Source organism: Embiotoca jacksoni, unplaced genomic scaffold (assembly GCF_022577435.1).
Source record: "Embiotoca jacksoni isolate LCO1_2020_lvr unplaced genomic scaffold, fEmbJac1.0.p SCAF_15, whole genome shotgun sequence".
Taxonomy (NCBI): Eukaryota; Metazoa; Chordata; class Actinopteri; family Embiotocidae; genus Embiotoca; species Embiotoca jacksoni.
The window spans coordinates 9823365-9889754 of record NW_027185285.1 but is presented as its reverse complement, the minus strand read 5'-3'; the positions used below and the strand labels follow the sequence as shown (position 1 = coordinate 9889754).

Sequence of the window (66390 nt, the reverse complement as noted above, 5' to 3'; positions counted from 1 at the left end):
AATGACCCGGGGACACGTCTGAGCTGCTGCCATCCATCATATAGTGCTGAGCTGTTTGTGGCAAAGCAATAATCACCTCTGTTTGGCAGTCGTCTCCTCCTTGTTTTCAGCCTCCTCTTTCAATTATTTGATGTTATTTTTAGAGCCAGTCTACGTTTTCTTTTTCAGAGTCCCTTACCTTTTAACATTGCTTATGCAAAAAAATATTTCTCCTGTGGCTAAAAAAAAGAATCTAATTCCCCTGACTATGAAAAATTAGCTGCACCACCTTAAAGATATACAGAAGATGGATTTATTTTATGGCCCATATTTCATTGTCTTTTACATTAGGAACATCTCATACAGGCCTTTGGACATTAATCTAGTACCAAATCAAATTTATGATTATACAAAGACACAGCAAAGTGTATTTCATGTGCTGCAGCATGTATGATTACATCAGTGTTGCTGTGTTGTGGCCTCACAGTTAAGTATTGCAATGCCTATAAATGGAGAGGTAATTTGCCTCGGTGATGCAGCAAAGAAGGAAACATCATCCCCAAAGATGAAGGAGGCAACAGAGACCATCTGGTGGCCTGAGTCATATATGCTGTCTGCTCTGGGAACAAACACTCCCTTGACTGCAGGAACAATGTACTACTACCACTGTCACACTGCCCTGATACAGTAAAATACAACCAGAGGCAAGACAACACAAGTTCTGTGGGTTATGAAAACTAACTTTCATGTAATAAAGCACAGTGAACATTCAGAGGCTTCATTTCAACCTCTCTGTGTTTCTTCCCCTAATAATGACCTGCTCTTCATCTGGGAGCTGCAGCGGGCAGTGCTGATCACTGTTATTTAGGACCACACGAGGCCTCACAAAATGCCAACACAGACAGAGGAAGAAAACAGCTTACCCCAGGGGGAAATCAATACTGCTTCATGTATTTTTACAGCGCTGACCGAATATGATGTTCCACTAAAGTTTAATGGCGCGATCGCCGTCATTGGAATGAAACTCATTTCTGTGATGTGACTTAGTTTGAGCAAAAAAAGAAAACAGAAGGGGTTGAGTGGGCGAGTTCTGGCTCCCACCAGGTCCCAGATTATGCAGGCCCCATCTGAGCTGGCGATAACACATTCCTTGTCAATGCCTTTAATCTTAATGCAGTTGGCAGAGGCCTTATGCTTTCTCATGGATTCCAGGAGCTTGCAAGTCCTAGGAAGGATCTCACACACACACACACACACACACACACACACACACACACACACACACACACACACACACACACACACACACACACACACACACACACACACACACACACCTGGACGGAGAATAGAGAGACATCGGCTCTACAGCACACGAGGCAACTGACACAGCACTCCTCTCCAGAGACTGTGGAGCCGAGGCTCCAGAGCTATTTCTATTCATGCCCTATTTCATCCACCACCAGTCCTATTTTCACTGTATCTGAACTGTTACGGCACGAAAATGGACACACAAACGCAGCCAGGAAGCAAAACAGCTCCCATCAAACACTCAAGGCGTTTTATTCCTGTAACACAGTAGGCCTGTAGTCTAATCATGAACATTACATTTTCATTTGTTAAAATCCACAGCTGTCAATCCCGACCTGCGTGTTGTGTGAACAGGCAGTTTCTCCTGTCCCGTTCCAGCAGTCAAACACAGGAATCTGCCATCACTCCTGCCCGGAAATAGACAGGTGCTGCCTGTTTGTACGTGCAAATGAATAGATGGAGAATTTTTTTTTTTTTGAATGAAGTTGTTGTGCTTATTAACATTTCAAAGAAAGAAGGAAATGGAGGGTGGACCAGCATCTGCAAGTTGAATGAAAAACTGCAAGATGAACTGTAAATCTCTTTTCTGATTCTGAAGGTTAGGGCCTATATGAATGAAATCCGATGGCTAATGATGCTTACATCTATAAGAAACTCTGCAGAGCTGCAGGCAACTATGGGTGCAGGAGGTCAAGAACTTGTAATTGTCAATAGCGCCAATGAAAAAGATCACAAAAGAAAGCAACACTAAATCATTTCTCAACTACAATGTTTTTATATTTTAGGAAAATTCTGGGTTCTTTTGTTTGAAGAAAAATATAGCTTTAATAGGGTGCATACAGAGCTACAACGTGCAGGCTGCAGCTTCAAATTAATTGTGTTATGGCTCCCTCTAGTGTTGGGTTTGGAATCTGACACGCCACTATTTCCATTTCCGACAAAGGAAAACAAGAAAAAAAACAACTGAATATTTAGCAGATGATGGTGTTACCGATCACGCTGACAATGAGCCACCGCTCACAGCAGCAGGACTGTCAGTGCATGAGCATCTGCTCCAAACGCCATTTTGTTTACATTCAGCCTGGTTGAGATGAAACTGGCTCAGAAGTCTGTGCAGGTGAGAGACATGATTTCTGCCTAGTCAGCATATGTACACACAACCACCTGGTACGCTGAGCACCTGCACAAAATGCAAACCGCTACATCCTGTACATGCAATGTTGTGCTGACGATTTCCCCAAGCACAGCGATATTATAAGTTTGACCCCATAATTGCAAGAGCGGGTCCAGTTTTAGGGCTCGTTCCAGTTTCACCACAAGCTCATACCAAAACAAGGAAAGAGACATTTTAAGCTTTAAAGCCACCGGAGCAGGTGGAGGTCAACCAGTAAAGTAAACCGGTAAAATATGAAAGCTGACTGGTTCGCTGATGTCACACGCCTACACTAAGTATAATATAGAGCAACGCAATCAGTGCGACATAAACCTGCACATCAAAACACATTCACTATCTAAACATCGTGAAAACAACTTTGGTTCCTCTTAAGCAGCTTCGTACAAGCATTTGCTTCTTAAAGAGTGACTTCACTGATTTCAATTGGCTTTTTATTTTTTATAAAATGGGAAAAGTATCTATATGAGGCATGTCTTGCATGTTTGCCTGCACTGAAATCTTCCTGTTCATTTGTCTTTAGAGTATTTCCTTTTTTGATTTTTGTAGCCTCAGCGGTCCGAAGGCTGATTCTGTGTGAACCAGTCAGACAGCATTGTTTCATATCTGCCTCCCAGATTAACTTTCAACTATCATGGTGGCTGGGAAGAAAGATGCAGTCTAAAAAGTTGAATAAACCAGCAAATTAGATAGTTTATGCCGACATGGAGGCCACTTTCATTTTTAGTAATGCCATCCTCACGGAGTTTGATTTTGAACATTGAATTTACTAAGAAAGTGTGCAAGAAACACATCCTCACACTTTCTGCTATTATCTTTAAATTCAACCAAATCAGTAAATAAAGCATAAATCGCAGGACAAATCTGAAGGCTTCAGAAGGTAAGACAGCAGCGGAGCCAGTAGGTGGACAATGCTTTGTTGTGGGAGGGTGACAAATTCACAAATGTTGCTCATAAAAGATGTGGTTAGTAACCAGCTGTTGTAGTTAAGCCACATTGTAGGAAAACCTCAAAACACCAGAAGTGGTTTGCCTGCAGCTTAGTTTTCAGATGTCGTGATTTTTGTCTGCATAAAGATGGTCAGCAGCTGTTTTTAATTAACCTAATTTCACACACGGAAACAATGGTGCCCTTAGTCATGAATATACATCTAAAACTATTTTCTGTTAAATACAACAGACACATGTCACAAGCCACTATGAAATGTCACAGAAAGAAAATATTTTAGTGTAAATGATTAAATTAATTACAGCTGCATTTTGCTGATGTTTAGTATCCGCTAACCCCAACTTGTGCCCATCTTGTATTTTAGTTTTGCATAATGTCATAATATGAGACATCCTGTCAGCTTATTAGAACAGAAATATTTACAAACATAAAAATGTATACTAAAACACTTGTTTTTTTTCTTCCAACTATGGCTGGTCAAATTTCTAGTAAAAACAAGGTTTCAGGTAAATATCAGTTGCTGATGGTGCCATTGTTTCAAAGTGAAATTAGCGTACCGTTATAACACATTCATTTTCAAAAGTTTAAATCCTTCAATACTATTAATAAACCGATTAGCGTGGGTGAAAGCTGCTGCCAATGTTAAAAACTTTGGAGCGGAATTCTCTCAAAACATAAAGGAACATTTAATCCTTCAATTTATCCGAATTTTTAAATTCATGGTTTTCATTGGACAGGAAAAAGCATGAAAAACTGTTTTCTTAAAAGTAACTGTTAACTAAAGCAGTCAGACAAATGCAGTGCACTAAAAAGTACAATATTTACCTCTGAGATTTAGTGGACTAGAACTATTAAGTTGCATAAAATGGAAACACTCAAGTAAAGTACAAGTAGCTTGAATTTGTACATAGTACTTGGGTAAATATACTTAGTTACTTCTCACCACTGAAAAAACATCTGCTGATACCATTGACAATTCATTTCAATAGCAAATAGGGCCTTTATTTGTTCCTTTGTCTTTTTGCATACTGTGTCGTGAATCAGTGCCCCCTGACACATCAACAAAAGTGAGGTTCATGGTAGAGAAGGCGCCGTTCAGAGCCGCTCAGCACACAGGTCTTTATTGGGGTCACATTTGTCCCGGCAGACCACCCAGCTGTGTGGGTGTGGAGACACATTCATGAACATGCACGCCGAGCTTTGCTGTCATGATAAATGAGAAAAAAATAGTCATAATTCTCTCTTGGACATAAATGACCTGTGGCACCTCCAATCAAAGAGCCTCCAGTTGCACCCTGCAGCTGACCTCTTGGGTGGCTTCTTTGCAGGGTGAATTATGCCAACCATGAAAGGCACAAAACTCCCTGTATGTGACATTAACCTCTGAGTGGGTAGCATGACCAAAAAACACTGTCTTCCTTTATGCACATCAATTCAAAAGTAGTTTGTTCCCACTCATTGATGTGTACCTATTCAGCCCTGCAGAGGGCAGTATTTAGCAAGGAATTAAGGCCTATAGGAAACATGTGGAAATGTCACAGTGGGGAATCCATGAGTGAAAACCGCAGAGGTGGCCCAGAATCACGCAGTCATAGGCTTTGGCACAGCTCATCTTCTAATTATGAACGACTTAAGGAAAATTATTGTAATTTGTGCTGCGAGTCAGCCCAACAGTGGTTTGTCTTGAATTGCAGGATATATATATATATATATATATATATATATATATTTATTTATTTTTTTTTTTTTTTACCACTGAGTCTCCTCTGTCTTTGTCATAATGTTTAAATAAACATTTGTCACAGTTTGTCACATTTAAACTGCTTTTCTCAAAACCAAAAATTTTCTCATCAAAGAAATTGCATAGACAAGGCTATAATTTAATCTAGATTTTAAAACGCGTCACAAGACTCTCATCACCCATAAAACCTACCGATTTCTGTTTTTTTTTTGTTTTTTTTTCATCAAAGTTTTTGAGAGTCACAAAGATGACATAGTGTGTGGTCTCTGCAATTTCTTTCATGCTTCAATTATCTAAGCTTTCCTGTCTCTAATGCCAGTGTTCAAATCCAGTTTGAGAAATGCCATATATATTCAATATGAGCTGAGAAAAGAACACTTCTTTAGCTCTGTGTTCAGGATTCTCACTCTTCTCTGTGGCTCTGCTGATCTGTGGCGACCTGGCAGCACTTCAGTGAGACCGTGGCCTTTAGATGTAACTGATTGGTTTAGCTGGTGTGAGCACACGGCTAATTGGATAAACTACTATTCTTCACGCCATCGCTACGCTGCTTTAGGTGAACGGTGGAAGTAAAATTGTTTGTTTGGTACAATTAAACATCAAGCACAGGTGTTCTTGTGGGAAAACAACCGTAGTCATTGTTTTTGGACACGCTTATCATTTCAGTGAACACGCTGTGCATGAAGCAGATGTCTTGTTGATTGTTTTTTTTTTAATTATTATTATTTTCTAAAGTGATCAAATAATGTGACAGGAGGATAAAAAACTGCAGACATAACTTTAAAAATCTGTTTTCAGACAGTATTTGTTTTGGCTTGTTACCCGTGTTGGATTACGGTATTTGATGCTGTTGTGGCGGGACATAAAGCAGATACTGTATGTGTTGAAAAGTCAGGTATGCACTTGGATCACCTCTGTTTACAGAGAATTTCACATGATGTAGAGGCAGCTCACTGCTATGTTTTTGCACAAGCACAAAACGGGCTCTTCCTCATTTTACTTTTGGCTCAAGATGAACCTGAACCAGCTGTCACTGACGAAACACAGGGATGTTTACGCAGGAAAATCCACGCATGTAAAACACGGTGATCCATAACTGTGATTGCGTCTGCAGCATGTTCTCGGAGGCGGTTTTGTTATTATTACAAGCGTATACTCCTTCTTTAAAGAATCTATTCATCAAAACCACAGATATGTTTTTCCGTTACACACAGACTATATCTATGTATTTTCAAAATGTATACAAATTACCTACAAAAGATGATTAGTGTACAGGCCAAGAATGCCACGATAACAGCTTGTACCAGGATATCCTTGTCCTTCACCAGTATGGCTGGGTGGTGGTTCCTCTCCCACCACGTGTTGGAAGTGTCCTTGTGGATGTTTGTGTCCGTGTTGAAGTCCAAGTTAATGTCACCACCACAAGTCTGCATGTTGCTGAGACCGTGTTTTAGCAGAGACGGAGTGAATCCTCTTGAAGACTGAGACTAAACCACGTAGTAAATAGTCTACATGTCTCTCCAGAAGCAATAAGACGAGGTGGCCCTGGTGATAGCTGGGTTATTGTCTGGTATGTGCACTTGTAAATATTGGATTGGCAATGTGTTAATAAACGTCAAGGTTAGTGTTTAGTGCAGCCCCAAAATAAAGATGCAAATCTGTCTTCACAAGCTCTGTGTTGCTCCTCTAAACCTCCAGCAAGTCAGTGTGGGTTTTAAGATTTTGACCAATAAGGCTTTTAGGTTTTGGTGCTTTAAACTGATTTAATGTCTTCGGGTGTGTTCACACCTGACAGTCCGGACCAAGGTTAGAATCAGGGTTCATGGTTTTGTTACATAGTTTACATTTGATTTAGTTTGTTTTGGTTTTGCAATTGCAATTTTGCAAGCACTCTGAAGAGCTTTGCATGGCAAACCTATGTCCCAATACTTTACATAGTTTAGTTTGTAGATGACGTGTCTGATGTCTGCGTGTCGTCAATTCTGTTGGTAGCCTTTTTTTTTGTTTGAAAAGAGAAAAATTAATGATCAGATTTATTTTGTTGCCACAATAATATTAGTGCCATTACATTATGAGTGGCACTAATTTTCCTCTCGAACCAAACAAGGTTAGTGTGAAAACACCTTTAAACTGTGTTGAGGAGCCACAAAAGAGAAGAAACAAAGATGGAGCAAGTGGAGAAAATACATTGAGTAATGCAGGTTTGGTTGTTTGGATGTCAGTTAGTCGGTCCATCACTGCAGTCCAGAAAGAAATATCTCAACAGCCATTACGTGGATTACTCTGACATTTTTTTTACCAGACTTTCATGTTCCCCAGAAGACTCTCGTGAGGCCTTGGTGTAGCACCACCACGAGGATGACATTTGTGGTTCTCACTGAAACGCCTCAATAACATTTTGATGAATTCTTGGTTCCCTGATTATGAATTGCAGTGAGTTTGGTGCCGTTAGATACATTTTTGCCCGGTAGTTTGCTTTTGAACAGATATCTGCAAAACGAACGGCACTCCCATCAACCTCAGATGTACTTTGTGTTAATTAGCAAATGGTGAACATAACAAACTCATAACAACAACTGACTAATCTCATCAAGTGAACCATTTCAATCATGTTTGCATGCTGATATTAGCATTTAGCTAACGTAAGCATACTTGAATAGCTGCAGACTGTTTTGCTGATGTATGTTTGTGAAAAAAAAATGTCGTCAAAATTTAGCAATGGCTGAGAGAAGTTCCAAGTTTTTCAGGCCGAAGGAGAGCAGCAGCATGTGTGAGTGTGTATGTGTGACCGACGGCATGCTTATCTTTTATTTGTGTGTTAACATATTGTGTATGAACCAGCAAACTACAGACATAAAAATGTATGCATGGCAGCGTGTTTCCATTTGTGTGTTTACGCCGTGTGTGTGTGCGTGCGCAGGTCTTGGAGGTGTTTCGGGAACTTGTCATTAATGAACACCGTTAGCGACGATCGCTGGCGGCTCACCAGCCGCTCGGTGCAACATGACATTGCAGAAGAACGCAAGATGTGAATCCAAGTAAATCAGCTCCTCCGCTGCTTTTCTTGGCGCTGGCCGGGGGCCCACCACAATGCCGCAGGCCCGGAGGACGGGGTAATTACAAGCTGCTATCTCGCTCTCGCTCCAATGCAGAACAGTGATGACATGATTAGTGTTTTCCTGCTCATCTGGGCCTTGTGAATGGGGATGATGACAGCTGTATGTGGTTGGAGAAACAGCGCTGGATTGTTCCTCGGTGTCTTTAAACATAACAACACCTACCACAGTGAAAGCTTCTTGTGTGAGCTCAGAAATGAGTGTTAGCAGGAGAACAGCGTTCTGTCTGCATTCCCTCGTTTTTAAGTCGAGTGTGTGGTCTTTGTTATCAAAGGGCACGTGATTTCTGGGAGCAAATGAAGACAAATTGTGTTGTCCTGCAGAGTGATGAGTCGGGTATCTTCGCCTCAGCTAACTAGCATTTATTGTACCACAGACAGGATTGTGTTTACTTAGTTGAAATTGTTCAGGAAAAAGAAATAACAGGCTGTTCCAGGAGTATAAATAAAACAAGCAGATAAAGCCCTGAAATAAATGATAAGCTGCTGAGTACAAATTCTTTAAACAAACCTGCAGAAAAATCTATATATTAAATCGAACAGTTTCCTCTTCATTTTACACCAGTCAAGCTCTTATAGCTTACTTTGCTCTATATTTGATATCTTCTGTCCTCTTTAAAGGAACTTATATGGAAACTGTAACGAGGCTTTCTATTAAAAGAAGACCTCTGTGCTTTGGTATCCTTGTCCCTGACACCTGTAGAAATATTAAAGGGAACTTTGCACACCATTAAACATGAGGCCCAGTGAGGAAGTGGTGGGCTCTATCCTCAGACTAAACCCTTGATGTGCAGGAAGGCCTTCACGCAGAAAGGCCGGAGCGGGGAGCTGCCACAGTGTGAGTTACCGGCACTCTCCTCTGTCCTGCAGGTGCCGGTTTGTGCAGCGGGGAGCTGGTGGGAGCCGGCGGGGGGGCCGCTTCAGGAGGTCCTCACGGGGAGTGAGTGATGTTCCGATCTAAACGGCATGTATGAAGGAGTCAGAAGGAAACTGTTTTGGCCTGAGCGGCGAAAGAGGCTGTTAACAGTGTGTTCCAATAATATTTCCATTAACGACTTCTCATTAAACTCACCCTGTTTTCAGCTGCTTTAAGCTCCCTGCATTACACCGGCACCCTTTCAGTATTTCATTAAAATATACAAGGGCTTGGGGTCTTTTATAATATATAACCTTCTCTATCACTCATCCAGTTTTTTTTAACTCGCGCTTTCCTGTTGAGTGGATGAAATGTCTTTAAAGTGGTTTACCAGTATCGGTGCAGTGCAGAGGTATTCCATCCCAGGCGAGATTTGCTCTTGTTATTTTTAAACTCCAGAGGTTACATCGATCCATAAATCACCTGGCCCACGGTGTCTAAACGTTCCGGCTCAGCCTGCCTGTCCGACGGTGGATTTATGATCCGCGGGTGTAGCAGCGAGCTCCAGCGCGGCCTCCTCTGGGCTCCCTGGTGCTCTCCTGTGCACTTGTGTACATATTTAGAAAAAGTGTGGAGTAGCTGAGTGCTGTTCGGTTGTGGGTTAAAACCGCCTGAGCTTTCTGTTGTGATGCTGCTGCGCCTCTGTGGCTGCTTAATGAGATAACAGCACTAGAAGTTTAATGCACATCCATGCAGGGAACCTATGTAAGTGGGAAGAATCAACACTAAAAGACTTGGGTTCAGGACAGCTAGCAGCACAGCTGAAGCCAGAGGGAGGGCTGGGTGACTCTAGAAGCAGCACTGTAGGCTCTTTTTTCACTTTCACATTCATCTTGTGAAACTATGTGCTTTCGACAAAGCTTGGTAAATAGCAATAAAAGGGGATTGGAGTGTACATGCTACCCTTGCCAAGTGTTGGAAAAAAGATCTTCCCTACATTGAGCGGCTGGCAACAGATCCCGGGCTGGTGATGTCATTTCCAGGTCCACAGTTTCTGTTTGTTTCACCTCCATTTTATGTAGAGGTTCAACAGACCTGAATCTCTTGTGGCTTCTACTCTGAGACACATTTTCCCTGCTATGGTGTCCAGTTGAGGGCTTTACAAGGCTTTAAAGTTGATCTCAAAAAGAAAAGAGAAAACGCACATACAAACTTAATTCTCATCTGTAGCATGTTTCTGTTGTATCATGAGCTGTTGTGCCATTCATGCCTCAGGAAATTTAGAATTGTTATCCTAATTCTGATGTGACTAATTTGAGAAACCCAAATTAAAAAATAATACATATTTTAATGTACTGTCCAAAATCTTTTTTTGTCGTGTGTGATGAGAAACATAGTCTGACTCACTGGATATAGAGTGATGTAAAGGCGACTATTTCAGTCGAAATCCTCCTCCCTTTCCGCTATCTGTGTGGTACCGCTTTCAAAACTCAACAACAACGACAACCTCCGAACAGCAACCTGCACACTGAAAACGGCACGTTCTGATGAATATTTTCAGTCGTTTGTGGGAATTTTGGTGGTGTGAATTGAAACTAGTGCAGAGATGCACAGCAGAACTGAAAACTCATACACATGATGATTGTATTTGGTATTTCATTCGCGGCATTGCGATACACGAAAATTTCAACAGGGAACTCTGCTATCGTGACACTTAATTCCTCTGGTGGAGGTTAAGCACATTTACCGCTGAGTTGTACCCATGATGTCAGGAAGAATTTGTCCTTTACTGCGACTGTGTGAATAAGAGGATGTACGTTTCCTGTCAGTGAAGAGTAGTCTTATTTCCTGAGGATGTTTTAAACTTTTCTGCACAAACATTTTCATTGGCCCCAGAACTTATTTTCACCACAAAAAGCTTCGACCTGCCAGCTGTCATGTTTCCTCAGCTGGAGGAAAACTCTACCCCTCACGCATCTCTCCCTCTGCCATCCATTTCCTCCTCTCTGCCTCCTACTGGCCCATCTCTCAGCACTTGAACGGGCAGTCAGCATGACTGACTGTGGCACACAGTCTCCACCGTGAGCTCAAGTCAAACTAAATCAAATATGACAGAGAAATATAGTCGTAAGTAATGAACCTTTTTAGGTCTTCCAGACAATTGACAGTTCACGAAACCCCTCCACTGAAGAGCAAGTCATAGCTTACCAACCTTAACAAGGCATTACAGGCTTGTCAAGTTTAGGATTTCCCCACATGTTGAAGCAGAGTGTATGAGGCTACAAGATACTCAGCACTTAAAGACTTTAGAGAATGAGATGGTGTCATTTTTATTCAGAATTACAAAATGGGGGGGATCTATTGGCAGATATGGAATAAAATATTTACACTTATGTTTTCATTAGTGTATAATCCTGAAACTATGAATTGTGTGTTTGTCACCTTAGAATAAGCCCTTTGTATCTTTATATCTCCCCTTTGGGGAGCTCAATGGAGCTCGCCATGTGGCACCGCCATGTTTCTACAGCAGCCCAGAAGGGACAAACCAAACTCTGGCTCTCGAGGCCACTATTGATTCTGTTGGTGTTGAGTTCGTTGCAATCTGCATTTTCGCTGCTTGCTGCCACTAATTCCTACACACTGCCCTTTTATATAGTTTGTGTTTTAAAAATACGCTTATTCTCTTTCTTTCATGGGCAGCTGTGTTCCAGACTACTTTTTGGCTGCAACTTCTTTTATTTTCTATAATACACTGTATGTGGACACACATCCCCTTTGTGCAGCTTCAAAGCGCACCTAGACACCCACCTGAGTGACCTCACCTGTACATGCCTCTACTCTGGCTATGGCCAACTACGTGGCAGGTTAGAGATGGGGAAGCCAAGGGTGAGAACAATGGTCTGGGTGTGAGACTTTGAAGTCCCAGCATGCTCTGGAAACAGGGCAAGGAATCACCTGCCATAAAGAAGTGTGCGTAAGCGCCGAGCTATTTGTTCTGGTGCCTGGGTGGTTATGGGTCCCCGGGGAGGGCTGGCCCGGGCCCCTGTGAGATCACATCAGCGTGGTTCGGGCAGGAGTCCACCCGGAGGTGGAACTAATGGGCCCATGTGTTCGCAGACACTTCTGAGAGCCAGATGCTGGGAAGAGAGACGTCCATTGAGTTTTTCACAACACCTCCCCTGGAGAGAAGAGAAGGGGGACCCAGTCGAGCTTCACACGCATGCTGGACATAGAAATCAGTGTACACAGATACACATCCCATGTTCATTTGGTTAGGTACGGACAGGAATGCTCGCTGTGATACACACACGCACACATACACACACATACACACACATACACACATCTTCAGTTTGTTGAGTCTACACAGAGACTGTTTCCACTCTCCTTCTCAGTGATGCAGCACGCAAGGTGAAATAGTCTAATAAAAAGGATTCAGGGCTCACATCTATCTATTCCATATGATCTGCCTGCCCCAGTAAAAGTCACGTACGGAGTCCGGTGCCTGCAGTTTGCCGTATTATTGATGCAGTCTTGACCTCTCTGATCTGACGTCTTATTCAAAGTGGTTAATGATTACCATCTTTCAATGCGTTTCAGCTGTTGCACCGGTAATCCTGCCCCAACATGCACATACTCACACACACTCGCACTCGCACTCTACTGGAGGGATTGTTTCTGTGGATTGTCAAGGTCGGGCCATTGTTTTGACCCCATATGATCCCCCGAGTCAAAACAAATGGTCAGTCATTAGCTCATCCCTAAAATCTAACACAAAAAATCTGATCTGATGAGAAGGATATATGAAACATAGATTAGTTGCAGGATACAGGATCAAAGGGCTTTCATGACTTACTGTTTTCACTATGAACTAATATTTTCATTGTGTCTCCCCTCACCATGTTTTTGTCTTATTTGTTAAGGCTTTTTCTTTAATAGACTCAGAATTATGAGAAATACGCCGTTAGAATTGGCTTGTAAATAAAGAGCACTCAATAAACTTCACAAGAACGGATGTTTTTAAATGGCCACAGACATAATAAGGTTTAAAAGACAAGAAATCGTGACACACAAGCTGCAATCTTCAGTGGTGATGCGGTGAGAAAACTCCTCGGTAAAATCAAAAGGGAACGCGTCTGTCACCAGTCCTCAAAGCGGAAGACTGGCGCAGGCAAGAGAACACAGATAATGCGACGCCACCCTCTTCCTTTCTTGCGTATAACATCCTCTGGTTCTGTCAGGATCAAAGCGAAGATGGTTCGCACACATCCTCAGTAAACCCGAGAGGGGCTGTTTAGGAGGCGTCATTGAGTCCAAGTCATCGTTAAAGTGGTCGATGCTCACCGTAGGAAAAATATGCCTGAGTGAAGGAAGAGGGCAGCAAGACCCTATAGTGACTGCTAAATAACAAAAGCAAAGATCAGGATGAGTCAAAAGATGAGAATAAGATCCATTGTCTGCAACATAAGCCATTCAACTTCCCCAGTAAAATACACCTTGTGTGTTTAGAACAAATTGCATTTGCATTGTTTCAGTGATATATTCAAAGGCTTTCTTTATTTACTGAGAATTAAATGATCAGTTCAAGTAATTGGCAGGACACATGAGTCTAGATGCAGCTTGTTAAAGTGCAAAAAGATTCAGCCCTCCTCCCTTGAGATGCACATGCATTAAAATGCACTGACACACTCTGTTAATGGGTTCGTGTCATTAGAAGTACTCGCTTTATCAACGTTTCTCCCAACCACACGAACAAATCTTAGCTCTTAGATTAGTCTGAGCATGGAGTGCTTGTTTTCTCAAGCAAAACAAATTTGGGACCTGTTGATTTACCAGGGTGGCTAGTTGCCCTGTGTGTGCACGTTGACGCCTCACATTAGTCACGACCACCCCGTGCTGTTTCATAATCTCTGTGTCTTCTTTGGTTTGAGGAAAAAAAACAAAGACATTTTCTGATTTCCAGGTCGACCTCATGCTTTGTTTCAGCTTGGGAAAAGGAGCTGTTGTCCAGATGGGAGCAGACGGCAGTAATCTTAAATGTAATTGGATGAGCAGAAAGTGTGACTCATGAGTTTTCTTTTCCTGGTCGCAGAGGACGAGTGTATAATGTGGAGAGCAGGATGGTCTCTGCCTCTGGTCAGTGGGAATCAGAGAGCTTCTTCTTAGATGGGCCTGAAGGATTTTATTTACTTAAGATCCCTCATTAGGTAAGTGTTGGTGCTGCTATATGAACTCTTAATTGGAGATCAGAGGTCTGAGCGAAACAGGTCACCCATTGGTAGCTGAGTGCTGTAACTGAGAGAATACTGTAACTGAACACGTGTCAAGAAAATCACTTTAATTTCAAGTCAAGTAGGTTTCATTTTTAGGCTCTATTGATGACAATTAAAGCTGATGATTTACTTGGCTTTTTCTCTCTGCTTTCTGGTTTATGCCATCGTCGTATGTAATTTCTGACACTCATCTTCAGGCCCATCTGACGATGCCGTTGTCCATCAGCCCAACCTTAATCTGAATCCCCTAAAAATCCAACAAAACTGACTGCAGCAGCCATCAACAGTCAAGAGACAACCCAAAGAACGGTCTAAAATCCTGGCATAGCCAACACAAGGAAGGAAATTATGGAAGCAAAGAACATCTGTGTTTTTAATCATTTCTTTTAATACAGTTATCTTGAGAGAAGTTAATGATTTTGTTATTGATAACAAAGAGTAGATAGATAACAAGTGGATTTATCTCATCATTACAAGAAAACAATAGGACACTTCCTCATTTGCCATCACACTGTGCATAAAATGACCTCCCAGAGAATCTCCACATAGCATACAAACACCTGTTGACTGTGACCCTGGACTTTTATCAACACATTGATGGCGTAGCTAATTCAGCAGGATGCTGTGTGTGGTCAAAGGAAAAATGGATGACACCTGCTGACAGCTGCTAAATATTTATGATGGAAGTTATGAAACCAAAATACGGGACAATAATGAAGCTGCAGCCGGCTGGTCGTCTTCTGCGTGACGAGGACTGCTCTGAATATTACCTCTTACATAAACACACAATGCGGTGTCTGCCTGTGATAGACCTTGACTACAGTACAGTCAGATACATTGTTCAGTAAAGACTAATACTTGAGCTGACATTTTCATCTTAAATCAGTTGTCAAGATTTTTTCTATACAGTAGGTGACATCTGTGAGTCTGCATTGGCAGATTTGAACACTTGTAACTGTTGATCATTCCTCCTACATTATGATAATCCGCATCATAATACAGAAAGAATCCCAAGGTCGCCATCCTGAAGGTGAATCTGTGTGTGTGTGTGTGTGTGTGTGTGTGTGTGTGTGTGTGTGTGTGTGTGTGTGTGTGTGTGTGCAGGTGTCTGCAGATGGATTTCCTCCCGGCCGGCGGTCTGACCCGGGTGCTCCTCCTGTGACCCTGCCGATGATTACTGCGACTGAGGCGTGTTTGATCCCTGTTTGATGGCCACACCACTTTGATGCCGCGACATGATTGAATCCAACCACCCTCTGTGAAATATACACACAGGTAGACATTCACACACACACACACACACACACACACACACACACACACACACACACACACACACACACACATACACATTTGACCACATAGCACCTGCCGGCCTCATATCACATCTTTGATCCTGAGCAGTGATATTTGTCGTATTTCTGACATCCCTCCATCAATTTAATACCTGCGAGTAAGAATTTGGGCTATAACCCCAAATTTTAGAAACCATATATTTTATTATCTAGTTATATTTCTTTATTCCTGTTGACAAAGATTTATCTTCCTCTGAGACCAATTCAAACGGTGCTTTTTTGTAACCACAGGAAATACAGAGAAGTCATAGCCTTGCAGTGAAACAGCGGTTTTCTCCTTTGCTCTCTGCTGGTTTTTGTACAGCAGTTCTGTTTCCTCACCGTTTGAAGTGTTCCCGCATTAATGCAAGCAAGCGAGGAGCCTGATTTACAAGCAGTGCAGGACTACTTCACTTTTACTTGTGCTTTTATGTCAGGTTCAGTAGGATGGAACAACATACTGACTAATGGCTACAGCAGAGTCAAACCTGCTGAAACATACAGCTTGTTGAAAGGGAATTCAGCAGATTCTAGTCAAAGTATATGAAGACATTTTCATTGGATGTGATTTATTGTTAATGTAAAAGCATTTTGGCAAATTTGCTTACGTGCACTCTGGCCCAGAGGCAGATGAGAAGATTAATTCTGCTCAGATATAAACACTACCTGCCCACCAACTTTTGTCTGTTTTCATATCACCCTGACTTTGTGTCTCATCGCTCATTTTAAACGGCAAGATAGCTCATCTCCTAGCACAGCTGCTGTCATTGACATTCATATTTAAAATTAGTTTATTAGACAAAGTGGTTATCATAGAATAATGTGCTTATTTACCGTAACAGCTTTTTTCCTCCTGTCTTTTTTTTTAGCCTGTTGTATGCCTCTAATTATGCGCACGATAAACTGCGATACATGTGGTAAAACATAATGAAAAATGGTAAGACATAATGAATGAGATATACAACAACCGTAGGCATCTACATACTGTATACATTCATAAGTGGTTGCAGGCTGCAGCTCGAGATTCTGTCCGGCCAGCAGAAATAGACGGAAACGATAGAGAAGATCAGAGGTCGCTCACAGCTCACAGATCTATAGTGGACGCTCACACACTGGCTACAATCAAGCAGCAGCAGCGGGCTCATGGACAGTGGAAACACGGGGCTTTGTCTGATTGCATTTGTCAAGACTGGCAGGATGAAAAAGGAACGTAAATGGTTTACTTTAAATTATGGAGCCAAGTCACTTGTGCTGATTAATGGTGATCACTTATAATAAACAATTGTCACTTCTCAAAAATCAATCTGAATCCCAGCTGACACAAGCCTATGTTGTAGCTCATTTAATCCATTCACGAAAGTTACATTTTATTTATTATGTTAATGTTCCCAGTTAAGAAATGTTTTGATCCCTTAGAAGAATGCTTGTTTTAAGGGATTTTCAGGGCACATACTTGCTCTACAAGTTTCCTGTAATCAAAATATTGACAGAAACTTTCAAATAATGTGCCCAGTATATATACACACACACACACACACACACACATATATATATATATATATATATATATATATTTTTTTTATGACAGAAAAAAGTTTCACGTTTCCCAAATAGCCGCTGTGGAAACTAAAGTGAGACGTGCTGAGAGTTATAGGTCTGCCTCATCCACATGAGCAGCTTTTCTAGCACTAAATCTGAGCATAGGTCAGCGCTCTGTTTTCGTACATTTCTGTCTCACACTCGACCCAGAACTGTCTGCTAGCCTTTTAGAGCTCCGTGGACGGGCTAGAGACAAGAAGGAGAAATGGCGATATAGAAAGCGATTGTGAAATGTGGGAGCGAGGAGTGTTTGGCAGGGCTCATCTTGTTTGCTCAGTAAACTCCCGAAGCCTGTGTTTTTTCGCCGAGGGAAATGCCCGCATTGTTGGGCCCGGAGACCGTGGTTACGGGCCAGCCCGGGGCCCAGCCAGGCAGGTTGGGACAAACAACAAGATGAAGGTCAACTAATATAGCAGTTAATTCCACATCCTGGTCCCCATGACACCCAGGCTGGGTTTATTTGAAGATCCCAGACCCTGAAGTCACTCTGCACTTTGTTTAGTCCATGAGTATTTCTGGTTGGAGCCAACACTTTCAGATATTAATGTATTCGGATGCGAAGGAAGGGAGGGTGGAAGAGAGAAAGGAGAAGGGGATACCACTAAGAAATAAAGAGGAAACCAGAATTTCACACACCTTTCTGACTTTTTTTTTTTTATCCATATTTTGTCAATTTCTCATCATGATCAACTTGTCAGTGCTCTCTGGTCAACGAACTAACTGGTGACACTGTTTCTACCTGATATATCTACAGCATGCTAATATCGGATGACTTAATGGTCCAGCTCTCATCATCGTGTACAAGCTGACCTGCAACAACAAATTATCTCCATGCAATGTGCCTTTTTTGTGCTTTTAAAGTCGTAATTCTTCAGATCGCAGTTTTGCCCGTTCACATCATCAGTAGCTCATTGAAGCTCTGACACAGCTGTATGAGAATGAACAGTGTGGCTTATATGGTGCAGGAATGACAGGACAATAAAAGATACTATATATAGTAGCAGTTTATGAATTTAAATTGAAGGTCTATTGCAGGAAAAAGAGCGATGTGAGTGGAGTCTATGTTGGGGTCATATTACAGGAAATGGTTATGTTTAAACAGCATGAGAAGTCAAATTGCTGCTAAACTGTGTTCGGTGTCCTCTTGTCCCCATTAAAAGCTGGAGGACAGGGCGCTACTGTGAGCCGACTGAAGGACTCTCCTCATGGCGCGGACCCCAGTGAGATCCATCCACTCTGGCATCCTCTGTGTCCCCGGCAGTGTGCGCGAATAGACATGAAAAAGAGCTAGTTTATGAGCTGATTGTCTTACTGATCATTTAACTCGGGACCATTAGAATGCAGAAGTGTAGGGGGGATGGGTATGGGTGAAAAATATAGAACACACCATCCAAAAGCCAAGTGCCTTAATCCTGTATGGAAATGGTAATGAGACAAAAAAAAAAAAAAAAAAAAAGGAGGACTAACTCTGTCTGTGTGTGCTCTCCTATCCAGGATGGGATGGAGGCCTCTCTAGTGGGGTTTCTCCAGGATGCATAAGAAGAGCCTTTGTGCTCCAATCTAGTAAGCCAGAAATACAGCTTTTGAACCATGTGCATTGAAAGAAAAGACAGAAATGGAGAGGCAAGTTTTGGAGAGAGTGAATGAGTGAGTGGAGTGGGTGGGGGAGTGGAGAGGTGGGTGGGGGCTCTAAAGGTGTTGGTGTCAAAAGCAGAGGGTGTAATACAATGCGTGTCTGTGCATGTGTGTACGCGCACATATATGTTTTTTTGTAGCATGTGTGTGTGCGCGCCCGTGTTGTGTGTGTGTGTGTGTGTGTGTGTGTGTGTGTGTGTGTGTGCTGGTCACACAGTGGGCATCCATCGAGCACCTCTTTAAGCCCTCTTTCCATCTCCTAAAGGTGCTTCATGCTTTGTTTCATGGAGCCTCTTTCTTTCACTCAGCTGAAGCCCGACTGGGAACGAATGCTGGGAAGTAAAAGAGTGGCCATCGACTGATGGAAGCTGCCGCGAAAAAACAGACAGAGGAACATGCAACACACCACCTGTGCATGTATAGCCAAATTTATACTGACAGTATTGATTGTTTATTTGATGTGTTCTGTCAATCGTCATGCAGATTTCTATAATTATAAGTTGAAAATCGCTTTGCGTTTGTTAATTATATGATCGTTTTCCCGTCCCCGTGAGGGGGCAAAGCAAACAGGGCTTGGAAATACATTTAGTCAGCTGAGAAAACAGTTATATTGTTCTCTGTTTAGTCGGGTGCTTAAAGCAAACAAAACAGCATCTGTGGTGCAGCTCTAGTTTTGCAGAGGGTTAAGAAGATGGAGTGTGAGGCCAAGTGGGTTTCAGCAAAACAAAAAGCCTGTGATTGCATATATAGTTTTTTTGCTCTGAGCGAGGTATGCAGAGATCTCATGCATAAAATCTGAATTTAAAATCTGACTTGATTGAAATGATTGAGCCTCCCTGACTGAAATGAAATGTGGTGGCACTCTTGGAGTCCCTCTTCGACAGTCACTTGCCTGGAATGTGAATAAAGATTAGAAATGATGGCTCTAAATGTTTCTTGCTGCTGGATGCTAATCAGTCTCTGTGATCTTCTTCGGTGTTCCTCCTCCATCCCACACAGCTAATCCACTTAAGTGTCACCGGCCTCTCAGCTCGCTACCCAAACTCATTTTGGTAGATCTCAGTAATGAGTTTTTCTCCCGCGCTGTGTAATAAAGGCCCAATCAGAGTCATTAAAACATTGTTCATTAACACTGAAGTTAATGAATGTCTTGTCAAAACTCTGTAATTACTTGCTAATTACATTGTTATTCGACCATTTGGAATGCCCCCCTTTCTCTTTTCCTTTGCTATTGAATGAGTCGGGCCTGTTGATGAGGGTCTGTGAATGGGATTAAGGCTGCTTGTGATGCCTCCCGCCCCACCATGGTGGTCATTTTATTCAATATATTTTTTTTAGGAGTTCTATAGTTGTCCATAGATTTCTGAATGTATGGACTGATACCATTCAAGATAGGGGGAATGTCACCTCAGTGGGTGAACTCTTCCTGAGTGCAGAAAGTTTGCGGAATACTCCTTTTGAACATTTGCTTTCTAAGGCGGTTCACTGATTTGACGCCACTCGGGTCTCAGGACCTTGGAGTGTACTGCAAGTGTCCCCACAGAGTTATAAAACGCACACACACATGGAAGTCACATAATCCCTGATGTGATGTTGTTTCAGCGCTGCAGACAGCCACAGCGGCCTCATAACGCTCACTGGTTACCTGTCGGTGAAAAACAAGGGGGCAAGGAACAATAAGGAAAAAGCAGTAAATTTTAATCCTCTGACTGTTTTTATGGGCTCAATCTGACAAAGAAATCAGGCTCTTTTCCATCCTGTCATCATCATCAAACATGTATAGAGTATATGTCATGGGAGCTGAAGCCTTTTCACTCAACAACTTGTTGTTTCCATTTCCTGGCAGCTGTCAGCGCAGCACACAATTAAAGGGCAGAAGGCCACCCTGCCACCGAAGCTAGGACAGCCTCAGCGTGTCGCACTATCACAACCGCCCTGCCCGGCTTTGTTTTCCGAGGAGGACAATGGCAGCAGTGTGACTGGGGGGGTTTATCTGTGCGGAAAGTTCCGAGTCGGTGTTGCTGATGGAAAACTGAGCCCAACCCGAAGCCCATCAAAGAACTACGGTCATGTCGTGTCTACGCGTTTGTTGTCCCAGCTTCATCTTTGCGCATACTGAGCGGGAAGTACGCACACTCCCAGATCTCTGTTCAGCTCTCCCGTCCCGCCTGAATCATGAGAGAAATCTCAGTGATCTTGTGCAACACTCAGCCTTCATAAACTGAAGTGAGGTCGGTCTTGTCCTGCAGGCCCTGATGACCTCATTGTCAGACAAGCCAATTAAATATACCTGTAACAACAACACCTATTCTACCTCGATCATGCGTTCATCCAGTGACCTCTTCATCCCTCCCTTTCTCCTTTTACTGATTGTTAAAAGTGTTTTTTGCAGCTCACCGTCCTTGTGGCCTGATATTAATGGAGAACACAGCTTAAACTTTCGGTACTGACTGTATAATTGGTTGGCCCCTTTGGAGTGTTTTGCGCTGGGCATCGCAGGAGCAGTATATCAATACCCCGTCCACGAGCCAAGACAGACGGACTCTCGTTTGGAGCAGGTTCAGAATTGTGTGTTTTTGTGTGAAAGTCCCGCAGGAATAAGTTAAGGGTTTCCACTGATTCCAAAACCTCCCAGCTACAACAATAACATCTGCGGTTTGGATTAGACACGTCGGTGATATCACCCTTTTAGTAATATGCTTGCATTATAACAATCTTACAGCCAGTCCTTATTGTCTGTGAAGTTTATGGAGGCACGGGATCCAACAAAAATGATGATCAGCGCTGCAATACATGGTTGAAGTTCTTTGCCAGCAGCTAATGTTTTAATCAATTTGCTGCTATTGCTTCACTGTTGGCTTCACATTTTTTATGCCACACCGAAAACTTCCCTTCAGAGAATTCCAATTTTTTTTTTGAGAAAGTTCTCACTTAAGAAATGTTTCAGCAGGATAATATTCCTTTAGAGGCCTAAAAGCCTGTCTTTTTTTTATTAATCATTATACTGCACAGCATAAACATGCTCATTGACCCTGCTGAGCTGTGATTATCAGTTACACTCCTGCCTGTTGCTTTTCAGCACAGAAAATGAGGTGACGCTTTCATTACAGCCTTTATACTGCATATGTACAAAATATTAAAGCTGTAATTTAAAGTCCTGTGTCCGTATGGTTAATGTGGAGACATACAAATGGTGTTTGGGAACTCATTTGTACTGCAAGTACATTTTAAATTACCTCATAAATATTGAAAAAAAATAGAGCACATTAGCATACATGTCATGAAAAGTTGAATAATGTGTGGCACTTAATTATATATTTTAAGATACTGTATAACTACACTTAAGTTACAGTGTAAAACTAACCTCATACAGCCTATATACCCCACACATACACTGTGATATTTTTTTTCTGCACACTATTTATACCAAACATTTTACTATAAAGCTCGATATAAACATGCAACGGATTATGATTTGATGATATGTCAGGAAATAAAAGCTCATCTGCTTGTAAGTTCTTCTCTAAAATTCGTATTGATTTATTAAATGAATCTGACATTGGATCCCAAAACTGAATTACTGTTCCCCAGTTTATTATCATTATTTTAAAAACTTAAATACAACTTATTTTATACTGTAGCTGTTTCTGTACAGGCACATGCTTTTTATTTTGTTCTTTAGTATATATCCCTAAACTCAAATTCCTTTTATTTCTGAACTGCTTGTCCTCCTCCCCTAATAATGCAATAATTACTTTTTTTATTAATACCTTGTGTGGAATGAATAATTACACATTATGTGAGCTGTTGTCTAAAGTGTTACCAAGATGGGATGTAGCTACAATATTATGTTTTGCAAGAATTTCCGTAGGTCATTATTTTGAGAAGATTTAACATATTATTTCATATTGTATTGGCTTCCAATGTTTTTCAAGCAGAATTTCATAACACAAAGTAGCCAACAGTTACACCTTAAATTGTACTAAAGTACATTGTGTGAGTAGGTGCATAGAAATGTTTTCATACAGAATCTGGAAGCAATGAATGATGCTTTTGATCCTGAGAGATGTAATTGCAGCCTGGATCATCTTCGTGTTGTGTTTTTATTCAGCTTTATTTCAGACGCATTAAGTTTCAGTTCTATCAGACCGTTGAAAAACATTAACCAATACTGTTCATTACAGCCAGCTACAATCCAATGCAAAAGTAAAAAATAAAAAGGTCAACATGAAAACACCACAAATTTAATGTGTCATTAAATATATTCATTTGTGATAGACATAATATATTAGTATTACAAGACATTACACAACCATTTGCAAGGACACTGCTAAACAACATTTACAAGCCAATGTATAAACATGAGCAGATAATTGTTCAGAAATAATATTTATGGAGAACAAAAGTGTGGTTGTGAGTACCTTTCTGCAAACGCCTGCAAGAAATAGTTGGAATGTGTCGTTGTGTTGGCAGAGACTTTATTAGCACTTTGTAATCATCAAATACATACAGTATGATGCACAGAGCACTGAGGTGGACCTGTGTGTGTGTGTGTGTGTGTGTGTGTGTGTGTGTGTGTGTGTGTGTGTGTGTTTGTGAGATCCTCTGGGTGCACATACTCAGGTAAACATGAGAAATTTGTCTGACATTCATTTATTTCTTTATAAGCCTCTAGTATTTAAAACTCTGGTTAAATACACATGAAGATAGATCTAGTTAATGTTTTAAACAACAACAACAAAAGTAATACTATACAGCTATATAACATGTAGACAATCGGTCATGCCTTTTTGTCGAGTACCAAGTCTGGATAATGAAATCCGGTCCTCAAACAGTCGCTTTGAGGTGACGGACGTTTGACACAGTGTGCTTAACACACTATACAAGAAACATCTGTGATACTTTATCACTCCACAGGTTATTTTTTTCCACAACATTGAATACTGTATACAAATTAAATGTGTACATAATTCACAATCATTATTAGCCAGTCAGCTACAGTATATAGTGAGCATGCAGTATGCAAGTGATAGGGCTGGGTACCCTTAAAATTTTTTCGATACTGGCACCTATATCTTGACTTCGATACTGGTTCCTGAACAATACTTTTTTTCAATACCAATTTTTTAAAATTCATTTTTAACAGAAAGAAGAATATATTACACATTACGGTACAAGTCTTTAGTTTTCATGCAGTTGAGAGAGGGAAAGTGTAAACCAGGTTATTTTCTGTAGCCACAATTTACAGAAGTCTTCTGAACGCCGCACAAGCAAGCTATCATTCGATACCATAATTTACAGATGTTTCCTGCACGTTTCACGTGCAAGCTATTCCTTGATGCAAAAACTGACCAATGTTTCCTATACGCCTCACATGCAGGCTATCAGTACACGCTAGCCAGCCTGCTGCGCAAAGAGAAGCCTCCAGGTACTGCTGCGAATCGGGCATTTATGTGGCCAAAAATCATTTTGAAAACGGTGACATAAGGGGTCCAAACTGAGTGATTTTCTACATTAGTGTAGATGTAGCAATAGCATTGAAATTTGGTATAAAAGTATTAAAGTTCGGTACCCAGCCCTAGTCAGTGGTGTGAGGTTTGCTTGATAGGTCGATATTCTCTTTTTCTATGAAAATCGGATGCTTCACTTCATCAGTTCTGTCACTTACAAATGTTTCAGACGTCCAACTTACATTTAGTAGAGAATAAACACTACGCTTCTTTGAACAGTCCCCCAGAAACATCAACCCATTGAGTCATCAGTGAGGCGAGCAGGGTTTGCACCAGCTAGACAGTTTTTTTTTGTTTTTTTGTTTTTTTGTTTTGCATCAAATGGTTCAGGTTTTGTCTTTTTGGATGCCCCTCTTGATCGGTTTGTGAACATATCTCATATGTTCTAAAACTTTTGACTAGTAAAAATAAGTGCATGGTTGAGAAGTCTACTCTACGTCTAGTTGATGCTATGGCATCATCTACTAAAAATAATGTCTATGTATGCACATATGGTTACTTATATTGTAGAGGTCACAACCACAACATACTGTTGAAATATCGATAAGCGCCGAGCAAAAACTTTCTCGTAACAAGACCATTACACAGAACGAGGAGAGGATCTTAATGGCATTTTTCTGCCGCAACACTGAGGTAATACTCACATATGAGCCTGGAGCTCTCATGAAAAATGGCACTCTGAGACCACAGTTGTGAACAAGTCCACCATTTTTAACTTTTTACCTGTTGAAAAATGTTCTGCAAAGTTTGGCAGGTTGCAAAGAGCAACTTATCATACGTGAGCAGAGTCCCTCGATGCCATGTGATAAATCTTCATCTAACGACTCTTTTCACAGCACAATGGAAACAGATCCTCTGAAGACACAAAAGGGCAGTACAGAAGATGCTTTAAAATAACTGAACACAGGACTTTAATAAACAAATGGCATCATGGGTAAGAGAGTCAGGGTGAGACATATCTGTAACATTAGGTGCAAACTCTGCAATTATACAACAAAACAAACCTCGAAAGACGTACAGAAACAGAAGAAGTGTAGAATGAGCTCCTTCACAAAAGTTCCTAAAAAAACAAAAAAAAAACACTAATCTCTTCGCTCCAGCTCAGAGCAGCAGCACTCAGTCATTCCCCCACTTCTCCTACTTTTCACCTGTGTCTCTATTTTCAATTTTCCAGTTTATTTTTATTTTTTCATCCATCCTTTCCTCTTCCTCGGTTTCATCCCACTTTTAGCACTTTCCCCTCTTGTCACGCTGTTGGAACTTCCTCAGCCGGCGGCCCCACAGGTCCTTCCACGGGATGAGCAGGCTTCCCTTGTCGGCGACTACGCCGCTCTGCCCGGGGGAGTCGTCGTCCGTCCCCAAGAGCAGGTACTTCCTGCCGGGCTTGATCTTAGGGCACTTGCAGGCCACGTCCTTTGCGCGCACCCACAGCAGCTGGTCCCCGCGGCGGATGCGATGCTCACCTTGTTTGTACACGGAGATGATGTTGACGGTGAACTTCCACCACTCACCTGCCTTGTCTCCCTTCAGAACGTGCACTTGGACAGCTGATGGAGGAGAAAAGCAGAAGTTAAATCACCTACATGAACAAGTAAAAAAATTGAATAGACCACTTATTCCTAACATGTTAGAACTGAGAAAGTTAGCAAAGTCTACAGAGCTAAAATTAATACACATAAAGAGCTAAAGTGTCCAACTTGTACCACTCCAAGTGACATTTGTAACATAAACCAAACCGGCATAAAGACTTGAAGAACTATAAAAACACATCAAAACAATGTCTACTTTTAAATAATGGTGTTAAAAAACATCTGTTTCAAAATGATTTCATTTGAGGAACGGGTGCTTGAGATGATCTGTGGGAGTATATCACATGGTAAGCATGGGAATGACAGACGAGCACCTTCTTCTTCAAAACACTTTTATACAACATTGCATAAAAGAGCCAATAAAACGTCTGTTTGAACACGACCCAGAAATCTGCTGCATGTCCTCGGCCCCGCCCCTTCATCTCCGACCTACGACCTTTTCTCGTTTTGCTCCTGAGCATTCTCCCGACTACAGCAACAGTTTCCATAGCTCCCTGTCTCCCTGTGCAAACACAATGGCTTCCGACGGAGAACATCTGAAATCACACGTCCCTATGAAGGCCAGAGACAGTTTTTTTCATTTGCCCGGCTGGGTTAAAGGCAGAAGAAGCAGTTTTTGTTTTTGTTTTTCAAAAATAAATAGCCCAAAAGAAAGTTTTATAGAAAAATTCCACATCTGCAACTAATATAAGTTCTGAAACAAATTCTTTCCGATTGGCCTGTCAGGTGTTAAACTGCAGTCTGAACATCTGAACACAGGCAACCTCAGGCGAAATCAAGCTCAACCTGGTAACTATTGGGACGCCACTTGTACCTGACATTTTCATACCAGGAAATGAGTAAAAGCTCCCTTCACAGAAGCTCCCCTGCGCAGATTTCTCCGTCTAGTGCAGCAGCCATTACTTCATCACCGTGATTGCAACAAGAGGCAAACAGCTCAGCAGTGTCGGAGATAATCTGCGCTTGAAGTCGAAGTGCTTTATCCCGTGGGTTTAGCTAGGAATGTGCTGTTACCGTTTAAGTGTGTGCAGTGGTTCACTTAAAACTGTGAGAAGCAATCTAATCTGGAAAAGACTGGATTAGATGATAAGAAACACTCAAGATGGTCTATTATGTGTAACTAATTTAATACTTAATCAATTATTGCTTGATGCAATTTCTTTATTTTTTAATGTCAAAACAAGGCTCTTGAATTGCAAGTTAACCAAATTCTTGTAGGGTTCCCACAGATCAGGGAATTTAATGGAATATCAGGGAATTTTAAACCCTCTTTTCCAGACAGGGAAAGTCAGGGGATGTGATCATGTTTTGGGCCAAGTCATGAAATATCAAGGACTTTTGCTGGCATGTTTAAATTTTAGTTGCCATTTATCGAAATATACTTTTCATGTAGTATTTTTTATTTAATTGCATTATTTCAAGTGTTTCCCGTACTGCATGAGTGGTTTATCCCCTTTCTGTTTGTCAGCAAGTGGCAGGTACTTCAGTTACGATAGGCCTTTTCTTGTACCTGCTTAGGAAGGCAAACATGCCAGGAAAATGTATATTTAAAGAGCTTTGGCTACAAAAATAATTCAAAGACTATATATATATATCAAATATGGAAGAAGGAGCCCTTCGCAGCCACGCCAACAGTTTTTTTTTTTGGGTCAGGATGTTAAAAAGGGTGCGTAGGCTTGGTGTGTGATCATAATTGGGCAGTAGGTCTAAGCAATGAATATTTTAGTACTGAAAATGTGTGCGAGTTTGCAAATTGATGGGAATAAAATAATGTGGCTGTTTCTTGTCTGCTCAGCACCCTGGGTTTTCTATTTATTACTGGTCATAGAATTTTGGTCTTTTAATCAGTGAAAGTCAGTGTAAAGTCAGGGAATTATACATTTGATTTAGAGTGGAAATAAGTGTGTAATAATAATAATAATAACTAAATCGGTAGTTCCTCTTTAGCCTTTTCTTTGCTATTGTGCCTTAACATGATCACTTTCTCTGTTCTTCTGTCATCCCCTGTTGCTGCCAAGAATGAAGAGAACTGGAGGAGTCGGCTGTTTAACTGTGTGTGTCAATGCATGGTGTGAGCAAATTGCACACAATTTCAGAAGAAAGACGGTTTGTTGGGCTGAGTGGAGCAAGCTCTCACAGCTCTGCCATTCATTGCGGCCCTCTCCTCCATCCAGACAACACATAAAGGGTGTGTGAGTAGGGGGTGGGTGGGAGGGGGTTGTGACTATTTGTCTTCACGGCCCCAGCGAAAAGTTCCAGGAGGAGAAATCGGGATGTGTTTCCGACCTCATGAGCTGTCCGGGTTCTGCTCCCAGAGCCCCATCCAACTTTGCAGCGTGAGAATCCAGCCGAGACGGCGCTCTCCTACCCCGAGCCGCCACCATGAACTCTGCTGAAGGGGTCTCGCTTACGACACCCAGGCACAGTCTCTCCGCCTGTGTCTGCCCCGCTTTCTTTCTCTCTCAAGTATGTTTTCAGTGGACGCTGCGTATTTAAACACACACAAATCCACACGCACACACACCTTCTGCCACTTGGTCTGAGCTAAATAGACAGCAGAGAGAGAACGGGAGCGCGGGGTCAAGCAATCTATTAGAAAATAGTGCACACTGTTTGGTGAGACGGAGTGTGAGAGGAAGTGTGAGATGATCCAGCACTCGGGACAATGGCTGCCAACCGAGGCTCCCTCACAGCCAAGCTTCCCACTGGGTTTATCTTCTTCGGGTGTGCTGAGACTTGACACTGCATGCCACCAACAGGCAGGGGCTAATGAAATTAGAGCTTGCTTAATTACCGCGCAGAGGCCCCTGTCCCCTCTGGTTATCAGCTGAGTGAATGATCAGGGACCTGTTACCCTTGGGTGAGCGCAGAGAGGTGGCAAGGGGGGTCTGGGGGGGCCCTGCCTTTGAGCACTATCCCGGAGCGTCGGTAAACACGCGGCCCTTTGATTCATTGTCCCCGCTGTGGCAGGGAGAGGGAGGGTACGTGTGTGCAGAGGAGGGTGTCAGGCGAGAATATAATCCCTTTGTGTCCGCCGTCTCCGTAGCTACGGCAGTGATGAAAAACAAAAATTGAATAAACAAAACATATTTCTTTTTCTCCGGGGTGGCAATCCGTCACCGTCTGCTTAATTTACCACCTGTTTGTGCCCTGAGGAATGCTCGGTGCCGGCAGAGCGCACAACTGTGTTCAAACAGAGGGCCCCTTCCCGTGACCCCCAGGGGCCTGCATCACTACTCACACATGGGGGGTTGTGGCCCCCCGAAGAACAGAGAAGAGACTCTGAAGCCCCACAAAAGCAAGGCGACAGGCCTGAGAAATGAATTAGACCTCGGCAAAGGGAATGCATGCTAAGCAATGATGTCTGCCATACCGCCTCGGCGCGGCTCACTCACAATCATCTGCTTCCAGAGTTTTTTAGGGGGACTTCAGAGGAAACCAACAGGAACCGCCCGCTTCGCTCGAATCAGCCTGACTGATTTATAGTCACACAGCCTGCCTCAGCTCTGATGATGAAGATTTAAGTCAATCGAAATATGAATAATGGCTGCATTTGGCTTTGTAGCAACATGCGACAAATGGCCTGAATTACTGTCTGCTCAACTGCAAGGGGGGAATAAAATGTATTTGGCCAATTTTCAGTTGGATGCCGTTTCAAGTATGTAGAGCTGCTTTTCTGTCTGATTGATGAAGTTTCACCAATGATGAATTTGAATGAGAGAAAATGTATTCGGACCTGAAATAGATCAACATCAGGGAAGCTGAAAGTAGAGTAGAGTTGTAGGGACAAACCTTCTTAATGCACAACTTTACATTAACAGTTCACTGAAATCTGAATCATTGATGTTGGTCAACAATAGAGAGATTTTTACAAAAATACTAGAGGATACAGCTTCCACAAAGCACACAAATCGATTTGGGTCATTTTTAATAAAAATGTGTAGTCGTTTGGGTCTATATAATATTTGGAAAATCTTGGCTGGAAGCAGTTTATATTCTGACAAACACTGGATGCCTCAGAGTTGTTGTTTTTTCTGTCTCTGTGGGTTACAGATGTGAATCCACTGATAGCAGATTTTATTGCGATGATTAAATTGTGCAGAAGTAGATTGTTTGCCATGTGGACAAATGTAGAGAGATTCACAGGAAAGTGTTTTACCCTTGTATCCTCCCGTAGTTGTGTTTTTTGTTTGACAGATAAAACAAAAGGAAAATTCAAGTCGTGTTATACTACTTGAAATGTCCTATTTGTTCCAAGCTGCTGGTTTGTGAGACACAGCTGCATTTGATGTATTCTGGTGGTGCCAGTGCTTTAACATATTTCTACCCGTCACTATGGATGTGTTTCAGCTGCGTGTCCTGTGCTGACAGCATCATGGGATTATTATGTGTTTTGACTTCTCATTAATTTGGGATTTCTTGTAAAAAATGCCTGTAAATTTGCTTCAGACTGGCTGGGCTGGGCAAAGCCCGATCGTATTCGTACGATGTGTTTGTCTTTTGCGTGCAAATCTACTGTCATTTGAACACTTTAGACCTCCATACTGTGGCACTTTTAATACTGCTCAGACAATAGGTTCTGCAGGCGGGAGGGAGACTTTTACTGAATGCATTTAATAACAGTAGATGAGTAATACATCCTCAAACACAAGTCTAAACTGCACTTGCATTAAAGCATGAGAACTCTCGTTCCCTCGTATTTCATTGTGTCAGCTGCAACAGCATTTTAAAGCCAGCCCTTCCCTTGATAGATGAGAACATCGGTACCACTCTTACCCCTGCACAGTAAGCATTTAGCTGTAGCCATTTAGCTTAGCTTAGCAAAAAGACTGGAGACAGGGGGAAGCAGCTCGCCTGGTTTTGTCCCAACAATAATAAAATCGGCATTCCCGCGCCTACTCTAAAGATCCTTAATTATTACATTATATCTAGTTTTAACTCTTGGCCTGGATTTCTTGTTGGTTGAACATGATACGGCTTCTTGCCAAGGAAATAGTCCCAGGCATGAACCCCAAATTGTTGCTTTCACACTTTAGCTAATTCAGCTGTTCGTTTCAGCTTCATATTTATTGTGCAGAGATGATTGTGCTATCGGGCGTCTCATCTAATTCTCTGCAAAACACAAAACAAACATATTGTGCAAACTGTCAAGCTGCTCTAAGACACGCCTGAGAAATTATAGATGTTCTTGTATAGATTTGTATAGCTTCATGACTTTACCTAAACAGCCACACTCTTTAACACAAACATCTGGTTTGAATGTATTGACTGGTTTAGTTTCTTTTTCTTTTTCTTTTTTTATGTCTATGGTCATACAACTGCACAAACAGCGTTAGCTGGATCAGCTCATCAAATGAACTTTTATGAGTGACAAGATGTTGACAATCACACATCTTAAAAAGCTAAAACAAATTCCTGCACACACTTAAAAATGATCCACATTTTTAAAAAGACTATTTTCAGGGGGTAGAAATGTCAGTTTAGTGTTCACATAAATCCACATGGATGAATGAGTATTAGTGGAGCTGACCTGAGGCTGTTCGAATAAGACGCTGACGTCACATCGACAGGGTGTGGATCGGCTGTGCTTGGGATGTGATTAATTGAGACATTTGACCTCATGACTGTTGCCTAACATCTGACAGACCACCTTCCCGTGTACTGGACCCACTTACCGTAGTCTTTTTTACAGTACTTCTTCATGGTGATCTTCATTTTTCCCTTGGAGGCTTTACAGTGAGATTCACAATCTGAGGACAAGAAGATAGACGAAGAGAAAGTAAACAAATTTAAACAATGCAAATGGTAAAATGTCTCCTGTAACACCAAGAAACGCGTCTCAGCATCATCCGGCACGACTCCAGCTGGATAGACTTTATATGTGGCCCCTTGTGTCGCACTATTTGTGCCCCTCCTCCCCCCCCTCCCCGGGGTCCAAAAGAGGACTTCAAAGTGCCACTGTGAAACCGATTAAAGCTTACACAGATCCTCCTGTGTCTGTCAACACACTCCTACTATACGCCCTCCCGTGTTTTCCATCCCAGCCCGCTCCCTCGTCAGTGTCCTGGCACGCATTGTGTGAGCTGTGACGGCTACTGAGGTCACTCCTGTACAAAAGAAGGTCATGGGGGGGAAATTAGCCAGAGATTTACCAAAAAATTAGCAGGGACCCCTTTGCAACCTCTGAGCCACATGAGGCGAGAAAGTAAATACTCCAACGCCGGCTGAGGCTAAGTGATCTGTGTCCCCCCAGAGAAGAGCAACCAGAAAGAAGCTCACAGACTTATGATTAATCTCCAAGCAGGAACCCCTTCACACCGCTGAATGTGTGCCTGGGTTTGTGTGCCAAAGGACTTTATCGATGGCCACTCTGTCATGCTGTCACGGCGCCAGGTACCTTTTGTAATGAGGAAGCTGGTGGTGGGACTAGAGGCCAAACTGAAAATTGAAATCATTTGTTCCCTCCACTTTCCACTGACTGACACAAATTGGAACCAGACCATCTGAGAGTGTACCCCCCCCCCCTCCCTCCACCTCCCTTCCCACTCTGCCTCTCCCAGAGCAATAAGCCTTGTGCTTTTTTCTGAGGGGGGGTGGGAAAGCTGGGCTGGGCAGTCTGAAGAGAAAGGAGGGGGCAGTTGAGAGAGAGAGGGGACCTTTCAGCTTGCCTGAATATGGACAAACTTCATTATTTCTTCCAGCCCTCTGTCCAGTCTTCCCCTTTCTTTCCCATTATACTCTGTGTGAATGAGGTTGCCTGGGTAATGATGGAGAAAGAAAAAAACGCCCCTCTCCTCCCTCTCAAAAAAAAAAAAAAAAAAAAAAGAGCGGTTTGGGACGTGGGATGGGGATCGAATTCATGTATGTAGAGAAAGCATTTCTGCTGGAATGCCTGGCTGCTTTCTGGGGTGGCGGGAAAAATAAGAAAAGAGGAAATCCTAAAGTAAATGAATTTGACGGGTCCATATCAAGCATGCCTGATTTCCATGTAAATGAAGTGGTGAGGGCGGGGGGCCTCTTTATCTCCCGCTGGCCCCTGGGGGCCTTCATCATACCTTCCTTCGATAACTGATGTTGCCCATTAGCCCCTTAGCGCAAACGCCGCAGTGGGCCATTACACCCTCGGCTCTCATTAAGGTCCAATCTCCCGCTGTGAGGACAAACGCCCCCTTTGTGTGTCTCTGCAGCAGTGCCACGTTCTTTCTGCGGGGTCCCTTGGGACCACACTGCTCCTAATTTGGAGGGTGGTGTCTGTTTGGAGTTTCTGACAGGAATCCAAACTCCCCCCAGCCTCGGCAGTCACTACAGCAGGAAGTGGGACTCGCAACAAAGCTCAATGAAGTCAGTGGCGCCACTCTCGTCAGACACTGATCGATGATCAGAGGTGACTCAGCTTATTCAAACAAACCTGCATCATGGTGGAAACTAATTAATTCACTGTAAATTAAAACAGCAAAAAAAAAAACAGGCTTAGAAGTTGTTTGTTGCTTGTCAAGTAAATTTAAGAATTGTCATAATCAGACAGACACAGAAATGACTGTACATTAGAGCTACAGGTAAATAGTGTGACATGTCGTCTAATGTCAGCGGTGCAACATGGAGACTCTTGTCAGAGCACATGAACAATAGGGTCCGGCAGGGCTTTGCTGCTGGTGCAGCCAGCCTTGATTGAAATACAAACTGGTGCAAATGAAGCATGTAATCAGATTAGGGCTGAGACCCCGGGGAGGCTGCTGGGCAGGCTGGGAATACAGGCAACGAGGCCACAGGGAGCACTGGCAAAATATCTGGAGTTTACATCAGCGACCGTCTGACCTCACTGACGTGTGTTTAGTCGAGCAGGGTGGAAAAACATGCGTGTGCTTGAAATACACTTATAATTACATGCATGGAGGAACAGTTAGTTTAGTTTAGTTGTGCAGTGATTGAAAAAAATCCCACCTATAAAGCTTGTTGTTTATCGTCCACTCGGTCCTTATTCAGTGTTTCTAACTGAATTCTTTGACTTTTTATCTGATTTAGTGCTGAGTTCAGATAAAGTGATGATAGTGGGTGAATTTAACATTCATGTTGATGTGGACAATGACAAGCCTCAGTTCTACATTTAGCTCATTACTAGACTCAATTGGCTTTTCTCAACATGTAAATAAACCCACTCACTGTGGTAACCACGCCCTCGATCTGGTTCAACTGAAACTTTAATCATATTTCCTCAAAACCCTCTTTTGTCGGACCACTTTTTAATTACATTTGAAGTTACAATAATGGACTACAAAGCATGTGGGACTAAATTCCATTACAGTAGATGTTTGTCTGATAATGCTGTGTCCAAGCTGTGTCCAAGTTTAAGGAAGCAATTCCATGTTTATCTGCTTCAATGCCATGTGCCAAAGCAGTGGAAGACAGCTATGTCGACTCACCTGACGGCTCCTCATAGCTGCTGTACGATGCTGTCGGAGATGCAACAGGGATCTCTGTGACAAAGAGACACACATAGATTCACACTGTCATCATGTTGCACTGATTACTGAATAGAAAGCGACGGTTACATCGATGAGGAAATATAGGAGCTAAAGTTTCTTCTTGTAAGACCAGAATTTCCCCCATGAGCATCATGAAAAACATTCAGATATGAAGTTGATTTTAACACGCAGATGTGCTGAATTTCCTCTGAATGTCCTGCTCCCTACTGATTGTGGTATGCTGTTGGTACGGAGAGCCAAGGGCCGCTGGTCTTGTTAAAGTCGGAGCTGGCAGGAAGTTAGATATCACAAAAATGTAATATCATACTATTAAGACCCAAAGAGATTATCTCAAAAAAGTATACGAGAAACCAAATCCATTTTACTCTTCAGGAACCTGATTTCCTCCAACTTTTACACCACATTTGTTACCTTCACGGCAAAATTAAAGAAATCCTGTTCCAGCAGGTTCACGAGTTTAAGTTATCGTTGTGGATTCTGGCCAAACATATCGCTCCGATTCTTAGTCCCCAGAGACACACATTAAACGTCCACGCACGACTTTATCAGGAATGTCAACCCCATGTAAAATAGTGGACAATTGTTAGTGTGCACACGTCCTCCCAGACATCACTGTTATCTTATCTATTCATGCCAGCCAGCTACTTCATGCTCCTAGCTAAAGCAGCTAGTAGTGACCCATCTCCTGCTTCTATGAGGCGTTGGCGTTTATTGCCGAGGGCCTGGAATCTGCAGGCAGAAGATACAGCCAATAAACATATCAGCCATCATTCCCTTGGACTCATTCCGGGAGGATTTATTGTGAAACGGACCGTTAACGGCGTTGAAGGCAAACAACGCGGTGTTAGTCAAGCTGTAATGGTCTGTTTATCCAGACTAAGGTTTAAACAGCCAAATATCTATCCAAAATAATGGAACCAGGGTATAAAAATAACCCATGATGAGTGTGAGCCATGGATTCATACATAACAAGCATGTCCTGTCCTTTTCAGGTCCTATTCATAAGCACTTCAGGCAGAATTTGACATTGTTTTATATGAGGCTGTTGAATATGTAGAAAGTAACCTGGTTGAAGGCCGGCCTGAACCTGAATATAAAATGTCAAAAATCTGTGGATTCACTCATGAAGTGCATCTGAGTGAATCCTCTGTTTTGTGCAAAGGTGGAATTAACAGGTAGTCCTTACTGATGCAGGGAGCGATGGGAGAGCGACTCTGCTGGTAGCCCTTTGCACAGCGGTTGCAGGTGATCCCTGTCACTCCGTCCTTGCAGGGGCATTGGCCTGTTGTCTGGTTACACGTCTTCCCCGCTGCTCCAACTGGATGGCAGTCACATGCTTCGGAGAGAAAGGACAAAAAGATCATCAAGCTAGATTGTACACAAGTAAAACAACATGAGTTGAAAAATGAAAGCGTACAAAACAAATATTTGCCTACAAATGCCGACAGTCTGTCTGTGGCCTGTCCTCCTCTGATTCTTCATATTCCTTTACAACATAAAACCTAGTGAGAAATTATTCACATTAGAGCAGGCTGTGTTTTCCTTCCAGACCATCCCAGATGGAGAACTGGGCCTTGCACCAGCATAAAACCTCAATCAAATTGCACAGCTCTCCTCCACCCATTATGACCATAAGGTTCTTCATTAGGTCTGCTCTGGGCAGCGCACAGAGGAGTAAATAACTTGATTAATTACAGTATTTCACTTTGTGTGTACAACAAAATACGGATGTGTGTTATGCATCAGGGTGTGAGCGTCTGTGAGCTTCTTGAGAGCCGGTTTGGTGTACTCCGCTCCGTTGTGATCTGTCAGGTTGTGTGCTCATCAGAGTGAGTTTCCAATGTAAAGCCTTTTGGCAAAGAGCTCCTTGCAAATACTGCCTGAATAATGTTTCCCATTAATGGACGAGTGGAACGCACTTCAAAGTCTGTTTAAGCTGTTAGTTGGGAGGATCGCACGTTAAATGTGAGAAAATTGTTGCGTGTGTGCGTGTGTGTGTGCGTGTGTGTGTGCGTGTGTGTGTGTGTGTGTGCGTGTGCTCTGCCAAACTTTTACCATAAAGCCCGTGTTTGAAGTGGAAGCCCAGCCTTCCCTATTAGTCCTGCATGTGTTATATGTACCCGCAGAGTCATTCGAAATTTGCTTGAAGTGGTCCAGTGGACGTTGGAGTTGCTTTTAGTTGGAATTTATGGAGCTTTATGAACATAATGAGATGCTTATGAAATCTTTTTTTTTTTTTTTTTTTAAAGGTCTGACTTCTTTGTTTTTGTTCTGCTTGATTTATATCATAAAAGCTTCTGCCAAATATATTTGTGAAATAAAATCTAACGGTGACATTTTTACGGATCTACTTCATTTCCTGTGAGAATTTAACACCAACATGTTCCTTACACAATTATGAGGAAAAGTTGATTAATGGAAAAAAGAGGACAATAAAATAATCATTAAAACACGCAGCAAAACTTAATGACATGGGGAGATGTTTTGTTTCACTCTAAACCTTTCAACCAGGGCGGTTTTCTTTTGGCCACTGCTACATATCTATCTATAAAATAAACTGTTTTTTTGGGCACATTTATACTGCAGGCTTCAGTTTTTACAAATAATATTTCAAGGTGGAATCAGGGCAATTAAATTCAATACAAAAACTAGAAATCTGTTTATGAAAAGATTGATATTACTGTCATGTATTTGCAACTAATAGAGCGCTGAACTGAAGGTGTAACTTTTTAGTTCTGTTCCAGATAAAACCTCAAAATCCCACTGACATTTGTAACAATACTGTTTTAAAATCCAGGCTTGTAACAGATCAATAGGCTGCTGTGAGAGCTGTGTCATGTGTCTAGATAAGGATGATAATTAAAACAATTAAAAACATTGTTACTTAAATATAATATTAATAAATATATGTATATAATAATATGTTTTTAATAGACACAATTTCAACAAGCAGGACAGGTTTACGAGGCATTATTGCAACTATTCAGTGCATTTCTTCTCCTCAAAAATTTAATGACAAGTAGTTTAATTGTATTTCCGACCACTGTAATCTCAGAAGTCAACCTCAAATGCAAAACCACAGTCTTCCAGCCTGCACAGGGGGGTGCTACAAACTGGAAACATTAATTAATTTCAACCTGCGGTGGGGGGGGCCGCAGATTTGAATGGTTGTGGAGAGGTTTGGAGAGTGCGCTGCAGTGATCCATGTACCAGCTCCATCTCTGTGGACTCGCTGTGCCTTGTTAAAGGCTTAGTCTGTCAAAAGTACGAGTGGGACTGGAGAAAAAAAAAAAAACTGTTTGGGGTGGGGAGGAGGGGAGGGCACTGTGGTCCTCCAAGAGCCATGTTTACACTGCGCTTGATGAGGGGTGAAGTTGTTAATCTGGGAAATAAAGCATGAGGCATTCCACATTGCCACTGGAGATGTAGGCGCTGTACGGAGCAGAAGAGGCATTTCTTTTTCTTCACTAAACCTCCAGCTATTAAGCAAATTGTTGAGAGGACATTTTGTTGAGATGTGGAGTGTTGGGGAGGAAGAGGGGGCTCAGGAATGGGGAATGAAAGCAGACTTCCTCCTGGCTGTTTTGGCGCAGTGTTGTATTTCCTGTCCAACAACAGCAGAGTGGGATGGTTGGTTGATTTGAACAATAAATATAGTGGTTTTTAACTGATGTCACATCACCCTGCTTTTGTCACCTGAGGAGAAAGGCAGCAATCAGGCTGCTTGGGTTTGATCCCAGAGCAATGAGCTGGGGATGTGGAGAAGTGCTTGAACTGTTCGGGTTACTGATCCAGCTGTTTGGAAAGACTTCGCAGAGATGTATGGATGTTGCTACACCATAAGGCGAAGTGAGAGCCTCTGTTAAACTTAACCTGCTCTTAGCTGCAACCCTTTGAACTGAACTACTCCCCAAATATAGCTTGTGAAAATGTTTAGGCTGGCAGAGCGAAGCAAGGCTGCAGAGACCCATTTGTCACATTTTAAGCTAAGTAGAGATGATCTATCAAGCTTGTGTTCAGCAGAACACTGCCACATGCCGTAAATCGATCCTGGCGCTCTGCTGGAGAGTGATCCCCGACTGTCTCCGATATAAAATGCCTCTGTAAACACATTTGTAGGCCCTGTTTCTCATACCATCATCATCCTTTTACTTGGGTTGAAGAAGTCAAAGAGAATTAAGTTGGAAGGAAGGTTGTGGCATGCGATAGGAAATATCATGTTGCTGTTCCTGTATTTAAATAGCCAGCGGTGCACCAATGATAGGGGCACCAGAGGACAGGCATCCCGAAGCGCTGTCACCAGCCAATCACAGCTCAGCAGTGGATGTGGCTGGAAGACCGCAATATGTGCAGCTAGCCAAAGTCACTCATTTCTCATTAGTATGTGGTGAGAGATTGGAGTGTAAATACACAATGGCAGCCAGGAATATTGTTTAAAAGCTGCAATCAGAAGTAGTAAAAGTTAGAATAGATCCAATGATCCATCTACCTTTGTTGTTAGAGAACTCTCTTAGTATAGGTAGGGACAAGCATTTTGTTCATCATAGGGATATTTTTGCCAGGGAAAGTTTAGCCAGAGTGACAGCCATTTGTTTGCTCAGCGCCTCGGAGCCAGCCTTTTCTCCCAGAGGTGCAGCGAGACAGAAGGAGTGCAGCTTTTGTCTCCACACACATTAATCCTTGGCAGCTTGGTCTCAAACCTGACGTATGTGCTCACACCTGTGTATGTGTTGGTTTTTTCTGCCTCTGCACATGTGTATGTGCGTTGTTAAGTATGAATGGAGGAGAGGGGTGATTAGCGAGTTGTTTCCACTGCTCTGCTCGGTGGATCAGCTCACACCTCTGTTCCGTTTGTTATGTTTGTCTCGTCACGGATTCACAGAGAACCTCAAATAGCCTGGGAGTTGCATGGGTCTGTTCACTGACACCAAGACAGGTGGCTGCTTTTCTCGAAACTTTTTAAAGAAATCCTGTAATACCTGAGCACGGTGAGGGGTTTAGAAGTTAAAATCATTTTCTTCTTAAAAGTTTGTATATATTATCTTGTAGACTTATTTACTCAAACTGGTGATGTCTGTACACTGATAATAATAATTATGTAATAATAATGCTAATTTCTACACCCCCACAAAGGCTTTACCAGCTATGGAGGCAACATTCATCACTTAGTCAAGTCTGTGAGTGCAGAGTAGGTTTTAAGCTGCTTTATTTGTATATCTATGAATGAAAAGTGCTATGAAATTAAAATCATCTCTACTTTTTGCTTTAACGACTGCAACTAGAAATGCAGTCCAGATGTGTAAATCATTAGAATTTATATATCTGACAAAAAGATTGAAGAGAATTTCTATTTCAAGAATCCTGGTGACTGTGCTCAGATAAAGTTATATAGCATTCAACCTTCGTTTCATCCCGTTACCTTTGCAAGCTCTGCGGTGAGAGATGGACTTGGTCATGTCCCTGTAGTAACCCTCCTTGCAGTAGTGACAATGGCGTCCTGCCGTGTTGTGACGACAGTTGAGACAGACCCCACCGCTCCTCCGGCCTGACAGCTTGTACAGCTCCATGTTGAAACGACAGCGACGGGCGTGCAGGTTACAGTGGCAGGCTGGACGGAGAGACAGAGAGAGACACATTCAACACTCATACAAGAACTCCAACCTTGACATCTTACAGTTTGGCTAAGCATAATAAGCTCAATACGCTGTTTCAAACAGTCCTGATCACTGTCCTGTCCACTGTCCTGATTAGTTTTGCTGATTTAGATTTTTTTTTAGCTCAGTTACATGGTTACATAATTATCCCCGGTCAGTTTAGAAATTTCAAACCCTTGGACTCATGAATTCAAATGCAGTGTCATCAAGCTAAAAAACAGCACTGTTTTTCTAAGCTCCTGAACTGCTGACATCTTGGAAATAGAAGCTCGTTATCTGACAGCGAAGAACTTAACAAACAACATTTACACGCTTTCCGATTTCTTTCAATTGTGATGCACAGCCAAATGCAGTTGGCTGAGATCCTGAGAAAAAAAACGAATTTGAAAGACATCACAAAGTCTCAATCTCCTGGTACAAGTTTGTGAAATTAAGACAACGGGTTACTGAAACAGATGGCGTGGCTTGGCCTGCTTTGGTCTGGCTTGAGAATAATGAAGCCTGTAAAAGAAACGTCCTGGTTCAGGCTCTCTTTCGCTCAGCCACCTGCTTGTGAATTTAACCTCTGACCCCTGGTGATGTCAGGCAAGAAAACTTTCTTCCGCTCTCCCACACATCTGAGACTTCTGTGATTTAATGTCACTGCTATTTTTACTTGTTAATATTGACCCTGAGTTCATATTCCTCATGCATGCATGTATTCGATGAAGAATTAATTTTAAAATAGATAATCGAATGAAAAAATTGAATAAAATGAATAGGCTACATGATCTTGTAGAATGATTAAAGAAAATATTAAAACCCAGCTCATCACATAAATGTTAGTTAAAGTAAATAAGAATAAATGATATATGAAGCAGCATGTTCATGTGATGTGAAGCAGCGTGTTCGTGTGATGTGAAGCAGCGTGTTCGTGTGATGTGAAGAAGCGTGTTCATGTGATGTGAAGCAGCGTGGTTGTGTGATGTGAAGCAGTGATGTGAAGTGATGTGAAGCAGCGTGTTCGTGTGATGTGAAGCAGCGTGTTCGTGTGATGTGAAGCAGCGTGTCTGTGATGTGAAGCAGCGTGTTCATGTGATGTGAAGAAGCTTGTTCATGTGATGTGAAGCAGCGTGTTTGTGTGATGTGAAGCAGTGATGTGAAGCAGCGTGTTCATGTGATGTGAAGCAGCGTGTTCATGTGATGTGAAGCAGCGTGTTTGTGTGATGTGAAGCAGTGATGTGAAGCAGCGTGTTCATGTGATGTGAAGCAGTGTGGTTGTGTGATGTGAAGCAGTGGTGTGAAGTGATGTGAAGCAGCGTGTTCGTGTGATGTGAAGCAGCATGTCTGTGATGTGAAGCAGCGTGTTCATGTGATGTGAAGAAGCGTGTTCATGTGATGTGAAGCAGCGTGTTTGTGTGATGTGAAGCAGTGATGTGAAGCAGCGTGTTCATGTGATGTGAAGCAGCGTGTTCATGTGATGTGAAGCAGCGTGTTTGTGTGATGAGAAGCAGTGATGTGAAGTGATGTGAAGCAGCGTGTTCATGTGATGTGAAGCAGCATGTTCGTGTGATGTGAAGCAGTGATGTGAAGTGATGTGAAGCAGCGTGTTTGTGTGATGTGAAGCAGTGATGTGAAGTGATGTGAAGCAGCATGTCTGTGATGTGAAGCAGCGTGTTCATGTGATATGAAACAGCGTGTTCATGTGATGTGAAGCAGCGTGTTCATGTGATGTGAAACAGCGTGTTCATGTGATGTGAAGAAGCGTGTTCATGTGATGTGAAGCAGTGATGTGAAGCAGCATGTCTGTGATGTGAAGCAGCGTGTTCATGTGATGTGAAGCAGCATGTTCGTGTGATGTGAAGCAGTGATGTGAAGTGATGTGAAGCAGCGTGTTTGTGTGATGTGAAGCAGTGATGTGAAGTGATGTGAAGCAGCGTGTTCATGTGATGTGAAGCAGCGTGTTCATGTGATGTGAAGCAGCGTGTTTGTGTGATGTGAAGCAGTGATGTGAAGTGATGTGAAGCAGCGTGTTCATGTGATATGAAGCAGCGTGTTCATGTGATGTGAAGCAGCGTGTTCATGTGATATGAAGCAGCGTGTTCATGTGATGTGAAGCAGTGTGTTCATGTGATGTGAAGAAGCGTGTTCATGTGATGTGAAGCAGTGATGTGAAGTGATGTGTGCGTCTGTTCAAGCTAATTAGAATTAATGCCAGGTAGAATGCAGCCTTGTAAAGTAAAGTAATTAAAAGGAGATTGTTTTTTGGGGAATGTGTGCTGTTGTTTCACAATCTATAAAAGTGTCTCTTTTATATCAAATACTTATTTAACATTAAACACTTTGGGTTCCTTATTTGACAATCCTTGTGTTTTTAAGTTTTGCTTTTTAGTTCACTTTTTTTTTTCTTTAGTTGGCTGAATCAGGCACGTAGCGAGCACTTCCTCACATTTCAGTAATCTCCCCATCAGTGCGCCGTCTTAATGTTATTACAGAGAGATGCAGGCGATAAGACTGTCACATATGCTCCGTATTCATCAGTGACCTGACTCGCGTACAAAGTGTCTCACACCTGCGAAAAGGGACCGGAGCTGGCAGGTGGCTGGGATTCAGAAACACTCCTTCTGAATGGGGGGCCCCAGACGAACACACACACACACACACACACACACACACACACACACACACACACACACACACACACAGCACAACACAGAGGTGTTTGGCAGCTGTCACGGGCTTATCTTCCACACTTCCCTCCCCAAGGCTGATCCAACACGCACCATACCAAGCTTTGAAGAACTCTCTCTCACACACAAATGCTCCCTCCTCCCTTTCCCTCTCAGTCTTTGCTGCTTTCTTATCCCAGATGTTATCTCCACTTAAGGGAAGTGTGAGGGAAAATGCAACAGGGATTTTCTTTTTCATGAATAGGAAATGGAATGCCCTCAGTTTTCCGCGCTGAAGAAAGCCGATGCTGGTACTATACTTTCATCTTTAATATTCAGAGACAGATGTGTTTACTGTAACACTGCAGCCGTCACTTTAAAGTATACAATTACTGAACAGTCAAAGATGGGAAAAAAAAGCACGCTATACATCATTATTTTAATATTTTTCTTGGTGTCAACAAGAATGCCAACAAAGTCAAATAAATGAAGTCAGCTATTCCTAAGCATAAATTTCGTTTTGCAGACAGTCTCTAACGAAGGTAAAAAAAAAAAGAAATAAAAAAAAAAAAAGGTTCTACTCTGTGTGAGAGCGTCATGAGATATATAGGAGCTATCACCACAGCTGTCCCCAGGGCCTTCTAATGAGCGCTGTGCTATCTCATCCACACATCCCCAGTCTGCTCACACAGTCGCCGCAGTGGTTGTCCCGCAGTGACAATAGTTCGAGTAACGATAAGGCGTGTGTGGAGCAGCGGACTCCAGACGTAGACAAAATATTGGGAACAGCTCTCAGTATAACCCAGTTCAGTTCAACAGCAACACAAAAGACACTCTCTAAAATGATCCTTAAAATAATTCAACATCATCAGATTGAATAACAACTGAACATTATAATCCTCACAATGGGAACATTCGTTGCTGGGCTGTTATATTAATGCGTCACCTGTCAGTGTTGTTAATGTTATGGCTGGCCGGTGTATGTTGTTGATAACAGCATCCTGAACCTACCAGTAGGCCTAGTAAGCACCTACTAGCCCAGATGTTTGTGACAGATGTGTGATGATAACCGCCTATTCAATATTCTGATAAGTGGCGGGACCGAGCTCCGACTTTGATAGATCTATACAGGAATGGTTACTGCAAAGCAGCTGCTTGCTGTGATTGGACATCCAAAGAGGCAAGCTGTCTTTTCTGGGTCTGCTTTCATTTGGTTTCAAGGGGCTACTTAGAGCTATGCTATTCCAATCTATTTATGTTCAAGTGCCATCTATCAGGCTTAGTGAAGGAAGCGCTCTGGGTGGGTGTGCATATTGCATGAAAATTACACATCCCACAGCTCGGCGGAGGCGGTTTTTCGCCCCGTCTGCAGAAGAGAGCACACTTCAGGAACAATCACACGTCTGTACATGATGACCTCTAATGAAATGTGGTTACGGATGGTTTGAAGAACTCGGCGTCGCAGCAGCAGGAATTTACCAACCCTGTCAACAGGTGTCTTAAGTTTAACCATACAACATGCATGTGTGCGCGTGAGGGAGGCCGACTTGCGGCAGGGTTTGTGCGTGATCTGGATGGAAAAGAATGCACCGCTTCTTCAGAGTCAGAGAAGGAAGAAATTCCTGCACAATTGTTGTTTATCCAGAACCAGTTCCTTTCTCACTGTGCATAATCCTGAACAGTCACTCATATCATGAGCTGACGACGTGAGCCAAATCAAACCGTTTTCATCACAGCCTGTGAGCTGAGGAAAAGACAGCGCTTAACACATTACAGAGCCATTTTTTCATGACGACTGTTGGTTTAGTGACACACAAACACAAACTGACTCTTTCACTGCACAGTATGTAGAGCTTATACAATGGTTGCATCACACCTGTGCTATATATGTGGGCGATGTTTCAGAAGTGTTACAAGAGTTCATTAATACCCATGAACTGCCTTTGTATTATGCTGTATAAAATAAAATAAATTAAAAAAAATTAAAAAACAGTTAATACTTTAAATTAAACTTTGTAATTACACTATGAATATTTTGGAGTACCAAAGAAATAAACCCTGGGAACTAAATTGTACTTTTATAGCTTGCATACCCTAAACTTGAACAAAAAAGAAAAGTAAGTTTTCTCTCACATTTTCACTGCTGTCTGCCTCTGGTCGTGTAGTATCATTTAAAACTAACTAACATAAGCTTTGATTGTTAGATTGATTCCACAGTGGATCCACTTTTTATGAAATTATAACATTATAACATAACATCATAATAATATAATTTTAAGGGAAGGCGCATAACTATTATAGAACTACAGCTATACATTTACACCCTTCTTTACAGGCATAGCGTCATGTTTTTTTCTCCCCAGTACCGATAAAAATCAATTGTAATATATGAAATTTAAACCTATATCCATAATAAAAAAGTAGTATTTTCCTTTTTTACATTGTAACCTTCCTAATTATATTACTTGTGAGTTTATCATAATCATCAATTCACATTATAATTTAATTACCATTTCTATTCACCTCTTTGTAGTTCAGTTTTTCTTACATATTTGTCCTTGTATATGTACCCACTATTGGATGTATATATTACAAATACTTACAGTAATTTGTGATCTGTAGTCTTAACTTTTACGAAAAGAAGAGAACTATAATGGAGCTTTGACGGATGAAGTCATGGCTGACTGTTACTTTTAACTACAATGCTGTTTCATTAATGAGTTGACCAAAAGATTCTGCTTTATTATCTGGAAATAATTACATGTTAGGATTATAGAGACACGAGAGTCGCTGATCACATTATGTTGTATCGTTGTTATTATACTCGAAGGCTTTGAATAAATCACAAATGATTTCTGCTGTGAAAGTCAAAAATAAATAATTGTCATTAATACAGTTTTATAGCTGCTGTGGCTCTAAAATGATGCACTGTGACAAATTCTTATTGAAGCCAAACAAGCTTTTCTGTCAAAGCATTCAAGGACTTTCTTTGATAAAGCACGTTTGACTGTGTAATGCAAAAACATAAAAAGTCAGCGCCGTGATCCGCCCACCCCCCACTCAGCTGCCTCCAGGTCTGCTTCCACCAAACACACGATTCCCAGAATAAATATTTCGATCACACATCACTGCAGCAGCTGGGATTTTGATGAGGGCAAAGACAACAACAAAGGACTTCGGCAACAAGTTCTCCAGATGATTAATCCTTCTACAAGTTCCGGGCTGCTTTTGATGATTTTAGAAAAAAATGTAAACAGTGAGAGGAAGACAACTGGAGCTGAGACAGGGAGATTTCTATCTCGCACAGAATGGATCAGGTTTGCGCAATGACCTTTATCCCCGTCACCTTGGTGTCATATAAACAAATAGAGCATCAAAACAGTGTGCCAATATGAAAATGATTTAAAGAGTCTTTTCTTTGATCAGGTCAGAATGGAAAAGACATGAACGAGACAAACAACTGAATTGGAACATGAGGAGTGAGTATGTGTGATGTGGTTTTAATCAGACACATATTATAGGTAGGAGGATGTTTGAAAAATGAGAATACTGTACTGTAAACTTTACTACACTCTCCTGTGTGCTGAAAGGGCTGATGCCAGAGCCTTGTGACATTACTGTCACCTTATTCTAGCAGTTTACTTCAGATTTCTTCCACTGTTTCTCTTTTATGGATTTTTTTTAAGGACAAACCGCAGAAGCAACATGCTCTAAACAACAGTATACAGAATTAACCTTAAGGCCTGTCATACAACAAACACGTTGCAAGTGAATAACCAGTGAAGGTTGCCATTGCTTAAAGATACAGTTCTGTTAATGACCACCAGGTGGTAGCTTAAAAAAAACACTATTGAGGAGCCCCAAGTGACAAAAAAATAAAAAACATCAACTTCTGTTGACTTTTTTCCACGAGAAGTTTGGATCTATAGAGACATGTAGTGTGAGTCTCCAGTGGTGTTTGATGCTGCAAATTATACAAGTAGTTCCGACCCAGCGATCTGATTGGTCAACGGTACATTTGGAACGTGCTCGTCACTAGAAATATCACTCCGCCTTCTCAATGGGAATATATAATTGGAATTGAATTTCATATAATGTGCAGTATAATGTTGTTTTACTTGTTACAGGTCTATTAAATGTGACCCATTTGGTGAAATCGAGTCTCTTTTGGTCCTTTTTTGTAGCTCCGAGCACCCGTGTACCGTAACACCACAGATAGTCGGGCACTTAAAATGATAGCCCCGGCTAGTTTGACCGGTTTGGTTTTAACACGTGACACGGTGCTAAAACCTTAAAAATACACGAGTCCATCGATATCTTTTTTCAGCGGATATCTTACTTACAACGAGATTGAGCGAGCGTAGCAGTTTAGTGTTTCTATGTGCTGTATTTATTCATTTTGATAAACCATCTCTAGTAATCTCGTCTCTGTTGCTAGGGTCGTTGCTAAGGGTCGGACTACTTCCTGGAGTGGTAAACATTGATATATTACATTCACTTCTATTCAGGCGACTGATTGTTTTCCAATTGTTAGTCTCACCCCATGTACTGCCATGGAAACGGAGATCACACTCACAAAATGTTTTGTATTTTGAGAGCGAATTGCCCCACAATATGAATACATTTAGATTTAGATTACATATTTTATTTAGGTGGTTACTTGTTGTATGGGTGTGCTTTAATGTGATTATTGGCACTTCAGTGATGCTTACGGACCGCAACACTGCCGTGCCAATAATCAAGTTTAAAGCACATCCTCTAGTGTAACATTGCTTAATTAATGATGACTTACGAGAAAATTAAATGTTAAAGTCAAACTGAAACTATAACTATTGCAGCTATTTTGCACAATTTTCAAAGCCTAGTTTTTACACATCTGTGGAAACAGTAAGCTGGGAACGTCTGAGTTCGATATACAGTATATTTACACATGTATGCAGCCTGACCATTCGCTGGCACTGATACGAAATAGATCTGGTTATGCGAGCTCTGTGGAAGAGATAGTTATGAAGGGCTCAGTCATAGGTAATAAAAACACAACGGTTTTTACTTTCAAGTGATTTGTGCACCACCGAAAACATAATTCTAAATATTATATTCCATTTTTTCCAATAAATCCCACTAAATATTTACGTCTTGCTGCAAAACCAATTGTCCTCCGGGGATAAATAAAGTTGAAGTTAAACCCTAGACACTGGACCTTTAATACGAGACATTATTTTAACCTTTTTAAAGAAGCACATGTCGTTTCACTTTACTACACTCAGCATTTGGGAGAAGCCATCACAGTGTCGTTCAGGTGCGCTCCAGAAGCACTACACGTGGGGCCATTTGAGTTTTTGGCTGGAAAACACTGACCAGATGCAGCAAGTGGTAACCCCAAATTTTCAGGCTTCAAATCATCTTTACAGAAACCTTTAGGTGACATCACATCAGATATTTTACAATCTGTGACAGCAAAGCAAAGCTGACAAGTGCTCTGTCCTCTTCAGAATGGATGTGAAGCCCAGAGGGTAACAGATCAGTGTAGCTGCACCTGCCTGGTTGTATGTGGACAGATGCTATCAGTCTAACGATGCCATCATGGCCAATTTAGCAGTAACACCTCTGTTCCCTGTGGGGAGCTGTGTCTGCTCTGCTACCATAACAGCACACAGAGAAACATAATGAGTCATTATTTAGCTCACCTTTCCCCTCTGAGGAGCTGTCAGACCACAGAGAGGGCACTCTGTACCCTGGGACCAGATTAAAAAATGAAGAGGTAGAAGCTGAGCTAATGAATTGAGTTATCGTCACGATGAAAGATGATCGAAAGCCAGCTCACTCATCCACCTCACCACAGGGTCTGAGCATGTTCCCATGTGTGTGTAAAAATCTGCTGCATCTTTGTGTTCAACATTCGTGTACACATAAACTGATCCATCCAATCAGCGCGACCTCCTCCCGACACTGCCAGTCTGTCCACTTTGTTACATGACTACCTTCTTCGACAAACCAGTGGGACCATTACTGTCTCTTGGTCAGTGTGTCTTATGTTTAGCAATTCCTCTGCCTCCCCCAGTGATAATTGTACATGTAATAAATGTAGGTTATTTGCTGTGTTGAAGGCTCTGAACTACAAATGCAGCTTCCCACCATGGAAATTCAATCGTAGTTAGCCAGCCCCCAGTAGCCAGTGTGAGTTGAGAGTTTTCCCCTTCACTTAAATAGAAGGGGTAAAGTGGATATGATGCCATTGACAGGCTATCTGATAAAACTGATATTTTTGACAATTGGCAATTCCAAAGTTGTCTGTGTTTTAACATTGTTGAAAAGATTTGGAATTATGTAGGTACAAAACTAACCAAAATAAAAGCTAACATTTTTAGCTTGTAATATATGGAAAAAAGGTCTTGTTCTTTAAGTTTTCTGTAGTTTGTCACAAATCTGTTCCAACCCTTTAAGACATCAAGATAGATATTTTGTGACAATACTTGACATTATTACCATTTGAATGCATCACGTAAAGGGTACGGTTATTAATCCATCACATCAAGGGAAACATTACTAATTTATGTTAAAAAAAAATGTGACCACAAACTTTTGTATGTTATGTTATGTTATTCCACTATAATTAATTCATCAGGGTGCCCTGGTGTTTAGAGAGACCTCTTTAACTGGTCAACACTCAGTTCAAACTGTCATGTTGGGTCAAATCACCCCTGTGTCCTTGAGAAAGATACTGAATACCTATCAGCTATAGCTGACCTCTGACCTCCCAGGAATTTGAAGGTGGGTATTAAGAGGAATCAAGAATTTGGTTATAAACATTCCTTAAGAAATTAGTGCCACCACCACACTGTAGAAAATCTATCTGGCATTGAAAATGTTGCCATGCAGCTCGTGTATATAATTTCATTTTTGTGAGGTCTGATACGGACGTCTTTATCCCCCCCCCCTCCCCCCGAAACTCTAGGTTAATAGCAGAGTGCTCTCCCGTTAATTAATAGTTGAAAAATGTGTGTGTCTTTTCCACCTGACACTTTTCCCCTCCTCTCTCTGTGAACTGTCTCTCTGTGGGAATGAGTCTCTCCCTGGAGTTGCAGGCCCCCTCGCATCAGGTGCTGATGTCATGGGGGGGCGTTCCCTTTCTTTACGAGCGCAGCTCTGTGATCTCTGGTGGAGATCAATTAGTTGAGCAATCAGCCCGCCCCGTGCTTTTGTGTGAGTAAATGCTCGTAAACCGTTCGGTTGCCTGGCGAACGGGGAATGCACTGCCTCAACATAAACAGCCACCCAAGTCTGCCTGGCCAAAGTAGCACTCCAGGCTCCCTCTCAGTACAGTATTTGTATGTCATTAGGTAATGCAATGTGACATCAGCTCATGCAACGCCCCATTAGCCGGTGTAATTTAAGATTAGCTGGTAATAATTTGCGTGGGTCAGGTAATGACCTGTTAGAAGTCACTCTCACAAGAACAGTAGTTCTCTCTGACGGGCTTTAATGGTGGCTGGGTGATCTGCAAACATACTGACTGTACCGGCAAAATAAATCTGAGAATTATACTATATTGTAAATGCGTTAGATGTTTTCACAAAGAGACAAATAGTACAGGGAAATATTTCTTATCCTCTATGTTAATCCTGTCTGATCTGAACCATGACCCTTTTACTTGCAAGAAAAAAAGACCGGACATTTTGTAATTGTGCAGTCAGTAATGACCAGAGTCATTCACTCCCCTTTCTAAACAGCCGCTGCTAGGTGATGCCAATGATAACACACCCTCTCTTATGAATAATAATGCATAATGGCCAGCATATCTCAGCCCATTTATCCTCTTGTTATAGGGTTGGGAGCGGTCCAGGGGAGGCGGGAGTGGGCGTACTGCTGGTTCGGTTTGCTGGAACGTACACTATGTAATTGCAACGATCTCGCATGGGATCTTTGTTGCGCATCACCCATTTTCAATCACACTTTTGTCTTGTCTTTTTGTAAACTCAGTAATCAAAGCTGCAATATCATGAAAAAAAAAAGGAGGAAATAGCAACAAATGGGACATAAAGACCCAAAGAGGAGGAGAAAAGGGGAGCATGTGTTTTAGCTTTTTAGTTTAGCTTTTCCTCAGATGTCCAAGTCTGTCCTCAAGGTCTGACTAAGAGCTGACCCCTCCACCTCAAAGATCAAGTGTTTTTCACATTATGCCAGATCTTCAACTAAGTCACATGATCAAATATTTGATGTTGGCTTCATGATCGACCATTGTTAGAAGCAAGAGTGGACTTACAATGACCAGTTAAAGCCTAAAGCTGTTGGATTGTCAGGACACATCCTGCTGTCACTGGTTTTCAGGCATCTGATTATACTTCCTTTTTATGGTGTGTGTGTGTGTGTGTGTGTGTGTGTGTGTGTGTGTGTGTGTGTGTGTGTGCACGCGCATGCATGAATGTGAACAGACGTGCAACTGCGTCAGCAATTAAATATGTCTGCTATGACTGTTGTTGAATTATTTTCTTGAGTAATATTCTCATAAAAGCTTATTAGTTTCTGATATATCTGTATGTTTTTGTTTGATGCCTTGTATATTTTCATTTATGAACTGGAGTGCACTCTGTAGGTGTGGAAACAGGCTGACAGGAGTGCTGCTCCTTTCCTTCCTCAAGTTTATTTCCTCAAGTTTATGGGAGAGGTGATGAAAAGGTCTTTGGTCATTAAGCTTGAGAAGCAAATTCAAATCCCTCTGTTCTGTTTCTAAAGAAAGCTCTTGCAGTGTGTGGATTTTATGGCTACAGACATGTTTTACCCATTTGAACTGTTCATTCATCCATTGTTAAAATAGTTTAACAATTTAAAAAAATTTAAACCAGCTGTTTAAACACTGTAGTTATCCATTTAGCTCAGCATTTTGACAATTTATCAAAAACATTAAGTTAATTATTTGAACTATTGGCTCATGGCTTTCTTTTATTTGGACAATTTATTAAAAATGTCGGTATCACAAACATTTGTCCATTAACGAATTATTTTGACGATTAATACAAATTTTAAGCTAGCTGTTTAAAAAAATTGACTATAGATTTAGCTAAGTATTTTGACAATACAATAAAAAATTAATAATTTGAACGATTTATGCATTACCTTCAGCTATTTTGAAAATTTCAAGCTAAGACCATTTTTCCATTTCTCTAAGCAATCTATTTAGAAAACGAATGCAAATTTTAAGGTAGCTGTTTAAGTAGCCATAAATTTAACAAACTATTTTGACATTTTGACAAAAACTTAGTTATTTATTTGAAATAATTATCCTTTACTTTCAGATAACTATTTTGATAATTTATCAAAAAGAAATTTGTTTATCTTGCTGAACTATTTAACCTTTACTTTCAGCTAATTGTGACCATTTATCCAGCTTTTTGTAAACTATTTGAACTGTTCTTTACTTCTAGCTCACTATTTCCACTGTGTATACATTACTTTAAGCAAATTGTTTAGACTTCTTACTTGCTAGTTAGTTTTCACAGTCTCCTAATCCTGAGTATATGTTTTTCAGGTGTTACAGTTCCAAACGTGGATATGTATTTTCAATGTGCGGAACAGGTGAAAGTTGTTGGGAGTCACCGTTTAATTTTCTAAGCTATCAATTTCTTTATATTTATTTAAATTTTGCAGTGTTACAAAGAAAGAGCTTATGTCCTATTGTTTGAGAAACATTGACTCTGTAGATATCATTACCAACGATCTCAACACTACTATTCATCTACAAGTTTACTCACAAGGTTAGCTGGTGGGAAAAAAATGTTATTACAGATGCAGCATGAGATTTTATGGTCATTCAGTCATTGTAGCACCATATTATTTCTGTACTTATTCTCCCCTTTGTCTAGCTCACTGTATATTTCTTACTCATTGTGTCCTCTGAGTAATTTTGGATAATGGGATTTTTGTTTGGAGTGTTGATACACTTGGGAGAGTTCGGAAAATCACCCACTTATCCCAGCTGTAATCACCACTTCGAGGCTGACCCAAATCGTTTTCTCCAGTTGGCAGCTTTAATTTACAGTAAACCTGACATCATATGAATGCAGCCTGATTGAGCTTGTGGTCAGAAGGGACATTCTCCAGACTAAACCTGTCCTAAACATGTAAACAGGACCAGGTTGCTGCGGGACTCCAGAGTTAGGCTGAGGTCCAAATCTCCCCCACCGAGCAGGGAGGTTATTTTAACACTCCGGCACGCGGCAGCTCCACTGTGTTCTGCCGTGCACTGGGAATAAGGGAGAAAGAGGCAGGAAGCCGCTCGGCTGTAAATCATAAAGCTGAGGTGACAATCCATCCTTCTTGTGGCATGTTTATTGTGCTTTTCTCCAAAGGCCTGTTCATAACTGGCAGCATTCCCATCTCAAAAATATCTCTCCTGTGTGTTTTTAGTTTGGATCAACACATTTAACCCTTTGTCTCCCTGTCTGCAGCGGTTTTTAAATCTTATTTAGAGTGAGTGGTATGTGTGGTCCCTACCCAAGTGAGATCAGGTGTTAAGTTCGTAATGTGAATTAATGAGCTCACCCCAAGAAAAAAAATACAGTCCGATTTTCTGCAGGTAGGAAGGAAAACGTTATGGAATTAATAGTTAATTATTGGTTTTGTGGAAACACTGAGAGGACACTGTCATGGTTTTGTTACTACTGTGTTCATTTTTTATCCCAAAGTTTGTCCTGGTTGCTAGGTGGCTTCCAGGACGTGGTGTTAAGTTAAAGAGGAAAAGGCTTGGTTTCTTCCTGAAGTGCACGCAGCCATACTTAGCAGGAACTCAGTGAACCTTAAGCTATTGAATAAATGAGGAAAACAAATGCTGCTACGAGCCTCAGACTCATGAGGACATCCAGTATAACAGGGCCTCAGCTGTCAATCAAACCCACATGATTTAACTGTTTGATCTATTGCTTCTAATTCCTTTGTAATAAACACAGCATCAGTCTTTTGCTATGTTTAAAGGAGCATTCCACTTACTTTCCACAATAATCAATCATCTCTCACCAGACGTACAAGGGATTCACAGAAAACAATGCAGCATGAGTTTTTAACTTTATCTCGCTGATTTTAGCCTCACTATGTGCCTACATTACCCAGAATGCAGCATGACTGCCAACGGTAGTGGCTTTAGTAGTCTTCGTTTCAGCTGCCAGCCTCAAACAGAGATAATGAGCAGGGTTGCAATTTCTCAGCAATGTAACCAGCTTCTGGTGCTATGCTGTGTTGTGGGAGAGTACAAGTTGATTGTTTGACACACCAGTTGCAATATGTGCGATGCAGTCTTTGTAATATGTATATTTGCATAGATAAACCGAAGGCTTAGCAGTCACCAGTATCTTTACTGTCTTGTGCATAGTGCCACTAAAGATCAGAAAAAGCTGCTGCGACAAAGCCCAGGTACCCCACGGGTTGTTGTACATTACGGCATAATCTCACATGGTCTCTGGGTTCACTGTTCTGAGGTCATCCTTTTTCCCAGCTGCCCAAGTGGGAACCAGATACAGCGTATTATCTCCGACTCACTATCATGAGAAATTGAGCCTCACTATCTGTGTAAATAAACCACATGGCGCGCATACACACACACACACATGCAGATATAGGCATGCAACGGGCTGTTTCACTGAGTTTACATCAGCGCCAAAGGTTTTCCTGTGAGCAGAGACGGGAGGAAGCCATCTGTTGTGCGTCTCAGATCTGGGCCGATCAGAGGCGGAAGGAAGTCACTTTCTACTGTTTGGGAGTGAGCGTGTGAAGGAACCGTGAGCCATCTGCCCCACAGTAGCCGTGGTGACCTGGACGAGAGCTGTGAGGAGGATGGGAACCGTCTACATGTCCACTCAGGCTGGAAGAGTTACGGCAGACTGGAAGTCGGCTTAATCCTCCGCCTGTGGATGATTGCCGACTCCCAGTCTGACCAAGACGTCGGCCTCAGTCACATACACACAAACACACCACGAGCAGAGGGAGGCTCGCAGTTGACGAATCCCCAGGTTCTACCTCCTTTGTGCAGATGTGGAACCCAGGGATATTTATAGTCATTTAGGGAATGATGTCTGGTAGCCAGTGAGTTTTCCTCTCCTCTACCTATCCTGCTGGATATCCCCTCAAATCCAATAAGTGGTTCCTCATTCTTTCTCAGAGAAGAATTGGACACCAGGGTATGTGAGGGATGGAGGCAGACCTCAGGAGGATGTAGAAATCCATTATGGAGTGACAGAGCCACTCTGAGACGCCCTCGCAGACATCATATGGAAAAATAAATACGAAGCAGGAACCAACAGCTCCATGTCCTCTTCATTGTGTCTACACTTAAGTGGTCTGGAGAAGTAACTGAAGTCGGCCAATTAGCTGTTGACATTCCTGATGCTTGGTGAAGGATTAAACAGCAGTCACATGTAATTTACATGATGTTATAGAGATAATAAGACTGAAAATGGACACGCATAAGGCTCCAAACATTTTAAAAAGGTCCCTAAGACTGTAGTGAAGCCCCTGCAGACTAGCTATAAATGTTGTCCTAATAAAGATCAAGACTTGATTCATCTATGACTGATCCAGTTGTCTGTTGTTGCCTTTGTCTTCCAGTAAAAAGACCCCTGTGTCGACAGCGCAGCAGGAAGGACGGCCCCAGCCAAAGGAGCTTAGCTTCGCCTCCACTGCAGAGTTCCTTAATGCTTTTTGGGGGAAAGGGGAACGTTGCACTGGGGGTGAGCCGGGTAAGTGACACTGAAGAAGTGGGTTGTGTGTGGGCGTACAAGCGGCGTTGTCACTGAGCTGGCTGTGTCGGGTGGCAGCGCAGCAGGGGAGCTGGCTGGGGGTCTGAAGCTGAGCTGCGGAGCGTGTCACTCCGCTGGCCCATTAATCATTCCCAGCCTGCCCTGTTTCAGCGCCTCAAAGGGGCTTGATGTGCACGCACTAGGTGGTCCCGATGCCACCCTGGAAGCACCAGTCTGCCCCATGTAGACAGACGGTGGACACAAAGAGTTGAGCATCCACGCGTTCACACAAACATGTGCATGTATTTCATTTTGGCTCAGTGAACAATCAGGCGCCCCAAGAACAAACAAAGATAAACAGCCGAGAAAACAAACAATTTAAACTGTCGCAGCCATTCAGGATCCACTTACTGCACCATGCACTGTTGTCTGTTGTCAAATAAATAGACAATCATAATCAATCAATAATGATCAAAACACAATTTAAGTTGAACCCACAGAACATCTAAAATTGAGTCTGAATAGTGGGTCATATACAGTACCTATGAGGGGCAATCAAAAAGTTCCAAGACTGCTTCTGTTGAGTGTGAACGCCATGTGCACTGTGATGTGCATGGAGAAGCTATAACCTTTGTGAACAAGTGTTCCAAGTTTTGTCGCTTGATCCACATCAGCACCCGAGTTACAGACAATTTTATAACCAGTTGTGCGGAGGAATCTACGATTTCACCACGGACATTACCAGACAGTGCACGTCAAATGTTGTGTTTGAGAGCCTTGAAATGCTGGACGTGTTTTGAGTGACATTCGCTTTGTTTCAAGAGGGGCAGAACATCACTGTACCAGACCAGAGAAGGCGCATCAGGTCAGGAGCACAACTGGGCGGTTTTTCTTTGACATTTGTGGCATTGTGAACCGTGACTTTGAGTTTTAATGTGATGTTCTGATGTATGAAAATATTCAGTGAAAATATTCAGTGGTGCCAAAGCACTTTGGTTCTCCAACATTACAATGCACCTGCTCACAGCACTTTAACAAGGTGCAAGTTTTGCACTCTCAACCACACAATCGTCGCTCCCCACCATTCCTACTCACCGGATTTTGCTACCTGCTGCTTCGTCCTGTTCCCAAACAAATTTGGTGTGCGCTCTCTGTTCGAGTGTCAGACATCTCACATCTCACAAAAACATTTGTAACCCCGGTGCTAATTTTGCAAGCGGTGTAACTTGGAATACTTATTCACAAAGGTTATACTTCCCCCCTGCTCCGTGCACATCACAGTACCACGCTCTGTTCATGCGCAACAAGAGCAGTCTCCTAACTTTCTGATTTCCCCTTCTATTTCCCAATATTTCCTGTCAGTCTCACAGTGACTCTTGGAATAAAGTCATAAAGACCTTTTCCAACAAAGTTTTAACAGTGGGGGAATTGCAATGAATTGCTTTAATGTTTAATCTGGAGTTTGTGCATGTGGATATAATTAAGACAGGACCAACAGAATGTAAACTTAGTATGAAGTTTCTTTGATTAAAAACAATAAAATTGAATTGCAAAAATCCAAAACAAAACCAGCTATTGTAGCTCAAAGATGTTATATTTCAAGAAGAGGTCCAGACGAAGTTACAGTTGATCTGAAATGTGCTATTAACAAAAATCTGAAAATCACTCATTGCTTTTATTGCAGCACTTTTGAGGAAATCTCAAAACCAAGTTGTGCCAAAAGACAAACTTCAACATCTAATCATGGGGTAAAGATTACAACTGTTAAACTGAGAACACTATTTGTTTAGGCCTTTACTCTGTATTTTCAACCAACGACTGTTCTGTGTCATTCTCATCATGCCTTAATGCTACTGTGTGGGAACATCTTTCCCACAGGACCTCAGCCACCACAACGTGTCACAAGGAATGTGTGACTAAAGCCAGCTGAGCGTTACCACCTCTCAGTCAAATGTAAAATACAATGGTCTGTATGTTTCACATAAGCCCACTGTACTGCAGATGTTCCATACTGGTCAACATTTATGTCCAACAGCCCATGTGTGAAGGATACGAACATTAAATCAAAGTGAACACACTCTTCTAAAAACATTGAGTAACCTCCCCAAAACCGCCATCCACAACTTAGCAGAACAAGATTTTTCAGTGTGCTCTTAAAAGCCTAAGTGAAACCTTTCTGGCTCCAACCATCATGTCTGTCTTGAATTATGAGCTCAACAAAACAAAATCCTCAAAACATGCAGCCTTCACCCAGAGGACACTGGATCGTAGCAGAACGTGGATTTTTTTAGATCCCCCAAATACATCTCTTTGTTTTATGGTCTGGTTGTAAACAGAGAAACCTCCTACCAAAGTCGCAGAGGCTTATGTTGCAAGAAAGACTTGAGGCGACAGCGCGAGGGTCAATTTCAGAAGTATTGTTCCCCGTTTGTAATCATGATGGAGTTTAAGGATGTTTTCTTGGAATTTCTACAGATCCTGTGATCAGTGTTAGCGTGTTAACCGCAAAGAGCGTCACCAAACACAGAGAAACGCAGAAATGTAGGTTTACGACTCGTTCTCAAATACTGCTGTTTTCTCAAAGCCCACAGGCGTCACAGAGATTAGCATGAGGTGCCTTCAGTCTAAGCATCAAAACCTCGTGGTTGGGTTACAGATCATAGTTTGGGATAAAAGTGACACAATAACAGTTTGGTTCAGATTAGGCACCAAAATACATTGTTTTACGTTACAAAAATATTGTGGTGGGGTTTAGGAAAAGATCACGGTTTGGGTTAATATCAGTTTGTTACTACCAAAGAAACGTTACGCATAGACGTTATTAAATACGTTACACAAGATTACTTTACTTAAAATAAATCCTCATTGATTTTTTTGCTTTTTCACGGACTCGAACACCGGCCTCCGGGTACCCGACCTCCTCCCTACACAGACTCTGTCACATAAACTCAATCACCTGACTTCCTTCTTCGAATGCGGTGGTTACCTTATCGATGCCAAAAGGCCAACTTCAGTGTATCTCTGTGACACCAGCAGCTTTGAAAGATATTGGCATTGACCGCCTTTCAAATGACAACGATCTGAGGTCCGACTGCGCAGAGCTTTTGGACTGAAAGGGTAGTGTCAGGATATCAGTGCTTAATTGGATGACCTGTTCAGATGCAAGAAGCAAGACTCTGAATCCCGTCATGTCTAGTTGTCAAGAAAATTCTATATCACACTTAATGAGATATGATATGTAAACAAACCATTGTTAAATATTGTGGAAAATGGTTTGAATTTTGGTCATTTTGAATTAAGGTCTTCCTTGTCAACACACGAGTAAATAGAATCTGATCATGTAAGACAAGAATTTACTAAAACAATGAAATATAAACATCACTAAACTATCCATCCATCCATTATCTATACCCACTTTACCCTGGTCACGGGGGGCTGGAGCCTATCCCAGCTCACATTGGGCGAAGGCAGGGTACACTGGACAGGTCACTAGTCCACCACAGGGCCAACACAGAGAGACAGACGGAAACAAAGACCATTCACGCTCTCATTCACACCTAAGGGCAATTTGTAGAATCACCAATTAACCTGAGACTCATGTTTTTTGGATGGTGGGAGGAAGCCGGAGTACCCGGAGAGAACTCACGCAGGCACAGGGAGAAGCTGATTTGTAGTTTACTGGCTAAATCATGCAGATTATGGCCTTTAAAAGTGTATGAAACTGAAAAAACTCCCCTCATGAGTGACGATGGATCCTGTCACAAAGTTGACTGTTGCTGGTTTGAATCCGTTCATCTCCAAAGGAAGCTGCTGATACAGTTAGATACTCTTTTCATGGTCGTAAGAGGAGCCCAAACAAGTCTGCTTCATCTTTGATTCGGTTGATTGAAACTGATTGGTTTATTATGAATATTGCAGGGTCACTCGTCACAATAATGACTTTCTCTCCTCTGCCATTGGTCAAACATTTTGAATTTTCCTCCTCTGTGCCTCGGAGCTGCACTCGAGCGCCGACACGTTCTAGATGACTTGGACTCGTCAGTCCATCTAACTGACAGTCGACTCCTGATGGGACTCTGTCAAGGCTGTCTGACTTTCCATGTTGCCTTCATGCCAAAACTTTTCCTGAATGTTTCCTAACCTGCAGCACACCTGTTTCCCATTAACCATGCTTTTTTTTTTTCTACACATACTTGTGTTTATTCTTATTTTCTTGTTATTAATTCAACTACTATTCCCTTTTATCTTCATGAAATGCAGTTTGTGGTGTTGTCTTCGGGTCAGGGTCTTTGCACAGCACATCTGTTGTGAAGCCGAAAGGAAAATCATTGTAATCATTAATGGGGCTCTAAACAAACAAGTCACAACAAAAGCAAAAGGGCTCACTATAACATTTATTTATTTTCATTTTTCTCAGACATCTTTTTCAGATATTTACTACTGGATTTTGTTATGATGATATTAATATTATCATCACCAACAAAGGAGAAATTTCTCAGTGCCTTGCTTGTGGGTACTTCACTTGGACTGAGGTTCCCTTGTTTAACAAAATCTCTAATCATTTGCAAACACAGCCTGTTTTCATTACTGCATAATGCAGTATGTTAAGGTAATGTATTCAAACATGAAACCCATCAAAACAGAAGTCAGCAAAACAAAATCAACCCCAGAAACACTTGTGTCCTCTGGCTATTGTTGCCTAAATTCATATTAAAGAAAATTAAAACCCACAAATGGGTCTCAGGTTACAAACTAAACAGGAATGGCTGACTGTGTCCCCCTGGCATTGGCACACAGTGGTGGGCCAGAGAATGACAGGGAGAGAGAACATGAGAGACACTAAAGAAGAAGAACAGCAGGAGAGTGAAGGAACCAAAATGCAGCAGTTTCTATAACAAGAAAATCTATGACATCAGGCTTTACAGAAATTCTTCTCTCCCGTCACATGGGCCGCTGCTGAAATGAGATCCAGATGGTGGCGCAGGTCTGGCCTGGCCTAACCTGGCAACCCCGGGGGAGGCGGGTGGCACCGTCACCGTCACCGTCAGCAGAAACAGTGTCAGTGGTCCCATTCAGCCACGCGGACAAAGACTGGCCCGTACTCTAAATCATAGAGCCTTAGTTGTCAACTAAACAGTAAAACTTGTCTCAGATGTGGAGTGGTTGTGTAAAAACGTCCGTGGTGAACGTGGCGTCCTGGTATTGTCAGAGTCTGGTTTCCTCCTGCCTCTGCGAGTGTGTAAGGTGTTTTTTAAAGGTAGTCACGTCTGCACTGATTCAATGTGTGTAAATCGGTGATTTCTAAGCAGCTGGTAGATCTATTTGACATCATCACTGACAGTTTGTTTAGATGACAAACGTAACAATATTCACTTTTATTCGGGTAATAGTTCGAAATAATATCCTTTTTAAAGATGTATTTTCCTTTATTGAGGGGGTTAGAGATAAACTGTGGATGTATTAAAACAGGGCAAGTGACAGGCATGCAGCAAAGGTTCAACCGGCTGGGAATTGAACCAGAGACTCACTGTTGCAATACATTTTCAAAAGGACTGGTGCTGTTCATTTGACGTGTTTTGGCACGACTGGTCTACATTTCAATGACTGCTAAGCAGCTGTATTATTGACACACACTTCTACCATATTTACCGTTAAGCCTAATGGTTCTTTAAAGAGATACAAGCCTGAATTTAGATTCTCTATTATAGAGAGTATTACGTGCTGCACAAACTGTGAGCAGAGCCAGCAGGTAATTCATACAATCATGTCTTAATCCAGCTGTCTTGTAGGTGACAAACATGTTAGCTCATAAAGATATGTTTCATAAAAAACAAAATGCTACTTTCTTCTATAACAGAGGTGCGCAGATCTGTATCCTACACTACAGCATGGCTTCATGGAATTTAAGACTCTCTTTTTAAAGTTTATTTTACATGAAATACACCTACAGCCACATAAAAGCCTGCCATCCGTACGAACAGACATGTGGAGGTGCAGCAAAGTGTACTCTGAAAGCACTTGAAAAGTGTGAGGAAATGGGACCGATTGGACCTCCAGATGACTTATAGCCATTATAAAACAGAACATCTCATGGCAGGCTGACAGCAAAAACAAAGCTGAAATTGAACAAGTGCAAAATTACACGTATGAGTGACCGAGGCTACCATTTTCATCTTGCCTCAAAACCCACTTGGCAAGCACAAGTTTCCCACAGTTCCCTTCACAGCCCATCAGTCAGGCCGGAGAGGAGCGGGGGCCTGACTGTCAGGGGTCAGCGCTACGCTGAACATGGAGAGAATATGAAGCAGCTGCCTGGTACGGCAGAGCCTGACGTGTCACCATATGTTTCCAAAGCTTATTCACTTCTTTATAGAAATGATCAGGGGTCGTGGTCAAACATTCTCATGCATTAATAAATAAAACAAGCGGAGAGCTTTTTGTTTACTTTTTTTTTTTTTTTTTTTTGCAGAGGTGTAGAAAGAAACTTTGGATCGTGGGGCACACAATGGTGCGTGACGACACTTTTGCACTTTAAAAAAATATGTATTAAGACTCATCTTTAAAGCTTGTTTATAATAATAAAAAAAATAATAGATAAAAAAAGAAATTAGAAATACTTACAATGCCAAAAATACTATTTCTTCTTTTACTGCTATTAAAATATAAAATTATATTTATTTTCATAAATCCATACATAATAATAAAAAAAACCTGCTATTTGTAAGTCTAAAAAGCCAGCAGCGCTGTTTATGTACGTTTTGCGTCTGTTTTTGGCCATTTTGTATCTCTCTGTAGGCAGTTTGTGACTCTTTGTGGTTGTTTTGCATTTTTTGTAGTCATTTTGACTCTACAGTTTATTTACAGTCCAATTGCAATCTCTTTGTAGCTATTTTGTGTCTCCTTGTTGCCATTTTGCATTTCCTTTTAGTCAGTTTACATCTTGCATCACTTTTTCCATCTATTTTTGGAGTCATCATGCATCTCTTTGTATGTCTTTGTGAATGTTAATTTACTTCATACAGGAGTTCAGGTCCAGATGCCACTGGGTCTGTGCCTGGTTGGTCGTTCTGTATTGCATCCATGCTAAAAAGCTAACTAACCACACCTTCTGACTCTGGGGGGAAGGGTACCAAAGGTTGGACAATCACATTCCACAGGGGGAACCGTGTCGCTCTTGTTTTATGGATAAATTTGTCGATCATGCACCTCTGGCTGATTGGAATGTGAGGGCTGCCAACATAAATGCCTCATGACAAAATGATGGCGTCCCTACATGCAAAGTCCTGAGAAAAGGACTCGGTCTCACTTCCTTGATGCCTGCCGCCAATAAGTGAAAGCAACTCTCCCATAACCGCACCTCTCTTTCTCACTCTTCCCTCAATATCCTGATGTCCAACAGCAGGGAGGAGGAATCCAGGCACATCGTTAGCACCGACCTCTCTGCTTCCCCACTGCCAGACCATATGGACCCAGCGCTGAATGGAAACAACCCCTCCCCTGGGTCTTCTTTCACGCTAAGGTGTCAGGCCACCCTTATTATTTCCTCTTTGTTAAGACATGGCTTTTCTGCGGTTTTATCTGATGACACCACTCACACAAAAAGTGAGATGGTGAAAGGGGGGTGGGGGCCTCCCAGTGACAGCGAGATGGATGCCACAAGTGACAAGCTTTTGTTTTAGTAAAATACACTCACATGCTGGCTTTGCAGAGGCAAAAGGCGGAGGCCAAGGGGAACAACTTGTTCACTTGTTCCGTTTGGTTGAGCAAACCATGGCAGTGTAGGGACTTGTTACTTTTCCAGGTTTAGTTCGCTCAGGGGGGGCTCGAGCTGTTGATGTAAGCCCTCCTGCTCTGTTGAAAATAAGCATCACAGCAAATACACTCGCGCTGTGCGGCTACAATAAAAAAAAAAAAAAACTGAGATCTGGCTTCAAATTACCTCTGGCTTTGTCCTCCTCTCTGAATAGTTTACTGCCTCTAAAGTGGCAGTTTATACTCTACGTGCCAAAAATGTCAATAAAACCGCCCTAATCGCCCATCCAATCTGTAATAGCACCTGCTTGTGGAAACACAACACGCCCCTGCAGTCTATCTCTGCAGCTGCAATGTTTCCTTCCCATTAAACCTTCTACTACAGTCGGAAACACGGGTCAAAACGCAATTACGCATTTGGGCAGGCACACTTTGTTGAAATGACTTCCGGCCTTTTCTTTTCTATGCAAGAATTGTTGATAAAAATCAAGGGATAACAAGGTGCACGCAGTGTTTTTACTGAACGGAATTTATTGCGTCTGAAACATAGGAAACAACACTTCTAACAAAAATTCTTTTAATTTTATCTTTGCACACCGGAAACGTGCAGCCCCGTCTCCTGAAAGTTATTTTTATTTATGAGCTATAAGTCAGCTGATCTGTTTGTTTCTTCGAATTTCATAATATTTTTCTTACAAATTAAATTAGTAAATTCTACAATTTATTGGAACTATTATATTTAGACCTAAATTACACTGACTCTATTTACATATCTGCAAAATACATATCACTTGTTTCTGTGCTTGTATCAGCAATAGTTTATTTTGTTTTGGACAAATAAAGAGCATAAAATACTTTAACAAGAAGATAATTTAATTTTCAGGTACGTAATTCAATTAAAGGTCGTATTTCGTTTGATTAAACTGTCTCTTCAGCTCAGTGTTATTGTTATGGTGCACGTCCTTAGATTCAGCTTGCTCAGGACACATGAGGCCTTCGTTGCCCTTTGCCTCTGTTAGAATTTATTGAGCCATATTAGAATTGATTAAATCCTAATTTAAAATCAGAGAACCATTTATTAATCTCGGCCTGTGCGAGTACACATTTAACTTGGATTAGACATTGTAACATGTTTTATAATTGAAATGAATTCGTAAAGACAGCAGTTTTTGTGTTAAATTCCCAGTGTGAGAGGGAAAAAAAAGTAAAATTCACGTCAACGAATAAACGACAGATTGGTGCTTCGTTTTTGCGCGTAATGGTAGAAATCAGTGATGACAAATTGACTTATTTGTTCTACCACCCGTGACATGAATCAGCTGTAAGTGGGGTAAGTTTTAAACACTGAAATATTTCCACAGTGAAGCACAAAAAGAGGGGATGCCTTACCGACACACTCGTTGGCTTCTCTGGCCGTGGCGCGCTGCCAGGGTCGGTCATAGTGGAAAGGTTTGCACCTGTCGCATTCCGGTCCCGCCGTGTTGTGTTTGCACTCACAGACCAGGTTCCCCTCTCTGTCCTTGACGCACTTCGACGCGTGCCCGTTGCACTTGCACCGTCCTCCGACCTGCAAGTCCGACACGGCGTAAAAGTAGGAGTCGCGGGCCAGCTCCGAGTCGTCCTCGTTCTCGTCTCCGAAAGTGTGAAGCCGGCTGAAGATCACCTTGATGTCCGTAGCCGTCACCCAGTCCTGCAGCACCGGGGAGTTGTCGAAGTCGTGCGCCGACGGTCTGCCGTCCAGGGTGCTGAAGGCGATGAGGCCACCTGTCAGAGGGTGCATGTCCGTGTGGGAGTCCGTGCAGATGGCCTCTTGCTCGTTCTGCTTGGTAATTGTCGCCTTATTCTGCCGGTTGTACATTTTCTTGCACTGAGTAGAATAAAACTGAAACGGCACCCAGGATTTGCCATAGTCCATGGACTTGAAGATCGCCATGGACTCGGGTCTGGGTGAGCAAAACTGCAGGCTCACATAGGTGACCTCAAACTTTTTCCCCAGCGACAAGGTGAGCGTGACGTTCTGCGGGTACTGCACGTAGTTTTCAGACTGCCAGCAGGTGAGGTTGTGCGGGTTGTTGAGGTCTGTCAAATACGCAGGTGGATGGGACTTCTTGGGATCCCCGGCGTCGCACGTGTGACAGTCCCTCGCCCTCTCCTCTCCCTTCTCGGTCACCACGCAGTACCGGGTGGCCGGGTTGCCGCAGGTGCTGGACACACGCACGTCTTTCCCGAAAGCGGAGTTGACGAAGTCGGGGATGCATCTCCGGGGGTTCCCGTTCTCATCATAGCACGGGTCCGGAGGGGACGACTGAGCAGCAAACATGCTCAGCCCGTATCCTCCAAAGACATCCTTGGTTAGCGCAGAAACTGTCACCAAGGTGACCCAAATCTCCAAAATCCTTTGCATTGTAATCCGCGCACCGCAGGGACTCTGGCGCTGAAATGTGAGGGAGACAAAAGTTAATGGCACCAGCAATTAAAAGAAAACTACAACGGCTATTAAAAAATGATGATGCTCAGATAGACACGAGGAAAACTGGAGACAAAAGGACGCGAAACGAAGCATTGGAAGATACTAAATGTGTATGAAATATTCTTACGAGGCAAAGAAAACTCCACCCAGACCTCCAAATATACTGCTCAGTCTCAAAGTGTCGCAGAACTCCAAAGAATTTGGAGAAACAGCCTATCCCGTCTGCGCAGGGGGAAAAAACTCCTGCTGAAGTTCAACTTTTCCCCCTCTTTGAAAAATTACGAAATAAAAACATGAGATGGCAAATGCCCAGTTGGCTCTGAGTCTCCTTCTGCCTCTGCCCGTCCACTCAGTCACACCTCTGCCCACCTCTATCTCTTTCTGTCCCATTCCCTCTCTGTTATAATAGAAGAAAAGGGGTCCGCTCATTCAGAGGAGTAGGAGCTTGGCGAGTGTCTCTTCGCTGAGGGAGAGGGAGCAGCGACATCTTTTGGTGTCTTATTGGAACTGCATGTGGGGAGGGGGGAAACAGGACTTTGGTCCAAATGATGCGGAGAAATGTGCTGGAATTCAATTAGTGATTTGAAAATACAGTAC

General features: G+C 42.1%; 1 protein-coding gene across 2 annotated transcripts; it reads right to left on the bottom strand.

The window, feature by feature from the left end:
* Window positions 1-23046: 23046 nt before the first annotated feature.
* ntn1b (netrin 1b) lies at window positions 23047-66171 on the bottom strand. Of its 2 annotated transcripts, none has more exons than XM_069149446.1 (7): window positions 65921-66171; window positions 64713-65757; window positions 39964-40152; window positions 35731-35880; window positions 34482-34535; window positions 31737-31811; window positions 23047-26019 (listed from the first exon to the last, which is right to left on the bottom strand). In XM_069149446.1, exons 2-7 carry the CDS (start codon window positions 65725-65727, stop codon window positions 25700-25702), a joined length of 1803 nt encoding a protein of 600 aa, XP_069005547.1. In that variant the 5' UTR covers window positions 65728-65757; window positions 65921-66171; the 3' UTR covers window positions 23047-25699. The 2 variants fall into 2 exon arrangements, with proteins under 2 accessions (XP_069005547.1, XP_069005548.1); XM_069149447.1 differs by having other exon boundaries at window positions 65946-66171.
* Window positions 66172-66390: the final 219 nt, after the last annotated feature.

What these genes read in the sequence shown, in the direction of transcription:
- ntn1b (XM_069149446.1), bottom strand. Translation starts at nt 65,727, where the DNA reads ATGCAAAGGATTTTGGAGATTTGGGTCACCTTGGTGACAGTTTCTGCG. An exon ending in AGAAGCCAACGAGTGTGTCG is followed by an intron (nt 40,153 to 64,712) that starts GTAAGGCATCCC and finishes CTCTCCGTCCAG; the next exon opens with CCTGCCACTGTAACCTGCAC. An exon ending in TCCCATCGCTCCCTGCATCA is followed by an intron (nt 34,536 to 35,730) that starts GTAAGGACTACC and finishes TCTTTGTCACAG; the next exon opens with AGATCCCTGTTGCATCTCCG.